A 59,610-nucleotide genomic window follows, 5' to 3' on the forward strand; every position below is an offset into this window, starting at 1 on the left:
CTGTACAATCTTTGGGATGTTTACTCAGTTAATCCTCTTTTAATGACCGACCTGTAAGCATGCGTAGGCCTATGGTATCCTGCAGTGTAATAAACGAAGAGCAGTACTTTCACTTTTTGTCCGGCTGAGTCATATCAACTTTACTGAGAAACCTGTGAGGATCTAGCCGGATCCTTACAATGTGAAGAAAAGAATTTCACTGTGCTGTAATGTATAGGTCATCAATAAAGACTCATTACCTGGGAAGTACATCATCGTGGCTTATGCACTGTCTTGAGCACCAGTGCTTTCAGAGATCAGCAACATAGCAAAAGAAGTTGATGGGACATGGTGGGTGAGTATGGTGGTTTCATCTTTACCAGTCTCGGATGAGATATTAAGACTCATTGCATGGAAGAAACTGCTAAAGATGCTGAACTGCAGAGGGTGATTGCTCATCTTCAGAAAGGATGGATAAAAGGCAAGTGTCCACAGTATTTTCCATTGAGAGCAGAATTGAGTGTGATTGATGGCACGCTATTGCAAAAAAACAGAGTTGTCATTTCGGCGTCAATCTGTCAAGACCTGCTTCGTAGAATTCAAGAGAAGAGCAATGCAAAAGAAGGGCAAGATAAGCTGTTTATTGGCCTGGATTTAATGGGAACATCAGGGAACTAATAAGTTAGTGTGACGTCAATCTGAGCCATAAAAACCCCATGTTGATAGCTGGTGTGCTTACTCAACCATGGCAAGAAGTAGGAACTGATCTTTATCAGTTGAATGGTAAGGTTTTTTTTTTTTTATTGGTAATTATAGATTATTATTCCAATTATCATGGAACTGAACAGCTCTGTCATACAACAAGTAACGACGTGATTAATTACATGAAATGCATTTTAGCAAGGCATGGAATTCCCTATATTGTGCAAAGTGATAACGGCCCTCAGTATAGTAGTCATGAATTCAGGCTGTTTGCAGAACAGTATGGCTTTAAGCATACTACTTCTAGCCCCCTCAATTCTTTTTGGTTGGACTTAAGAAGAAAAAAGAAAAGAATTGTATTAAAATGGACTGTTAATTTATTGCTATTTTAGCAGTTGGGCTAAATTTTGAAATGTGTTAGTTATGTGATGTTAATGATGTAAAGTTGTTTTTAATACATCTAAGGAAAACGGATGTAATGAGTAGTCTACTAGTAATGAGTAATGATTTAGTTCAGCAGCTGGCAGTAATGGATTGTACAAAGTTAAGTGCACTTGGTGTGGTGTGAGTGATGTGGTAACTTGTATACGATGTGTGTTATACTGGCTGATTGTAAAGCGGCATGCTATTAAGAGTCTATAAAAAGAAAGATAGACATGGAATTTTGAATGGGAGAGTTATTACAACATTAACCGAATTGAGGATTAAGCGTAAGTATTTACAGTGTAAAGGGTTTGTTATTCATTCTCTATATTAAGATGATGACACCATCTCAGAGTCAACTCAAGAGTCAAAGTGAAGGTCTTAGAACTGAGCCAGAGACAGGACATATTTGTCCTGTAGACTTTCCTATGGTGGAAAACCATTACGAAGTACTGACAATGGAGACTCCTTCCATAAACCATAAATAAAATATGTCCCTGCAGAAAACTTCGATATATAAAGGAGTTAAATTTTTTCTTAGTTAAATAACGCTTCTTAATCTGTTTATTATTGGATATGTGTAGTGCCCACCATACATGTTAGAATGAAGGCATTAACAAAAATGTATCAATCATTTGAATTACAGCCTGAACTACCAACAGAGCTGCTCTTACAGAAAACTCAGAAAATCAACAACGTTTGACCACATCAGTTTCATGCATTCAACAGAGCTATAGTATAAAATAGGAGTAAGATATTTCAGGGTGGGACAATAGGACAATAGTCAACTTAGGACAACCAATCAACCACAATGAAAGGAAAGCAATAACATGCTTCACTGCCTTACACACACAAAAAGCAGTGACACTATACATTAAGAGTCCCTTAACTATGTTACAGTCCCGCCGGCAGATGGCGCTGCGGCGTCGAAGCGCAAAGACTGCTGCAGAGCGCGCGTGCACGAGACTCGTATATATGGACACGCGCGGTTCCCTTGTTTTGATTCTCCGTGTGCAAGCGTTGGTTGATTTACTCCAGGTGTCTGTGATTGAGTTTAATTACGTTTGTTATTTAAACGCCTCGTGTTGGCGGGCGCTTCGCGCAGTATGATTCGTTTACGTTAGTAACGTTTAACGAGTATTCGTAAATGGTCATGTCAGTAGCCGAATGAGTGTTTTCCTGGTGAATACGGTACGTTCGCGAAGCGGTCTTATTTCCATGCCCTGTGCTCGTGTAATGCCTAGACTTTAGTTTAATGTTTCATCTAGTTAACCTTGATCAGTATAGACCGCGCTCCCTGTGTTTTGTCTTCTTGTGTGTGAATAAAGACTTTGCTCCTGCACTTACTTCCTGCATATCGTCCTGTGTCGTAACAAACTAACATTATTTGGTAAAAGAATTTGATGATATTAACAACCATGAACTAAATGCTACAAGTTTGTAAAACAAAAACACATTGACAACCAAAGTGAATGACTTAATTAAAATGCTTGCTGTTTATAATTGAGGCTGGGTTCAAATATTTACACCCAGAGGCCCAAGTTTAGATGGCCAGTTAATTAATGCTAATTCATGAGGACATTTTGTCACGGATGGAATAAATGCGAGTAAGCATATTTAGTTATGCAAATGGGTGTACTTTGTCACGTAAGGATGGATGCAAGTGCAGAATCATTTCAACGACGTTCAAAGTGTTTTAAAGAGATACAAACAAAACATAAAACAAGACTTACAAGAACCCAGGACTAGACGAACGTGATACAGAAAGATAAACCAAACAACGCAAGATAATTTGTGCAGTGCAGAACGTGACTATTTATACATAACTGCTAATAAGCCAAACGTGAATCAGGTGAACCAGACATGTGACTAGATGCAGTGCCTGGAATCATAGTTTTAGTCCTTTTCCACTATTTACACGACAGATCCCCCCCTTTAACAAGCGGCTCCCAATGCGTGTAATCCGTTCAGGAGGGGGTCTCGGATCACCAGATGGTCCATAAGTACTTCAAAGTTACAGTTTGTCTCTCATCCCTCGTTTGACGTGTTCTCTGAGGTTCAGGTGTGTGGCGGTCTATCCCACACGCAAAGAGGTGACATGATATCCCCAGGCTGACTTGAGTGTGGAGCGACGGCTCCTGCGCAGCCAGAGGGTAGAACGAAGCTCAAGGCGGAGCCCGAGGGGGAAACAATGTTCAACATGAAGCAAGAGAGGGGAGCAATTCTCTCCGCGAGGTCCGAGGGGGGAGCGAAATTTTTGTCCTTTTCCGCTATTTACATGACATACTTAGCTAACATTGAAACCAAAATCAATTAAACGTGTTACCTTTGTGACATTACTAAATTGTACAGGTAACTTTAAATATTTTAATGCTTATGTTTATGATTTTGTAAATGTTAACTAATTCAATAGATAATTTTAATTAAAGGAATCGTAAGGAAGTTTTCGTAATGAAGACAATTCTAGCTTCTAGCTTAAGTAGTTCCCTAAACATGAACCTCCCCATGCCTGCGTAGGCCATTGTGTCTGTGAACATTATGCAAAAATCCCGCCTATTTCTCAAATCCCGATATAAGTACCGCCCACTTAGAGGTAAGTACCTCCCACTTGGAGGTCTCCAGGCTGCAGCGATACATACTTGTATGTGTGAAGGTAGCATAACCTGGTTCCAAGGGCTTTAATCATGAAACAGACTGTATACCGTATCTGTGGTAAGTTGGAGCTACTCTGAACTTTATTATATTACTTCTCATAAAGTGCAATGGACAAATAAAATTTCAAGCCTTTTTTTGTTTTGTTTTAATCTTGATAATTATGGCTTACAGCTCATGGAAATCAAAAATCCAGTATCTAAAAATATTACAATAAAGAATTTATAATACAGAAATGTCAACCTTCTGTAAAGTATGTTAATTTATGCACTCAGCTCCTTTTGCATGAATTACTGCATCAATGCGGCGTGGCATGGAGGCAATCAGCCTGTGGCACTTCTGAGGTGTTATGGAAGCCCAGGTTGCTTTGATAGCAGCCTTCATCTCGTCTGTATTGTTGAGTCTGGTGTCTCTCATAGATTCTCTACTGGTTTCAGGTCAGGCGAGTTGACTGGCCAATCAAGCACAGTAATAACATGGTCAGCAAACCAGTTACTATTAGTTTTGTCCTGCTGGAAAAGGACATCAGCATCTCCATAAAGCTCGTCAGCAGATGGAAGCATGAAGTGCTCTAAAATCTCCCGGTAGATGCTGCACTGACTCTCGACTTCAGAAAACACAGAGGACCAACACCAGCAGATGACATGGCATCTCAAATCATCACTGACTGTGGAAACTTCACACTGGACTTCAAACAACTTGGATTCTGTGCCTCTCCACTCTTCCTCCAGACTCTGGGACCTTGATTTCCAAATGAAATGCAAAATTTACTTTCATCTTCCCCATGATTGTGTTTGTGTGTACTGAACCAGACTGAGAGATTAAAGGCTCAGAAAAAATTTGCAGGTGTTTTGAGTTAATTTGCTGATTAGAGCTCTTCTCAGGTCAACATTTCTGTATTATAAATACTTTATTCTAATATTTTGAGATACTGGTTTTTATTTATTTATTTTATTTCCATGAGCTGTAAGGCATAATAATTGATTAAAACAAATAAAAAAATCACTTTATGTGTAATGAATCTAGAATATATGAAAGTTCCACTTTTTGAATTAAATTATGGGAAGAAATTTGAAATGTACTTTTCCATGATATTCTAATTTTTTTAGATGCACTTGTGTGTGTGTGTGTGTGTGTACGTATCAGAGATACAAAATGCACGACATTTATGTATATCTGTGTATGTAGACCAGATGAATCATAATTCATAGTGCAATTCAAATTATGTTCATGAATCTTTATAGTACATCATATTGACAGAATATTCCTAATGTTTTAAACAGTATTTCTAAATGATCATACCAGGCCATTGATGCCATGTGATTTTTTTTTTTATTCAAACGTTTATTATATATACACTGAAAAAGTGAAAAAGCTGTAGTAATTAATTTATATCAAGAATACATATTGAATTAAATTGTCTTTACATACTAATAGAAATCACTAAAATACATGCTCTATGTGTTTTTCATTTGCATCAATACATACACACACCAATGAGATTACAGAGTGTACTTGCAGAAAGAATGGTAGAAGGACTGAGATTGACTTCGTTACAAGATTTTTTATGCTGGTGTATAGATTTCGTCTGTGGCTTAGTTTGGTTGATGTTAAAGCTCAGAACAGTTTTAAGTCGTTACATGAGTTTCCGCTCCAGAAAATGAAAATTGACTGTTCTGTCTGCAACAAGCACAGTACGACTGAGAGATTTGACCTCTCCGACACTGGGATCCAGCTTGACTTCAAACAGTTTTATTATCTAGATAATCAAAACAAAGTCCAACATTTAAGTATTTCAGATAGCAGATAAGATATCAAAACTTAAAAATTTGTACACACATACAGTGCATGTGAAAAGTATACACACCCCTGTTAATAAAGCATGCTTTTGTGATGTAAAAAATATATCCAAGATAAATCATGTCAGATATTTTTTGATCTGTAATGTGATATAGCAACCAATAATTCAGTGAAAAACAGATAGATTTTAGGAAAAAAAGAAAAAGAAATAACTTTTGAGTGCACACTCCTTAACTAAAATTTTGTTAAAGCACCTTCTGCTTGTAATACAGCACCCAGTCTTTTAGTGTCTACTGACTTTGGAACTCTTCCTTGCAAATATGCTCCAGATTTATCAAATGGCAAGGGGATCTCCTGTACATGGCCTCTTCAAATAATTCCACAGGTTTTTCCAGGTTTTGTGCCAAAATAGATTGGTATTTGTAACTATCTATGATTCCCTCTATGACTAGAGCCCATTTTTCACAGGGGTGTGTAGACTTTTTATATCCACTGTAACTGCTGAATAACTGCTAATAAATGATCAGATAACATTTGTTATATGATCCAGTAAAGTTTTCTGGTTTCTTACCCTTGCCAGAGTCAAGTGCATTTCCAGTTCAGCAATCCGTTTACCAACACACCCCCTCACTCCATACCCAAATGGAATGGATCCGAAAGGAATAGGTCGCTCTCTCCCATCTCGCAACCAGCGTTCAGGCTTGAAGACTCTTGGTTCAGGGAATACTGTCTCATCATGACTGATTGCATAATGATTCATCATAAATGTGGTCTGTTCATGAGAGTTGTTGATTAGTTAAACAGCGATTTATGGAGGATGATATATTTTAGAAATAAAATAGTTAGGGGGGGGGGGGGGGGACAGTACCTTCTTAGGGAAGAAGTGTCCTCCGATAATCACGTCGTTTTCTGATAAAAGGCGTGCGTTCACGGGAGCAACTGGGTACATTCTAAACATAATTATACAATAGTCTTAATATAATAGATAAAATAATCAATTTGCATGCAAAAGGTAACAGATAAATGTCACATTTACTTTAATGGTAAATATCAGTACTGCCCAGGATATAAGTACACCTCTTTTATTGGGTGAAATACAGTAAAAAAAAAAAAAAAAAAGGTGAAAAACTAACCTAAGTAACTGTATACTATGTGCTATATGGTACTTAAATGGCATGTACTTATAAACATTGTTTTTTTTTTCTATCCACCTTAGAGTCTCCTTGATGACAGACTTGAGGTAGGGCATGCTGTTTATGTCCTCAGCTGTTGGAACTCTGTCCCCTTTGATGATGCTGTTAACTTCCTGATACAGTGTTTCCTGTGCCTTTGGATCTTGTGACAGCAGGTACAAGGCCCACATCATAGTGTTGGATGTCTTAAGAGACCGGACATTTCATTTTGGTTAATTCTTCATTATATTTATCAAAATAAGTTTTATACTAATTAACAAAGTTATATGATAGTGTACTGTTATCCTTACTGTGTCTACTCCTCCCATGAGCAGCTCACTAATGCTCCCATACACATCTTTTTTGCTCATGTTGGCGTTGAAAAGCAAGTAGCTGAGATACCCTCCTGCAATTTCCTGACCTGCATCCAGGCACATCTGAATGTGCTCCATCTTCCTGTCAATTAGCTTGCGGGCTAAGCAATGGAGATATTTCTTTCAATTTAAATAAACTTACAGAAGACGTAATAGACTACTAGATTAAAAAAACAAAACATAATTCATATGTACTGGAGAAGAGGGACAGGAAGAGAGATCATTAATGTCTTCAGCATCTCACCGAATTTGAAGATTCCATCCCAACCACTTATGTAACACTGCCAGAATGGCAAATAATTGCGGGTCCACTTGGGTAACAGAGACAAAACCATGATCTCAGTCTTCATCTGGTTGACGGAGTCAATGAAGTTTTGAGTCTCTGCTGGAATCTCATTCTCAAGACAGCCAATTCGAGTCTCAAACAGTATGCGGGCCATTCCTGAATAAGCAGGCATATGTCTCATCTTGCATTTGTATCATCACGTACGATATAAAAACTGTAAGCATATGAGCAATCTATATTACACACACACACACACACACACACACACACACACACACACATATATATACACAGTATCTCACAAATGTGAGTACACCCCTCACATTTTTGTAAATATTTGATTATATCTTTTCATGTGACAACACTGAAGAAATGACACATTGCGTGTGAAGTACAATGTAAAGTAGTGAGTGTACAGCTTGTATAACAGTGTAAATTTGCTGTCCCCTCAAAATAACTCAACACACAGCCATTAATGTCTAAACCGCTGGCAACAAAAGTGAGTACACCCCTAAGTGAAAATGTCCAAATTGGGCCCACAGTGTCAATATTTTGTGTGGTCACCATTATTTTCCAGCACTGCCTTAACCCTCTTGGGCATGGAGTTCACCAGAGCTTTACAGGTTGCCACTGGAGTCCTCTTCCACTCCTCCATGATGACGTCACAGAACTGGTGGATGTTAGAGACCTTGTGCTGCTCCACCTTCCTTTTGAGGATGCCCCACAGATACTCAATAGGGTTTAGGTCCGGAGACATGCTTGGCCAGTCCATCATCTTCAGCTTCTTTAGCAAGGCAGTGGTCGTCTTGGAGGTGTGTTTGGGGTCGTTATCATGCTGGAATACATGCTGGGATCATGCTCTGCTTCAGTATGTCACAGTACATGTTGGCAAGACACACTTGTCTTTGTACTCCTCACCTGGTTGCCGCCACACACGCTTGACACCATCTGAACCAAATAAGTTTATCTTGGTCTCATCAGACCACAGGATATGGTTCCAGTAATCCATGTCCTTAGTCTGCTTGTCTTCAGCAAACTGTTTGCAGGCTTTCTAGTGCATCATCTTTAGAAGAGGCTTCCTTCTGGGACGACAGCCATGCAGACCAATTTGATGCAGTGTGCGGCGTATGGTCTGAGCACTGACAGGCTGACCCCCCACTCCTTCAACCTCTGCAGCAATGCTGGCAACACTCATACGTCTATTTCCCAAAGACAACCTCTGGATATGACGCTGAGCACATGCACTCAACTTCTTTGGTCGACCGTGGCGAGTCCTGTTCTGAGTGGAACCTGTCCTGTTAAACCGCTGTATGGTCTTGGCCACCGTGCTGCAGCTCAGTGTCAGGGAATTGGCAATTTCTTATAGTTTAGGCAATCTTTATGTAGAGCAACAATTCTTTTTTTCAGATCCTTAGAGAGTTCTTTGCCATGAGGTGCCATGTTGAACTTCCAGTGACCAGTATGAGGGAGTGTGATAGCGATGACACCAAATTTAACACACCTGCTCCCCATTCACACCTGAGCCCTTGTAACACTAACAAGTCATATGACACTGGGGAGGGAAAATGGCTAATTGGGCCCAATTTGATCATTTTCACTTAGGGGTGTACTCACTTTTGTTGCCAGCGATTTAGACATTAATGGCTGTGTGTTGAGTTATTTTGAGGGGACAGCAAATTTACACTGTTACACAAGCTGTACACTCACTACTTTACATTGTAGCAAAGTGTCATTTCTTCAGTGTTGTCACATGAAAAGGTATAATCAAATATTAACAAAAATGTGAGGGGTGTACTCACTTTTGTGACATACTGTATGTATATAAAATCCAGCTAAATATAATTGTCGAGCAGTTATAATTGAGACATGATGGGCCATACCTTCTAGAGTGAAACGGTACATCTCATTGGACATGTTGGGTACCAGGTCTCCAGTGGAGCTCATTTTTCGTAAATGGTATACACGTTTGATAAAATCTGTGACAACCTCATTAATCATATTCTCATACTGCACAGAGTCCTTTGGATGCAGCATATGCTTGTTCAACACCAATCGGAGTTTGTACCACTTTTCTCCTTCTCTAGTGAAGAAAAAACACAACATATTTCTATGTTTTGCTTTAAAGAAACAATTAGAATTTCCCACAACTGAAAATTGTGGGTAAAAACTAGGAGAAGTGTATATGAATGATCGAGGGAGCCCAGAGTTAGACAGGGGGCCGTGGAACACACCTAGGATGTGGTTGATTAAGAAATGATAAGGACTATACCTTACTCCTTACAGTGTAAACTCTGAAAGGTTTCTCTTTTTAGAAGGTGAATTTGGCATTCATTCACTTTAAGAATTTTTTTCAAGTAGATCACTTTTTATTTTACATATATATGTATTTTCATTTTACATATGAAAATATACAATTGCAATAAAAATTATTCAACCTCCATTGCAAATCAGGTTTATTGCCAAATTTTATAGACTTTCAGCTGTTTGAAATGAACAAATCTGACAAAAGAAATTGAAATAATTCAACACAACGAATGGTTCAAGTGGTTTCCCCAAATTCAACTGAAAATGCAACTTATACTTATTTCTCCAATCTCAAAATTATTCAACCCCCTGAATAAAATCCCTCACAATAGCACGAATATGCAAAACAGTTGTTGTCTCAAGCACACCTGATGCAACTAATCAAGGGCTTCATTAGTTGCCCCAGGTGTGCTTGAGCTGGAACACATGAAATACCTGAATTTTCTAGGGGTAGAAAATATATTAAATACCTGGATGGGGCAGAAAAAGGAGGCTATCAATGGCTGCAACCAGATTTCTGAGAAGACAGGTTGAGAAAAGCCCTTCGAGTGACTGCAAAAGACCTGCTGCAAGACTTGTGGCAACAGGCACTGAGGTTTCAGTGAGCACAGTAAGGCACGTACTAAACACAGAAGGTTCCATGCCAGACCTCAAAGACGTATAACACTACTGACCCAAAAGCACAAGAAAAGTCGGCTCAAAATCATATAAATAAGCCACAGACGTTTTGGGATTCTGTTCTGTGGATCGATGAAACAAAACTGTAACTTTTCTGCACGATGCCTCAGCGGTATGTCTGGAGGAAGAAGAATGAAGAAAGAACACTCTGTCCACAGTCAAGCATGGTGGGGGATCAGTGACACTCTGGGGCTGCTTTGCATCCTCTGGCACTGGAAACCTCCAGCGTGTGGAAGGCAAGATGGATTCATTGAAGTATCAGGAAATCCTAGGAGAAAACCTCATGCCGTCTGTGAGGATGCTGAAGCTTGGGCGTCATTGGACCTTCCAACAGGGCAATGATCACAAGCATACCACAAATTCCACAAAGACTTGGTTGCAGAAGAAATCCTGGAAGATTCTACAGGGCCATCACAGTCACCTGACTTGAACCCCATAGAAAATCTCTGGTGAGATTTGAAGAAGGCGGTTACATTTTGCATTTTCAGTTGAATTTGGGGAAACCCCTTGAAGCATCCGTTGTGTTGACAGCTGAAAGTCTGTAAATTTTGACAATAAACCTGATTTGCAATGGGGGTTGAATAATTTTGATTGCCACTGAGTGCTAGTGTAGAACTGTATTATATAAATGCATGTATATTTTTGCATTTTAATTATTTTGCTTTAAGCTGTAACTTATTAAAACAGCACAGAATATGGCCAAAAAAACCTGATTGTAATTATATTGCCCACTTAAAAAAAACTAAAATATTTGGTTAGTATTTCAAGTGCATCTCTAAATCAACACTCCTCAAAACAAGTTGTCTCATTTGGCCAAGTACTGGGATTTGCACATAACATTTTCCATAAAAGTGCAGAAAAAGTTTCTATTACAAATATATAAAACGAATTGGAAATATGCTATTATATTATAATCCAGATCTATAATTTCGTCGTTCGAGATGTCAGTGAATGCGCCAGAAGCTCTACGAGTCACCGAGAGCCCATTTAAAGAGCCGACTCATTCGCAAACGACACATCACTAGTAAACAATGTCATTTCCTGAGGCCTCAGCTGGGAACGGTTGGACGGTCACTGCTGGGGTAATCCGATGCTAGGCTAGGCCTGTTGCAGCCTGTCCACGAACAGAGAAAGCGACTCAGCTCACTATTGAATTAGGTTTATTAGAGTAAGTGCTAAAATGAATTAAAACAAAACGTATAATTAAAGCAAAAATGTACAACAAAGCACGCGCTCGCACACACACACACACACACACACACACACAAAGAAACACAGTGGCTTACTCAGTGATAGGACCATAACCCAAACCGTTCATATCTCGGTATTCAGTCCAGAGAGACATGTCTCCTCTGCTAGGGAATTTATCATCTTTCCTCATCAGCTCCTCCAACAGCTCCACACTATTCAGCGAAATTGCATGCGTGTTGCCACCTCTTACTTTAAACATGGGTCCATACAACTGCTTTTCATATAACTACAGAAATTACAAAAAGAAACAAAAAGCATTAGACTTTTGTAAATGTCATTAGATCTTCAGTATGGAAGACATGTTGAACAATCACGAGATGCACAGAACATCTTTCACTTTTCTACAGTTTTATTTTCACTCTGCAAATCTTAATCACTCACAAACAGTACCAAGTATCAAGGTGACTACCAGCACAGCAAATAAATCACACAGTAGTGAAATGTCCCTAGATGTGTAGAGCCTAAATCACTTCACATACTGTACCTGCAGCTCATGCGTGCGATTGTAGTACCCTTTAAAGATCATCCTGTACAGTATTGTCGGAAGAGTGATCTCAGTGAGGTCAGCCTCAGTCTTGATACTCCCAAGAGGTGTAGCATTTCCACCTGCATTTCTCTTTAAGTTCAGACTGGCTGTGGTGGACCCAAGGAACACCCGAAAAGCCGTTGGCTTGGCTGAACGCAGAGCTAGACGTCCCGCCATGAATAGATTAGGTCCTGAATATCTAAACATCAGCTTGTGTTTCACTTTGCAGCAAGAAGGAGGAAGCACAGCACTCTGGGATGTTAACTCTTTACTTATCAGAACACAGGCTGCTATAACAACACTGTGGTTTAAGAGCACTCTTGAACTTTGATACCTGATGATTCCTGTTTATTGACATAAACTGCTGTTTCCCACATGAACATATACCTATAAAATAAATTATTCCAAATTTGCACTTTAGAAAGCTAAACAAGTTAACAAACCTACATTTCAGGTGCCTTTGTAAAACCATTAAAGGTCAGAAATTTAAAGTTATTCTCAAATAGCTCAATTTAACTTGTATATGGATAATGAAACAGGATGCTACAGTAGTGTACTTTAGCCATAATAGTTCACTCAGCCTTATTTTAAAGAACATGTACCATATTCTCTGCAAATCAAACAGTTTTAAAAACCTGCTTATTTCAAATTCTTTTATACTCAGTAAAAAATAAGCATACTTTTTGGTTTAAATATACAATGTTTAAGGTTTACAGTGTTGATTTTATGATTTCTCTAAAAGTACCCATTTGGGGAATTCAGAATTAATTGTGTTAAAATGAACCATATTATATGATCAGTGATCCTTTTTCAGGCAGAAGGATAAGACCTTTGTATCCAAGAGTAATATGTGCAGGTTCAACCCTCTACTCTAGTTTTATCATGGTTGGCAGGTGAGTGACTATGTGAGAGATAAAGTAAACATAAATGCGGACTTCACGAGCAAAAATTGCTCAGAAATAACTGTACTCTAACGCAACTATAAAATATAACTATGTTTATAAAAAGATAATTTTTTGGCTAATAAAAATTGCATTCATGTTGTAATACTAACACAGGCAATTCATAATCCAGATTAATTAGTAATAGTCCATGTGTACAATAATCATACAATATGACAACATAATGGAAAAAGTAGCCGACTTTGCAATTATGCTTTCTTGTGTTAATCTTAATAAAATTATGATCAAAAATTTATTATTAAAACATTTTTGTGCAAAATTATTATATAATTTCTGTGTTTGATTCAGTTTCACTATTAGTATTACTACTTGAAGCCACTAGGGAATATTGGTGCTTAGCATGTATAATATTGTGTGCATTTTTTACCTTTCTGTCTCACTTAATTGTTTCCTTAAAACTGTACAAATGCTAAAATATCCAGTGAATTATTTTCACTTTCAAACCATAATCATAATAGCATTTTTTAACAGAAGTTGCAACACACTCAAAGTAATGTGCCAAGTAATAATAATAATAATAATAATATAAAATTGCATTACTTTTTATTTATTTTTTACTGACGCACAGCTTACACTGTAAAAGTCAACAAGGATTTAGATTTCTGATAGATTATTGCGAACATATGCTTGTCTAGTGGGCTGGTTTTCCAGCATGTTGGACTCATATGATTAAAATCCTAGGTCTGGTTTTAAACAGGGTGGAAAAACTCCTGCTGTATGTACACTGTACACTGCATTGCAGTACATTACTTCCTTGTTTCTGTGTGACAGTTTAACATACTATCAAATACAACTTAAATACAAGAGTTAAGAATTTCACAGCTTTTGTTTTTTTTATTTCAAATATTGTGCATGTTGTCAAAATGGTCAGAAACCATCAGAATTCACTTCCTGTTTGACATCAAATGAAGTCTGCTTTGTCCATTTTACACACTATTTAATTTGAAGTTCATGTCGTTGCTCCCGTTACCCTTCAAGGATCTTCATTTTGAAATCTTTGCAACATTGTCTATAGCACCAACAGGGTTCATTTTATAAAGCATGAAATGCTTTATAAAGAACCTCTGGAACATGTGAGTGAGCTGATAATGTGTACAATATCCAGCATACTGCTTCAGATCCACACGACCAGGTCTTATTAGAGCTGGATCAAATCATTAGTGCACAAGGGAAAGAAAACAAAACATACGTAGTAGGTTAAGACGAAACATACAGCGAATGGTTCATTCACACTGTTAGACTCTAAAAGTGTTAGTGGCATGAATGGCACTATGAATGAATGTGGCATGAATGAAGCTTACATTATGATAACTGTAGTTATACCACAGCAGTGTTGATTCACTCGATGCCGAAACTTCTGCGTCATAAAATTTACTTCCGGTGTAAAATTTTAGCGGTGCAGAGATTACAGACATAACAAACTGCAGTTTTGTCATCATTCCACACAACAGACATCTTCTTCACACACAGCACAAAATCGATGTCTTTTCCTGCCCTCTTTTGATTGACAGGATATAATCGGCCATGATCATCAGATGTTTTTATACCTTTGGCCGATAGCTGATAGGGGGGAAATAGCCTTTCTCGGCCGATAATCGGTATTGGTGCATCTCTAATAAAGTTAATTGCACTTGCTAAGGAGTGGTGCCAGCAATAGCAATCTCTTTCTATTTATTTGTTGTCTATTGAATAATACACCATTTACTAAGCATCAGGAGCCAAATCAGACACGTACAGGTGAGAAGGTTATACTGGCTGACTGTAAAGCGACACTGAACCTGTCCTTATTTATTTATTGTTTTAAATCACACATGCCCAACTAAGATCTCAACAGACACCTCTCAGGATGGATTGGGGGCTGTACTTTTACAGGTCATTGGGGATTAATGGAGACCTGTGGCCTATATGTCACGTAATGGAGGCACAGACAGAAGCAAATGCAGGTATGGCAGTTTAATACAACAACAACAACAACAACAACAACAAGTCCAAAGGATAAGGCAGAAGACAATGATCATGAACAGGCACAGGTCAGGCGATCAGGCAAACAGCACAAACAGGGAAGGGCAAAGAGACGAGGTCATAAACTTAAGCAAAGTCAGAAAAACCCCAGAACAAACAGACACAATATAAAGTTTAGTTAACGGCAGAGAAAAGGCAACTGAGCGTATACTTTGCAAAGACTTAGTGTTTGAACAGTCTCTTTTCTGTGTGGAGTGATTGTGAGTGTAAATGGGAACAGGTGTCTCTGCTTAGATCACCAGAGAAGGTGAACATATATGTGTGTGTGTGTGTGTCGGAAGGGTTGCTGGTGCATTCTGGGAAATGGAGTCGCTGGTTTGCTGTGATATGATACTATGTGTCTCATTTTATGACAAAGACTGAAAAACGCTACTCTCAAATAGAAAAAGAGACCTTGGGTTTAGTATTTGGCTGTGATAAATTCCATGGATATATTTATGGATTTGAAATGATGCCACCTAGGATTCAACACATGATGATGAAATTACAAAGATATGACCTGAATCTAGTGTATATCTAATGTATACACATGGGGCAGTGGTGGCTTTGGAGGTTAAGGCTCTGGGTTACTGATCGGAAGGTTGGGGTTCAAGCTCTAGCACTGCCAGGCTGCCACTGTTGGGCCCTTGAGCAAGACCCTTAACCCTCTCTGCTCAAGAGGCACTGTATCATGGCTGACCCTGCGCTCTGACCCCAGCTTCCTGACGTGCTGGGGTATGCTGTAATGATCGGCTATGATGATGTCATGTGGGGTCAAGGGGCGTGGTCGCCGCCCTGTTCTCCCTCTCTGTGATCTCCACATCGTGTGCTGACACGCGGTCTCATGGTACTGTACAATCTTTGGGATGTTTACTCAGTTAATCCTCTTTTAATGACCGACCTGTAAGCATGCGTAGGCCTATGGTATCCTGCAGTGTAATAAACGAAGAGCAGTACTTTCACTTTTTGTCCGGCTGAGTCATATCAACTTTACTGAGAAACCTGTGAGGATCTAGCCGGATCCTTACAATGTGAAGAAAAGAATTTCACTGTGCTGTAATGTATAGGTCATCAATAAAGACTCATTACCTGGGAAGTACATCATCGTGGCTTATGCACTGTCTTGAGCACCAGTGCTTTCAGAGATCAGCAACATAGCAAAAGAAGTTGATGGGACATGGTGGGTGAGTATGGTGGTTTCATCTTTACCAGTCTCGGATGAGATATTAAGACTCATTGCATGGAAGAAACTGCTAAAGATGCTGAACTGCAGAGGGTGATTGCTCATCTTCAGAAAGGATGGATAAAAGGCAAGTGTCCACAGTATTTTCCATTGAGAGCAGAATTGAGTGTGATTGATGGCACGCTATTGCAAAAAAACAGAGTTGTCATTCCGGCGTCAATCTGTCAAGACCTGCTTCGTAGAATTCAAGAGAAGAGCAATGCAAAAGAAGGGCAAGATAAGCTGTTTATTGGCCTGGATTTAATGGGAACATCAGGGAACTAATAAGTTAGTGTGACGTCAATCTGAGCCATAAAAACCCCATGTTGATAGCTGGTGTGCTTACTCAACCATGGCAAGAAGTAGGAACTGATCTTTATCAGTTGAATGGTAAGGTTTTTTTTTTTTATTGGTAATTATAGATTATTATTCCAATTATCATGGAACTGAACAGCTCTGTCATACAACAAGTAACGACGTGATTAATTACATGAAATGCATTTTAGCAAGGCATGGAATTCCCTATATTGTGCAAAGTGATAACGGCCCTCAGTATAGTAGTCATGAATTCAGGCTGTTTGCAGAACAGTATGGCTTTAAGCATACTACTTCTAGCCCCCTCAATTCTTTTTGGTTGGACTTAAGAAGAAAAAAGAAAAGAATTGTATTAAAATGGACTGTTAATTTATTGCTGTTTTAGCAGTTGGGCTAAATTTTGAAATGTGTTAGTTATGTGATGTTAATGATGTAAAGTTGTTTTTAATATATCTAAGGAAAACGGATGTAATGAGTAGTCTACTAGTAATGAGTAATGATTTAGTTCAGCAGGTGGCAGTAATGGATTGTACAAAGTTAAGTGCACTTGGTGTGGTGTGAGTGATGTGGTAACTTGTATACGATGTGTGTTATACTGGCTGATTGTAAAGCGGCATGCTATTAAGAGTCTATAAAAAGAAAGATAGACATGGAATTTTGAATGGGAGAGTTATTACAACATTAACCGAATTGAGGATTAAGCGTAAGTATTTACAGTGTAAAGGGTTTGTTATTCATTCTCTATATTAAGATGATGACACCATCTCAGAGTCAACTCAAGAGTCAAAGTGAAGGTCTTAGAACTGAGCCAGAGACAGGACATATTTGTCCTGTAGACTTTCCTATGGTGGAAAACCATTACGAAGTACTGACAATGGAGACTCCTTCCATAAACCATAAATAAAATATGTCCCTGCAGAAAACTTCGATATATAAAGGAGTTTAATTTTTTCTTAGTTAAATAACGTTTCTTAATCTGTTTATTATTGGATATGTGCAGTGCCCACCATACATGTTAGAATGAAGGCATTAACAAAAATGTATCAATCATTTGAATTACAGTCTGAACTACCAACAGAGCTGCTCTTACAGAAAACTCAGAAAATCAACAACGTTTGACCACATCAGTTTCATGCATTCAACAGAGCTATGGTATAAAATAGGAGTAAGATATTTCAGGGTGGGACAATAGGACAATAGTCAACTTAGGACAACCAATCAACCACAATGAAAGAAAAGCAATAACATGCTTCACTGCCTTACACACAGAAAAAGCAGTGACACTGTACATTAAGAGTCCCTTAACTATGTTACAGTCCCGCCGGCAGATGGCGCTGCGGCGTCGAAGCTCAAAGACTGCTGCAGAGCGCGCGTGCACGAGACTCGTATATATGGACACGCGGTTCCCTTGTTTTCATTCTCCCTGTGTGCAAGCGTTGGTTGATTTACTCCAGGTGTCTGTGATTTAGTTTAATTACGTTTGTTATTTAAACGCCTCGTGTTGGTGGGCGCTTCGCGCAGTATGATTCGTTTACGTTAGTAACGTTTAACGAGTATTCGTAAATGGTCATGGCAGTAGCCGAATGAGTGTTTTCCTGGTGAATACGGTACGTTCGCGAAGCGGTCTTATTTCCATGCCCTGTGCTCGTGTAATGCCTAGACTTTAGTTTAATGTTTCATCTAGTTAACCTTGATCAGTATAGACCGCGCTCCCTGTGTTTTGTCTTCTTGTGTGTGAATAAAGACTTTGCTCCTGCACTTACTTCCTGCATATCGTCCTGTGTCGTAACAAACTAACATTATTTGGTAAAAGAATTTGATAATAAACCATGAACTAAATGCCATAAGTTTGTAAAACAAACACATTGACAACCAACGTGAATGACTTAATTAAAATGCTTGCTGTTTATAATTGAGGCTGGGTTCAAATATTTACACCCAGAGGCCCAAGTTAGATGGCCAATTAATGCTAATTCATGAGGACATTTTGTCACGGATGGAATAAATGCGAGTAAGCATATTCAGTTATGCAAATGGGTGTACTTTGTCACGTAAGGATGGATGCAAGTGCAGAATCATTTCAACGACGTTCAAAGTGTTTTAAAGAGATACAAACAAAACATAAAACAAGACTTACAAGAACCCAGGACTAGACGAACGTGATACAGAAAGATAAACCAAACAACGCAAGATAATTTGTGCAGTGCAGAACGTGACTATTTATACATAACTGCTAATAAGCCAAACGTGAATCAGGTGAACCAGACATGTGACTAGATGCAGTGCCTGGAATCATAGTTTTAGTCCTTTTCCACTATTTACATGACAGATCCCCCCCTTTAACAAGCGGCCCCCAATGCGTGTAATCCGTTCAGGAGGGGGTCTCGGACCACCAGATGGTCCATAAGTACTTCAAAGTTACAGTTTGTCTCTCATCCCTCGTTTGACGTGTTCTCTGAGGTTCAGGTGTGTGGCGGTCTCTCCCACACGCAAAGAGGTGACATGATATCCCCAGGCTGACTTGAGTGTGGAGCGACGGCTCCTGCGCAGCCAGAGGGTAGAACGAAGCTCAAGGCGGAGCCCGAGGGGGAAACAATGTTCAACATGAAGCAAGAGAGGGAAGCAATTCTCTCCGCGAGGTCCGAGGGGGGAGCGAAATTTTTGTCCTTTTCCGCTATTTACATGACATACTTGGCTAACATTGAAACCAAAATCAATTAAACGTGTTACCTTTGTGACATTACTAAATTGTACAGGTAACTTTAAATATTTTAATGCTTATGTTTATGATTTTGTAAATGTTAACTAATTCAATAGATAATTTTAATTAAAGGAATCGTAAGGAAGTTTTCGTAATGAAGACAATTCTAGCTTCTAGCTTAAGTAGTTCCCTAAACATGAACCTCCCCATGCCTGCGTAGGCCATTGTGTCTGTGAACATTATGCAAAAATCCCGCCTATTTCTCAAATCCCGATATAAGTACCGCCCACTTAGAGGTAAGTACCTCCCACTTGGAGGTCTCCAGGCTGCAGCGATACATACTTGTATGTGTGAAGGTAGCATAACCTGGTTCCCAGGGCTTTAATCATGAAACAGACTGTATACCGTATCTGTGGTAAGTTGGAGCTACTCTGAACTTTATTATATTACTTCTCATAAAGTGCAATGGACAAATAAAATTTCAAGCCTTTTTTTGTTTTGTTTTAATCTTGATAATTATGGCTTACAGCTCATGGAAATCAAAAATCCAGTATCTAAAAATATTACAATAAAGAATTTATAATACAGAAATGTCAACCTTCTGAAAAGTATGTTAATTTATGCACTCAGCTCCTTTTGCATGAATTACTGCATCAATACGGCATGGAGGCAATCAGCCTGTGGCACTTCTGAGGTGTTATGGAAGCCCAGGTTGCTTTGATAGCAGCCTTCATCTCGTCTGTATTGTTGGGTCTGGTGTCTCTCATAGATTCTCTACTGGTTTCAGGTCAGGCGAGTTGACTGGCCAATCAAGCACAGTAATACCATGGTCAGCAAACCAGTTGCTATTAGTTTTGTCCTGCTTGAAAAGGAAATCAGCATCTCCATAAAGCTCGTCAGCAGATGGAAGCATGAAGTGCTCTAAAATCTCCCGGTAGATGCTGCACTGACACTCGACTTCAGAAAACACAGAGGACCAACACCAGCAGATGACATGGCATCTCAAATCATCACTGACTGTGGAAACTTCACACTGGACTTCAAACAACTTGGATTCTGTGCCTCTCCACTCTTCCTCCAGACTCTGGGACCTTGATTTCCAAATGAAATGCAAAATTTACTTTCATCTTCCCCATGATTGTGTTTGTGTGTACTGAACCAGACTGGGAGATTAAAGGCTCAGAAAACATTTGCAGGTGTTTTGAGTTAACTTGCTGATTAGAGCTCTTCTCAGGTCGTTTCTGTATTATAAATTCTTTATTCTAATATTTTGAAATACTGTTTTTTTAAAAATATTATTTCCATGAGTTGTAAGGCATAATTACAACAAAGAAAAAAAATCACTTTATGTGTAATGAATCTAGAATATATGAAAGTTCCACTTTTTGAATTAAATTATGGGAAGAAATTTACTTTTCCATGATATTCTAATTTTTTGAGATGCACATGTGTGTATGTGTGTATGTGTGTGTGTGTGTGTGTGTGTGTGTGTGTGTGTGAGATTACACACACACAACGAATGAGATTACAGAGTGTACTTGCAGAAAGAATGGTAGAAGGACTGACATTGACTTCCTTACAGGTGACAGAACAGTCTCTGTGCATTTGGCTACTTTTGGCCAAGCATGATACCACGGCACTGTTCTCTTTGGAGAAAGGGGCTTTGGAAAGATTTTTTATGCTGGGTGTATAGATTTCTTCTGTGGCTTAGTTTGGTTGATGTTAAAGCTCAGAACAGTTTTAAGTCGTTACATGAGTTTCCGCTCCAGAAAATGAAAATTGACTGTTCTGTCTGCAACAAGCACAGTACGACTGAGAGATTTGACCTCTCCCACGCTGGGATCCAGCTTGACTTCAAACAGTTTTATTATCTAGATAATCAAAACAAAGTCCAACATTTAAGTATTTCAGATAGCAGATAAGATATCAAAACATAAAAATATGTACACACATACAGTGCATGTGAAAAGTATACACACCCCTGTTAATAAAGCATGTTTTTGTGACGTAAAAAATATATCCAAGATAAATCATGTCAGATATTTTTTCACCTGTAATGTGATATAGCAACCAATAATTCAAGTGAAAAACAGACAGATTTGAGAAAAAAAGAGAAAAAGAAATAACTTTTGAGTGCACACTCCTTAACTAAAATTTTGTTAAAGCACCTTCTGCTTGTAATACAGCACCCAGTCTTTTAGTGTCTACCAACTTTGGAACTCTTCCTTGCAAATATGCTCCAGATTTATCAAATGGCAAGGGGATCTCCTGTACATGGCCTCTTCAAATAATTCCACAGGTTTTTCCAGGTTTTGTGCCAAAATAGACTGGTATTTGGAACTATCTATGATTCCCTCTATGACTGGGGCCCATTTTTCACAGGGGTGTGCAGACTTTTTATATCCATTGTAACTTCTAATAAATGATCAGATAACATTTGTTATATGATCCAGTAAAGTTTTCTGGTTTCTTACCCTTGCCAGAGTCAAGTGCATTTCCAATTCAGCAATCCGTTTACCAACACACCCCCTCACTCCAAACCCAAATGGAATGGATCCGAAAGGAATAGGTCGCTCTCTCCCATCTCGCAACCAGCGTTCAGGCTTGAAGACTCTTGGTTCAGGGAATACTGTCTCATCATGACTGATTGCATAATGATTCATTATAAATGTGGTCTGTTCATGAGAGTTGTTGATTAGTTAAACGATGATTTATGGAGGATGATATATTTTAGAAATAAAATAGTTGGGGGGGGGACAGTACCTTCTTAGGGAAGAAGTGTCCTCCGATAATCACGTCGTTTTCTGATAAAAGGCGTGTGTTCATGGAAACAATTGGGTACATTCTAAACATAATTATACAATAGTCTTAATATAATAGATAAAATTATCAATTTGCATGCAAAAGGTAACAGATAAATGGCACATTTACGTTAATGGTAAATATCAGTACTGCCCAGGATATAAGTACACCTCTTTTATTGGGTGAAATACAGTGTTAAAAAAAAAAGGTGAAAAACTAACCTAAGTAACTGTATACTATGTGCTATATGGTACTTAAATGGCATGTACTTATAAACATTTTTTTTTCAATCCACCTTAGAGTCTCCTTGATGACAGACTTGAGGTAGGGCATGCTGTTTATGTCCTCAGCTGTTGGAATTTTTTCCCCTTTGATGATGCTGTTAACTTCCTGATACAGTGTTTCCTGTGCCTTTGGATCTTGTGACAGCAGGTACAAGGCCCACATCATAGTGTTGGATGTCTTAAGAGACCGGACATTTCATTTTGGTTAATTCTTCATTATATTTATCAAAATAGGTTTTATACTAATTAACAAAGTTATATGATAGTGTACTGTTATCCTTACTGTGTCTACTCCTGCCAGGAGCAGCTCACTAACGCTCCCATACACATCTTTTTTGCTCATGTTGATCTTGGAAAGCAGGTAGCTGAGATACCCTCCTGCAATTTCCTGACCTGCATCCAGGCACATCTGAATGTGCTCCATCTTCCTGTCAATTAGCTTGCAGGCTAAGCCATGCAGATATTTCTTTCAATTTAAATAAACTTACAAAAGATGTAATAGACTACTAGATTAAAAAAAATACATCATTCATATGTACTGGAGAAGAGGGACAGGAAAAGAGATCATTAATGTCTTCAGCATCTCACCGAATCGAAAGATTCCATCCCAACCACTTATGTAACGCTGCCAGAATGGCAAATAATTGTGGGTCCACTTGGGTAACAGAGACAAAACCATGAAATGAGTAAACATCTGGCCGATGGAGTCAATGAAGTTTTGAGTCTCTGCTGGAATCTCATTCTCAAGACAGCCAATACGAGTCTCAAACAGTATGCGGGCGATTCCTGAATAAGCAGGCATATGTCTCATCTTGCATTTGTATCATCACGTACCATATAAAAACTGTGTATATATAAAATCCAGCTAAATATAATTGTCGAGCAGTTATAATTAAGACATGATGGGCCATACCTTCTAGAGTGAAACGGTACAGCTCATTGGATATGTTGGGTACCAGGTCTCCAGTGGAGCTCATTTTTCGTAAATGGCATATACGTTTGATAAAATCTGTGACAACCTCATTAATCATATTCTCATACTGCACAGAGTTCTTTGGATGCAGCATACGCTTGTTCAACACCGATCGGAGTTTGTACCACTTTTCTCCTTCTCTAGTGAAGAAAAAACACAACATATTTCTATGTTTTGCTTTAAAGAAACAATTAGAATTTCCCACAACTGAAAATTGTGGGTAAAAACTAGGAGAAGTGTATATGAATGATTGAGGGAGCCCAGAGTTAGACAGGGGCCGTGGAACACACCTAGGATGTGGTTGATTAAGAAATGATAAGGACTATACCTTACTCCTTACAGTGTAAACCCCCATTGAAAATCAGGTTTATTGCCAAATTTTATAGACTTTCAGCTGTTTGAAATGAACAAATCTGACAAAAGAAATTGAAATAATTCAACACAAAGAATGGTTCAAGTGGTTTCCCCAAATTCAACTGAAAATGCAACTTATACTTATTTCTCCAATCTCAAAATTATTCAACCCCCTGAATAAAATCCCTCACAATAGCACAAATATGCAAAACAGTTGTTGTCTCAAGCACACCAGATGCAACTAATCAAGGGCTTCATTAGTTGCACCAGGTGTGCTTGAGCTGGAACACATGAAATACCTGAACTGGCTAGAGGTAGAAAATATATTAAATACCTGGATGGGGCAGAAAAAGGAGGCTATCAATGGCTGCAACCAGATTTCTGAGAAGACAGAAAACCCTCGAGTGACTGCAAAAGACCTGCTGCAAGACTTGGTGGCAACAGGCACTGGGGTTTCAGTGAGCACAGTAAGGCACGTACTAAACACAGAAGTTTCCATGCCAGACCTCAAAGACGTATAACACTACTGACCCAAAAGCACAAGAAAAGTCGGCTCAAAATCATATAAATAAGCCACAGACGTTTTGGGATTCTGTTCTGTGGATCGATGAAACAAAACTAGAAATTTTCTGCAGGATGCCTCAGCGGTATGTCTGGAGGAAGAAGAATGAAGAAAGAACACACTGTCTACAGTCAAGCATGGTGGGGGATCAGTGACACTCTGGGGCTGCTTTGCATCCTCTGGCACTGGAAATCTGCAGCGTGTGGAAGGCAAGATGGATTCATTGAAGTATCAGGAAATCCTAGGAGAAAACCTCATGCCGTTTGTGAGGATGCTGAAGCCTGGGCATCATTGGACCTTCCAAAAGGACAATGATCACAAACATACCACAAATTCCACAAAGACTTGATTGTAGAAGAAGTCCTGGAAGATTCTACAGGGCCATCACAGTCACCTGACTTGAACCCCATAGAAAATCTCTTTTGAGATTTGAAGGAGGTGGTTGCAGCACACAAACCCAAGAACATTACTGAACTGGAGCTCATTGCTCATGAGGAATTCCTCAGGAATGCTGCCAGAAGCTATGCATCTCGTTTGTAGCAGGTCATAACATTTTGCATTTTCAGTTGAATTTGGGGAAACCACTTGATGCATCCATTGTGTTGACAGCTGAAAGTCTGTAAATTTTGACAATAAACCTGATTTGCAATGGGGGTTGAATAATTTTGATTGCCAATGAGTGCTAGTGTAGAACTGTATTATATAAATGCATGTATATTTTTGCATTTTAATTATTTTGCTTTAAGCTGTAACTTATTAAAACAGCACAGAATATGGCCCAAAAATCTGATTGTAATTATATTGCACACTTAAAAAACCCAAAAATATTTGGTTAGTATTGCAAGTGCATCTCTAAATCAACACTCCTCAAAACAAGTTGTCTCATTTGGCCAAGTACTATAGTATAATTTCGTCGTTCGAGATGTCAGTGCATGCGCCATAAGCTCTACGAGTCACCTAGAGCCAATTCAAACAGCCGACTCATTCGCAAACGACACATCACTAGTAAACAATGTCATTTCCTGTGGCCTCAGCTCGGAACGGGCGGATGGTCACTGCTGGGGTAATCCGATGCTAGGCTAGGCCTGTTGTAGCCCGTCCGCGAACAGAGGAATCGACTCAACTCACTGTTGAATTGGGTTTATTAGAGTAAGTGCTAAAATGAATTAAAACAAAACGTATAATTAAAGCAAAAATGTACAACAAAGCATGCGCTCTCTCACACACACACACATACACAAAGAAACACAGTGGCTTACTCAGTGATAGGACCATAACCCAAACCGTTCATATCTCGGTATTCAGTCCAGAGAGTCATGTCTCCTCTGCTAGGGAATTTATCATCTTTCCTCATCAGCTCCTCCAGCAGCTCCACACTATTCAGCGAAATTACATGTGTGTTGCCACCTCTTACTTTAAACATGGGTCCATACAACTGCCTTTCATATAACTACAGAAATGACAAAAAGAAACAAAAAGCATTAGACTTTTGTAAATGTCATTAGATCTTCAGTATGGAAGACATGTTGAACAATCACGAGATGCACAGAACATCTTTCACTTTTCTACAGTTTTATTTTCACTCTGCAAATCTTAATCACTCACAAACAGTACCAAGTATCAAGGTGACTACCAGCACAGAAAATAAATCACACAGCAGTGAAATGTCCCTAGATGTGTAGAGCCTAAATCACTTCACATACTGTACCTGCAGCTCATGCATGCGATTGTGGTACCCTTTAAAGATCATCCTGTACAGTATTGTCGGAAGAGTGATCTCAGTGAGGTCAGCCTCAGTCTTGATACTCCCAAGAGGTGTAGCATTTCCACCTGCATTTCTCTTTAAGTTCAGACTGGCTGTGGTGGACCCAAGGAACACCCGAAAAGCCGTTGGCTCGGCTGAACGCAGAGCTAGACGTCCCGCCATGAATAGCTTAGGTCCTGAATATCTAAACATCAGCTTATGTTTCACTTTGCAGCAAGAAGGATGAAGCACAACACTCTGGGATGTTAACTCTTTACTTATCAGAACACAGGCTGCTATAACAACACTGTGGTTTAAGAGCACTCTTGAACTTTGATACCTGATGATTCCTGTTTATTGACATAAACTGCTGTTTCCCTCATGAACATATACCTATAAAATAAATTATTCCAAATTTGCACTTTAGAAAGCTAAACAAGTTAACAAACCTACATTTCAGGTGCCTTTGTAAAACCATTGAAGGTCAGAAATTTAAAGTTATTCTCACATAGCTCAATTTCACTTGTATATGGATAATGAAACAGGATGCTACAGTAGTGTACTTTAGCCATAATAGTTCACTCAGCCTTATTTTAAAGAACATTTACCATATTGTCTGCAAATGAAACAGTTTTAAAAACCTGCTTATTTCAAATTCTCAGTAAAAAATAAGCATACTTTTTGGTTTAAATATACAATGTTTAAGGTTTACAGTGTTGATTTTATGATTTCTCTAAAAGTACCCATTTGGGGAATTCAGAATTAATTGTGTTAAAATGAACCATATTATATGATCAGTGATCCTTTTTCAGGCAGAAAGATAAGACCTTGGTATCCAAGAGTAATATTTGCAGGTTCAGCCCTCTACTCTAATTTTATCATGGTTGGCAGGCAAGTGACTACGTGAGAGATCAAGTAAACATAAATGCGGACTTCAGGAGCAAAAATTGCTCAGAAATAACTGAGTCTAACGCAACTTCATTTACGGATCTAGATGTTTATAAGGCTATACTGGAGTAATGAAATACTTTGAAGTAATTAATATTTTAAACACATTTGCTTTACTACATTCAGACAGGGCTTTATGTACAACAAGATCAACAAGAATATTGCTTCACGCATGTTTATTACTAAAGTTAAGTGCATTCAGACATCAGACCACAACAGATATTTCATTGTCGCCAAAGTCTTTAACCACATGAAGCTGATGTCAGTGCTGCCAAAATTCCACCACCATGTTGATTTTGCAACCCGTGGTACAAACACTTTAGACCTTGTTTACACCAACATTCATGGTGCTTACAAGGCTGCGCCCCACCCCACCTCGGGCCACATTTCTATTATGCTAATCCCAGTATACTCCTGAAATGTGCCAAACCAGTTCAGAAACAGGTGAGAACCTGGTCTGAGGGAGCCATCTCAGTACTTTAGGACTGTTTTGAGCACACAGACGGAAGTCAAGAAGGTCATTGTAAAAACAGTATTGAAATGGGCATTTGATTTTTTAGATCCACCATCCAGAGAGATGTCTAGAAACATTGTGCAGCACCATAAACATGTCGACGACCTCTTACAGCAATTCACCCTCATGGTTCCATACTATAACTATGTTTATAAAAATATTATTTTTGGCTAATAAAAATTGCATTCATGTGGTGATACTAACGCAGACCATTAATAATCCAGAAGAATTCATAGTAATAGTTCAACATGTCTACAATAATCATACAATATGACAACATAATGGAAAAAAGGAGCCGACTTTGCCATTATGCTTTCTTGCATTAATCTTAATAAAATCATTATGAAGAAGTTATTATTATTATTTGCGCAAAATTATTATATAATTTCTGTGTTTGATTCAGTTTGCACTATTAGTATTACTACTTGAAGCCACTAGGGAATATTGGTGCTTAGCATGTATAACATTGTGTGCATTTTTTACCTTTCTGTCTCACTTAATTGTTTCCTTAAAACTGTACAAATGCTAAAATATCCAGTGATTTATTTTCACTTTCAAACCATAATCATAACATTTTGAACGGAAGTTGCAACTCACTCAAAGTAATGTGCCAAGTAATAATAATAATAATAATAATAATAATAATAATAATAATAATAATAAAATGTATCAGCACCTTTCACTGACGCTCAGCGTACACAGTAAAACACAATAAGGATTTAGCTTTCTGATCGGGAACATATGCTTGTCTAGTGGGCATGTTGGACTCATATTTGATTAAAATCCTAGGTCTGGTTTTAAACAAGATGAAAAGCTCCTGCTGTATGTATGCTGTACACTGCAGCATCACTTCCTTGTTTCTGTGTAACAGTTTAAAATACTGTCAAATACAATTTAAATATAAGAGTTAAGAATTTCACAGCTTTCGTTTTTTTATTTCAAATATTGTGCATGTTGTCAAAATGGTCACAAACCATCAGAATTCACTTCCCGTTTGACATCAAATGAAGTCTACTTTGTCCATTTTACACACTATTTAATTTGTAGTTCATGTTGTTGCCCTTCAATGATCCTCATTTTGAAATCTTTGCAACATTATCTATAGCACCAGCAGGGTCCATTTTATAAAGCATGAAATGTCCCTGAACTTGAGCCGCGCTGAGTTCTGTGTGTGCTGCCAAGGAATGTGCTGCGAATCTTTCCCCTTCAGCTGCAGACTCCAGTGGGAAGAACCTCTGGAACATGTGAGTGAGCTGATAATGTGTACAATATCCAACATACTGCTTCAGATCCACACGACCAGGTCTTATTAGAGCTGGATCAAGTCTTTAGTGCACAAGGGAAAGAAAACAAACCATACATAGTAGGTTAAGCCTAAACATACAGCGAATGGTTCATTCACACTGTTAGATTCGTGTTGATGGTGTTAATGGCATGAATGGCACTATGAATGAATATGGCATGAATGAAGCTTACAGTATGATAACTGTAGTTATACCACAGCACTGTTGAATTCTCAGTTCTCATTCTCTGATTGGTCAGAAGCTCTTACAATACTGTGGAATGTAATTTAAATCACAGGTGTATATTTATGCACTTGTTCTAGTATGTTATTGTTTCTATATTAACAATAATTATAGTAAATGAATCTAAAACAAAAAAATGTGTCGTTATTTTAAAAAGATCTTTTTTTATTATTATTTTTGTTTTTTATGTTTTCCTGCTTTCTACTAAAAGGCGTACATTTGTCCTGTAGACGTTCCTATATATTCAATTTCAACATATTAAATAGTTTAGGTTTTTTTTTAAATTAAATAACATCTTTCTTAATTTGTCTATTATTAAACTTAGTTTATTTGAAGTGTCCACCATATAAGTCCCTGTGAAAATCATAACATATTAGAATGACGCCATTAATTTTATATATTTTTAAATCTATAATTGTATTACAGCCTGAACTATTGTCAGAGCTGCTGTTCTGATCACATACAGTTTCATGCATTCAACGGTGCTAAGGTATAAAAAAGGAATAAAATACTTGTCGTGCTGTTATAAGACGATAATCAACTTCAACCAATCAACCAAAATGAAAGGAAATCAATGACACGTTTCATTGTCTTACAGGGAAAAAGGAGAGATACTGTACATTAACACTCCCTTAACTAACATCATTTGGTAACATTAACAACCATGAACTTAATGCCATGATTTAGAAAAGTAATTATTGCTTGTATCAATCCATATTTTAACCAAATAAGCCAAACACATAAGTAAAACACATTGACAATCACAGTCCATGAGTAAAACATATTGACAACCACCAAACTGAATGACTTAAATCAATTGCTTGTGTCAGGCAAACTCCTACAGCCACAACAGAACTCTTTAGTTGTGTCCCAAATGACATACTATACACTATGCACTTTGCCATCTAGTGTATGAATTTTAGAAGGGTAATATCTTCTCAAACGGCACACTTTCGGTATTGTACTAACCAGAAGTATATGCTGTTTCCTGGTCGAGAGTAAATTAACAAACACACGTAATGTAATGGCGCTACATTTGACTGTTTCCTTTTATGCTCAATAAGACCGTCAGACGGAGGCATAATTGTCTCCGCAGGCAAATTTTGCTTGAACAATTTAAAATCAACATAGTAAGCTGTGGTTGATTTTCTCAAGTTTACCACACATCTAAATCCATGTCAGATTTAGATGTTAGATGATTTAGATCCAATGTTCTTTGCCAGACTCCATTTTACCCTGTCCTACAGACCTGGATCCAAGAACACTAAAGCAGACTCTCTCATACCTTCACACTGCTAACCCCATGAAAGACATTGATGAACACATCTTTCCACCCTAATGTTTTTTAAGAACAATCACCTTGGACATCGATCAAGAAATCTCACGCTCCTCACCACAGCAGATTCCGTGGTCATGTCCACTCAACAAGAGGTTCGTGCCAACTACCTTACAAGGCAGACTCATCACATGGACACACACCACCATGGCCACAGGCCACATAGGCATCCAAGAAACATATCATTATGGGACAAATACTGGTGGCCAAGTATGTTAGCGGACACGCAACACTTTGTCTCCTCGTATACTGTACCAAAGCCAAGGTCCCAGGAGACAAGTCATTTTCACATGTTTAGCTGACTATTAACATTTGGTAATTCACAAGGACGTTTTGTCATGGATGGAATAAATATAAGTAGGCGTACTTAGTTAAAATTGTAACAAACATCAATTAAAACATGTGCTACCTTTATTAACATTACTTAATTGTACTATTAACATTAAGTGTTTTTAATGCTTATTAATGTTTACGATTGAATTATGATTATGACAAAGTAAATAATTTGAGTTAAAGGAATCCTAATGTAAATCTTTATTTTTACTAGTGCACTGTATAAAGTTAAGTAATCGACCCTTACCTCTCAATAAAATTAGTAGTCATGAAGACTATTCTAGCTTCTGAAGAAGCAACTCCATCCAGTGCGTTAAGAAGTCCGCTAAAGGTGAGCCTCCCCATGCCCTGGTAGGCCATTGGGTCTGTGAACAGTATGCAAAACACAAACATATTACAAGCAAGACAGTACAGAGTCTAGAAGTATGCAAATAAACTAACGATACCTGTACTTAACATATGATTTTAGCTTGTTTCAGCTACAAGTTGTAATGTTAAAATGATTTTAATTTCTATTTGAAGTCAATTTATTCTTTTCAAAATGGACCCGACTGGCTTCAATGAAAATGTTGTCAGATGAGACATACAAAGGAAGGTGTTATTTATATATAAAAAAAAAAATCTGCAGACGTACTCTCAGTTGGCAGCAGGTCTCGGCTGACAAAGGCAGCATCCACATCCTCCAGCAGAATGATGCTCTGCTGTGGTGCCACACTCAGCAGGTGATTCAGTCGGTCATCAGAAAGACTACGGTCACTCAGACTCATCAAACAGATACTGTAACCCAACTCGCCAGCGAGGGCCGTGCTGAAAAATTCAACAAAAACACACACACATACTATAATAACCATGCTAATAATCACACACATGCTGTATAATACCCATGCACACACGCCTACCTGTTAATGAATCTGTAATTAATGTTAAATAAAACATTTAAGAACAATACTGTACTTTGTCTTTATTTTAACATATTGTTGAGTAATTCTTTGGCTTTTCCATAGTATCTTAATCTACAGCTGGATGGAATGGTAAAGTATATTTTAATATATGGACATTAAATTACATATTTACATTCAAATGTTTTATTTCCCTCCTGTTTTATGTTTCTGTAGATGTCAGATAAATGTCATTGAACATTTGGAAAAATAAATGTAAAAGTGTATTTTTTCAGAGCATACACTCCTGATTTATTGTTAGGCAAACAGAAAGATATTGTATATATATTGTGTCTAAGTATCAGTGTAAGGTCTTTACTCACCACTATCTTAATATACTGTATTATACTGAGGTAACTTAGTTATTACAGAATGATGTTGTTTTTTTACCAAGATAAAGTAAGTCAATAGTCTTACATGAAGCTGCTCTTTCCACAACCCGGAGGGCCATACAATAAATATCCCCTTCTGTATGGGATCCCTACAAAAAAAATAATAAAATTTCTTAAGGACTCAAAGACTGAAACATACTAATATTCAGAGAGTGATTCAAACTAATAGATTAAGCAACTGTAATGGAATACCTCTGTCAGTATACCACTTTGGATTACTAATAAATTCCTTCACATCTTCCACAATCCTCTCAGCTACTCCATTCTCCAGGACGACAGAGGACAAAGGGCGTCGACGACGGGGGAAGCCGAAAGGCCTCCACTCCGCACCCATAGCAGTGTACATCACAGTGCGGCCTTCTTCCTGCTTCAGAGCCAGCTCTCGTGCTACAAACAACATATCAATCAATGTTCTGGTTATTAAAAATAAAGAACTGATTCATGAAAGGTCAACATTAACAGGTAAAGCAGAAATCACTGTATCTCTGGGTTAAACAACTTTAATTCTTTGGATAGTTTATGATTTCAAGTCTGTATAAAACATGGTATGATATGAAGTCTGTATAAAATTGTGGCCCAGTTACTGAATAATAGAAAACGGTTATTGTAGCCTACATGTGATTTGCCCAATGCATTTACCAGAGGAGAACGCTCTTCTAAGGAAGTAGAGACATGCTTTGTGTCTGTAAACCCACAAATCTTACAATAATCAGGATTTTGTTAAATCAGGATAGTCATGGAAATTGAGTATAGTGCTGATGCCCTCAATACTAATATTGAGCTAATGACATAAACAACACAAAATTGTTGTAACAAGTCATTGATTCCTAGCACACGAAACAATTAAACTACATCTTAGATCTTCTGACTGACTCTCCCTACCTTCCTGCAGTATGTTGAAGAAAATTTGCCGGTTTCTGCCAAAGGCTGTAAAGGTGACAGACTCCCATGGTGTTCCTGTGTGCAGATCCACCATCTGCTTCTCTCTGGTCCTCTCCACTCTTATCCATGTTCTGCCATACCTAATACAAAAAGGTGTCATTTATTACTTTATTCATGCATTCATTTCATTTTCCAAATAGCCAGGGCAGTTAATTCAGCAATGTGAATCTGGCAATTTATATTGGTTACCACAGAGATTCCCAATCCAGTCCTGGAGACCCCCCTACCATACATGTTTTAACGTTTTCCCTTCTCTAACATACATTCTCCTAACAAGTCAGCTAATTATCATTCCTTCCTGAGCTGTGTGTTAGAGCAGGGAAAGCAATAAAATGTACAGGACAGCAGATACAATAAGACCAGAGTTGGGAACCTGTGTGGTAACAGATACAGTTCCCTCCACTAATATTGGCACCTTTGGTGTATATATGATCAAAGGAAGCTGTGAAAAATTGTCTTTATTGTTTAAATTTGTGATCTTTTGTTCAAAAGATTCACAAAAATACTCTGCTCTCATGTATATGAAACAATTGCAAACACAACACAGGTTTATTAAAAAAAAATCTTTGTTAAATATGTGTGCACCCCTATAAATTCATATGAGGAAAATATATTTTAAGTATATTTCCCATTGATATTTCATGTTTTATTAGTACAGCTAGGTGACTAGGAACAGGAAATTGTTCAACCATGACTTCCTGTTTCACAGGGGTATAAATATGAGGTAATACAGGCCAAATTCCATTAGTCATTCATAACAATGGGTAAGGCCAAGGAATATAGCTGTGATGTGCAGCAAAACGTTGTTGAGCTTCACAAAATGAGAAGTGGCTATAAGAAAATAGCACGAGCATTGAAAATGCCCATTTCCACCATCAGGGCAATAATTAAGAAGTTCCAGTCAACTGGAAATGTTATGAATCAAACTGGAATTGGACACGTGTCTTTACTGTCTCAACACAGTTTCAAGAAAAAAGCCTCTACTCTCATCCAAAAACAAACTCAAGTGTCTTCAGTTTGCCAGACACTACTGGAACTTCAAATGGGATGGGTTCTATGGTCAAATGAAAGCAAAATAGAGCTTTGTGGCAATAAACACCAGAGGTGGTTTTGGTGCACACAGAGAGGTAGCCATATGTAAAAGTACCTCATGCCCACGGTTAAATATGGTGGCGGCTCTTTAATGTTTTGGGGCTGTTTTTCTGCCAGAGGACCTGGACATTTTGTTAGGATACTTGGCATCATGGACTCTATCAAATATTAACAGATATTAAATGAAAACCTGACTGCCTCTGCCAGAAAGCTTAAAATGGGCCATGGTTGGATCTTCCAGCAGGACAATGATCCAAAACATACATCAAAATCAACAAAAAAATAGTTTACTGACCATAAAATCAAGGTCCTACCATGATCAACAAGTCCCATGACTTGAAACCCATAGAAAACCTATGGGGCGAACCGAAGAGGAGAGTAAACCAGCATGGACCTCGAAATTTGAAGGCTCTAGAGACATTCTGTAAGGAGGAACGGTCTCAGATCCCTTGCCATGTATTCTCCAACCTCAACAGTCATTAAAGGAGAAAACTCAAAGCTGTTATCTTGGCAAAGGGAGGTAGCACAAAGTATTGACTAAAAGGGTTCCAATAATTGTTGCACACCTATATTTAACAAAGATATTTTATTTTGGATAAACCTGGGTTTTGTTTGTAATTGTTTGATATCCATGAGAGCAGAGTATTTTTGTGAACAAAAGATCAAAAGTTTAGATATGAAGACATGAAGACAATTTTTCAGCCTTCTTAACTCATTTAATAAGGGTGCCAATATTAGTGGAGGGCACTGTATCTGTATAAGTTGAAAGTCAGATACAGTTATTTTGTGTTTTTACTGCAGGAATGCCATACTTAATTTGTCTGCTTCAATTAACATATTCTATTTGCAAATGCCTTAAAATTCTGTTGATACGACGAGGTAAAAATAAGCCTGATGACACCTCTGACAAATGTGATGCCTCACCAAATTATGTGATTTCCAGGACTTGGGTGGAAATCAAACTGTGTGCGGACCCGTCCGCTCTCATGCTGCATGTATGAGGTCTCCACACTGAGATGCTGCGTATGCTTGGCATGTTTGGTAATCCAGCTCAACAACCAGTGGTAACTCTTATCTCTGCTGGGAACCTCCAGGGTGATCATATAATGTCGCCTGAAGAAGACCATGCCAATCTGTGCCCCCTTTCTTGCAAGTGCAAGTGCTGTGCCCACACCAACTAGCCCAAAACCAGCCCCAAAATAGGGGTTGTCCTTCAAAGCTCCCAGAAAATCTGATAAGGTCATTATTTGGCTGTGTAGAATTTCTCACTCAGAAATCAGGAGCAGCATTGCTTCTCTTCTGTACATTCTGCAAAACATTATGACACAAACACACATTCATAATTGCTAACAAAATACTTAAATAGTCTTGAGAGGGCTTCTCCTGCAATGCATCTCGGTTCAAACAAATTACAAATGAAATACTTATTAATGAAATCACTTACATTAATAAGATGGCCATTTCATCGGATCGTTTGCATCTCATTATGTACGACTGATAACTTCAAATTATTGTACAGTGTGGTTACAGCCATTAAATTACAGATACACAGCAAGTCCCTGTTACACCACACAAGTGCGTTCTCATTGGACAAATGCGCAGGACGTTCACATGGCGACCGCCATGACAGTTCCGTTGTTCAGGAAAATATTTCCGGCTGGAACGTCTGCCACCAAAATAGTTCCATGTTACATGTTATGTAGAGGAGCCTTTAAAAAGAGAGAGACAATACAATCAGATGTATTATAACAAAATATAAACCGCTTCATCGTGTACATTAAGGCGTTGTGTAAAAAAATATACATACTCTTCGATGTTTATAATACAGCGGAAGGTTAGTATGGCGCCGCTCACGCGAAATTTTCAGCATCAGGTAAGTGTTTGTAGGTTAGCTACTACGAATATATTCACAACATAACCGACATGTAATATGTATTCGTTTAATTACCTTTATCAAAGTATTTTCGATTAAAGTACCCCGTTAACGCCCATGCCTGAACGATGTTAGTAATTAGGGGCTACCTGCCTTAGCTAACAACATAAACTGTGCTACCGTTAGCCTTTAGAAAAATGCATTGTTTTCCGGAGTGAAAACGGCTGAAACCTTCAAGCAGTAGGTCTCAATTCTGTTTCGATAGAAATGAACCATACAATTTACAGGCCATTGACTTCCTCGTGTCTGATACATTTAAATGGGTTAATATACAGTCATTTGTCATATTTGTTAGTGAACAAAAATATTTCAGCACAAAAAAATGTATATCCCATAAGGAAACCGTTTATTTTGCAAAATATCTACAACAAATTCCATGTAGATGTGTTCCTAAAAACAAAGACAACAGCCAAAAACATAAGGCATAAAATAACAAGGATATTTTGGGAATATAACTAGTGTGAGATCTCAAGTTGCTCAGAGTATGTGTGAAGAAATACAGTGTTCATCTGTATCCACGTGATCATGGGACAATGTGAGAGGTGGGAATGCATCCTGAATTCACACCATACACACTTGCAACTTCCGGAATTTAATGTAAGCCCGCATTTACTCCTGGTCTGGTAGACTATGCTACAAAAATTGCATTTAAACTATGCCTAGGTAATCCCTGTTGAAGGAAACCATTCCTCAATGTGTTGTTGCTATAAATGACACTTCTTTGTCTTTTTTGTCATTTTTTCCTAAGTGTATGCAGACGTTTACACTCGTTTGTATATATAGTTAAACACACCACATGAGCCGAAAATATTTTATTGCTACTTTTAGTCCACTGAATTTAGATCTCGATGAAAGTAATCCCAACTTCTTGTTTTCTCAATTTAAATTTGTATTATCAATCTAGTGTAATTATTATTATTATTATTATTATTATTATTATTATTATTATTATTATTATTTTATTGCAGGTGTGCCACATAGAACACTATGATATAGACCTTTTTGTCTCCCAGTGACTGGCTGATAGTTTAACACACTAATGGAGCGAGGAAGATCTTGAAGATTTACCAGCTGGGATTTCATATCTATAGCAAGATGGAAGAGCAAAAACTAGACACGTGCAATGAGGAGCAGCTTTATAACAGTGTACAGAACGAGATTGGGACAGAGACTTTGAACAAGGGTAAGAAACACACATGGGCAATGTCCACAAGCCATCAAAAAGACCTAAATCAGTTTATTAGGTACAGCTCATGACCACATAGGTTCCTGCATAGATGTACAGTTATTGACTGAAGCCCATCTGAAGCTAAAGACAGCTTCCCATTAATAAAAAGGGACTACCATTGGCCAGAGGTGAAATTGTGTATAGCAACAGAGAGTGTATAGCAACTTGTGTACTTGCAATATGACCTACAGTACTGTGCAAAAGTCCTAGGTACCTAGTATCAAATACAGCTTTTTTCTTAGATGTTTTTTTTTAATGACTTTATGGCATTATTGAGGCATTTTATTATTATTATTATTATTATTATTATTTTTATATATTTACAAACATAAATTTTTCAACCACAAATGACATGTCACAGAAAAAATGTTTACAACATTGTTAGTAACGGAAGTATCATAATAGACCACTTTTCAGACAAAAAAATGTAATGAAGGCTGTCAGGTTTTACCTGCGAAAACAAGCAAGTGCGACAGTCAGAGTTTCCTGAAGAGCTTTGGCATATTCTCCTAGATGCTCAGTAAAATCTTACAGGCCCATCTCCTCATAAAACTGCACAAAATATACCCGAGCGTACTGATGCATTTTTATAAAGAAAGGGGTTTGTCACACCAAATATCCACTTTGCTTATTTTATTATTTTTTATTGGAGTATAGTATATTTTTAATATTTAATATATTGTTTATATAGAAACTTTCAATTAAATTGTTTTGAAGGCATCTGTGCTTTACAGCATTTCTTTGCACGTGCCTAATCATTTAACACAGTACTGTATAGAGTAGATGTACCATGTACAGATGTACTTTATATGGTAGATAATAAAATAGAGAGCAACTGCAGAAACAAGGTTTGTGTAGCTAAAAACATATGCATTTAAGAGATGTTTGATTATTGAACTATGGAATTTAATTTGAATTATTATTTATTTTTTATTGAATTACCCATATGCACCCATATGTTGTTTTTTTTTAATTAGCTGGTAATGAGGAGAAAGACATAAATGACACAATGTGTACAAAAAGGTCTCGTGAAAAGAGAACAATCCAAAAAAAAAATTCTCCAGCTTCGTCTCAAGATCAGGAGGTTGATCCTGTGAGTCCTCGGCCTCGAGCAAAAAAGCGGTGCAAAGGAGAAAAAGTATCAGGAGCATCAGTCCATAAAGGGAAAACATCTGTGGTGTCAGTCCAAGGTGAGCAATCCTTTGTACTCTTATTTACTTTTTTTTTTGTGTATGATTAAATGTTTGTTGTAGACAAAAAATGTTGTAGACAAAAAATATAATCATGCCAACATATTAATTTCTTTCATTAGAAAACTAACATTTTATTAACAAAAAATATATTTTTTAACTGGATGACTCGGAGTGAAATATTCCGAAAAGCAGCCGATAAGTGTCCAGCATAGGTGGGAACTCCTTTAATACTGTTTAACAAGAATCTCGGTTGGATTCCTCATAGAATTGGTTGAAAAAATGCCAAGGATACTTTTCTGGAAATTCTAGGCAAAAAGGGTGTCTACTTTGAAGATGCTAAAATACTAAATTATTTAGATTTATTTTGGATTTTGTTTTTTTTTATCACTAAATAATTCCCATAGTTCCATTTGTGTATATTTGCCATATTCCTGACTTTTGACTACTTTATTATTATTCTAAAATATGGGGAGGAAAAAATAAAAATAAAGAATGAGTGTGTCTAAACTTTTGACCAGTAGTGTAGGTCTTGGTAACATCAGAGAGAAAGCTGTTTCTTTAACTTTTCTGACTTAGGAAAGTCTTCAGGATGGAGGGCTTTCTGGTTTCTGGAATAATTATTTATAGCTGCTATAATGCAAACGATTACAAGAACTGCGGTTCACATACATTCCACAACGTAAATGTAACTAGAAATAGATCAAATGTACAACATGTCATTCTTTAATGAACACAAAATTGTCATTTTTGGCAAATTGCTGTGGTATAAGACGAATAGAACACTTTGGGTTGAGCTGAAAATAATAAAGTTTAGGGTGGTAACATTCCTTTGCTTTACATTGTTGATTATTTTCCTAACAGATATGTGAATTTAGTTAATACTGCTTGTTAGCACCTGTAAATGATGTAATATACTCCTTATTAAAGCAGGTGTAATGTATCCTGAATATCTATGTCTGTGTGTTGCTGTGTTGTAGATCACGTGGTAGAGGGCACAGAGCACATGTTTCGCACTCACATATGTACAGAATGCCGGCGCTGCTTTAAGACGCGTTCTCACCTGATTGAGCATATGCGTCTCCATTTTCCCGACCCCAGCCTGCAGTGTCCCACCTGCAAACACTACTTTACCAGCAAAAGCAAGCTGCGTATTCACATGCTGAGAGAGTCTGGTGAGAAGCTGCACCGCTGTCAGCTGTGTGAGTATGCTGCCGTGGAACGTAACACCCTGCAGCGCCACATCACCAGCGTGCATGGCAACCAAGGAGAAAAGGATGCTCACAAAGATCTCTACACATGCCCCACTTGCCAAAAGAGCTTCGACCAGAGTCAGGCATTAAAGAGACATATGAAGTCCCATCATATCACACAGAATGGGCAGCATCTGCCATGCTTCCACCAAGGTTGCTCCTTTCAATCCACAGATAAGAAGCTGCTTCAGAAGCATGCGTTAGACGCGCATGGTATCAAGGCCGTAGAGTGTAATCACCACGCCTGCTGTGCACTGTTCGGAAGCAAAGAAGATATGGAGGCTCATTTTCGCACACATCAAGCCTTTCACTGCACACAGTGTGACTTCTCGTGTTCCAACAAGAGCCGTTTCCAGCAGCACAGAAGACAGGGCCATTCTGGAGAGACACAGCTCAGATGTAGCTTCTGTCCTTTCACCACTTTCAATCCGGTGGAGTTTGACCAGCATGTCGGACATCTTCATGCCAATGAGAAAACACACACGTGCCCAGAGTGCAGCTTTATGACTGCTCACAAAAGAGTCCTTAAAAGGCACATGCTGGTGCATACTGGTAAGTTGACCTCTTATATTCAGTGTTTTTTAATTGCTACAGTATATCATGTAGAACCGTGTTTGTTTTTTTCCACATCCTGGAGTACCACTATCCTAGACAGTTTAGTGTTTTTCCTCTTCGAACTCAAGTGGTTCAATTAATTTAGGCTTGTTAGTTAGCTGAATATGAGCATGTGCATTAGGATTAGGGAAAATATTGAAATGTAAAAGGCAGGGGTACACAAGGACCAGGATTTGGAAACGCAGATGTAGTGTGTATATATAAGTGTAATGATCATGCATTTCTTTATGGATTTTTTTCAGGTGAAAAGCCACACAAATGTTCACTTTGTGAATTTAGATGCCGGGATGAGACGTATCTTTCAAAACACATGCTGACACACTCTGAAGACAAGCAGCACATGTGTTCAGAATGTGGTTATGTTACCAAATGGAAACACTACCTAAATGTCCACATGCGCAAACACACTGGTGATCTCAGGTGCGTATCGGTCTTGTTTGTTTGTCCGTCTGTTTTTTCCCCCCAACATGATGCATTTAGGAATATCCAGACACTCTCTATTAAGCCTAGATTAACAAATCATTATAACTGTGTTGTTTATCCTTTGTCAGTTGGTATAATCTCTAATAATGCCCCATAATGCTCTAATGACGTTTTTAAAAATAAATCATAACTTATCATGCTGTAATGCAAGTATCACTATTATAATGTCACATAGTGTGCTACACAATCTTTACAATGACCTGTGATAATTATAAAGCAACTGTGATATTTACTAACAGCTATGAAAACATTACAAACATTTAAAATATCATGATTGGGTGCTTTAATTAAAGTGCACATTTATGAATTTTTGTAATGTAATATGGAAACACTTAATTCCAGATTAATTACAAAACCTCACAGACACATTGTTGAAGTTTAAAAACTTTAATGTCAAAATACTAAAGCCAAACAACAAAAATTACCCCCCCCAAAAAAAAAAAAAAATCCAAAAATGACAAGGACACGCTTGACTGTGGTAGGAAAGAAAGCTAGATCCTACATGTGTGTGTCCTTGTCATTTTTGGAAGCAATTGATAATGTTTATAAAGTTTTTGTAACTGTTAAGGAAAATGCTTTAAAATAAGGGATTAGAATCATTAGAAAACAAACAGGGTTGTAACTGAAGATGATTTAAAATGTGAACAAAATCACTCACAATTGTTCCAGAGTGAAGCATTATTTTGAGAAATACTTAACTGGTTAATAACGTTATCCATTCCATTGTGATTTCAAGAAATTATATCGTAAAACCTAAAGATCTTCTCAATAGGCCTAAATTCCTGTCCAGCAATTGATATGTCCTATAAAGGAAATAAAGGAAAATACAAGTTTGTATAGCTGCTATAGCTGAGTTTTTGAAGATGGGACAGGAAAATCTGTGTCGAAAGGATTCTTCCTACAATAACTTGTTTCTAATCCCTGTTTATAATTTTTCACAGGTCATTTGTTATAACCACATCACATAAGTACATGATAAATAATCAAGGAATTATTTACAGCACATTATTAGAGCATTATGAGACATTATTAGAGTTTGTAAAAAGCTTACAATGAATCATTACCAGCTTAGAAAGAATTATAAGCATAGTTTGTTTATATTTATGACTATGGGCTTTATTGAAAATGTCACCCTCTCTCTCTCAGGTACAAGTGTAACCAGTGCATGTATCGTTGTCACCGTGTTGACCAGCTGAACAGCCACAAGCTCCGTCATCAAGCAAAAACCCTTATCTGTGAGGTATGTGCTTACTCCTGCAAGCGAAAGACAGAACTGCTCAAGCACATGCAGGTCAAACACGCAACTGGTGAAGACCACCAGGTTTCTCTTTTCCAGTGCAAGTTCTGTACTTACACAACAAAGTACCGTCAAGCTCTACACAACCATGAAAACAGCAAACACACTCGAACAAGGGAGTTTCGCTGTGCCCTTTGCTCCTACACCACATTTAGCAATACTGCGCTCTTTCTGCACAAGCGGAAGGCTCATGGTTACATTCCTGGGGATGTGAAGTGGTTGGAAACATATGCTGAGAAAGAGAGACAAAACAATTCTGTGGATGTGATTCAGAATTTTTACTCTGCAGTTGAAGAGTACTCTGGAGGTCAAGTGGATTCTTGTAGTGATTCAAAAAACACTAAGCAGGCAGAGTCGCAGAATATGACTAATGATATCATTTCCCAAATTCCCAATAGCTGTGAAACAACAAATGGTTCCGAAAATATAAGTACTGTAGAACACCAGGTCAGTTCTGATGCTAATGCATTGGGAGAGGAGATAAACAGTGTCACTGAAGATCAGCCAGTTATCCAGTTAACTTTATTAACAAACCCAGAAAATGACCACAGACGACCTCTGGAAAACCAGGAAACCACACCCACAAATATCCCAGTTGGTGACACCCCAAGGTCTCACACCACATACGAAGCCCATCAGATCCTTAACGAACCTGTAGGTGCAGAGGAAGATAGTGTTGTGTCAGACTGCGAGGAAAGCAGTGTTATTGAAGAGCAAGCACTAAACCAAGGAAATGAGATGTTGACCAAAGGATCCCAAACCTCAGCAGCCCAACAAACAATTTCGTCAGAGGCTCCCTTAGCTGAGGCAGCATGTTCAGAGACTCTGCTCCAGGTTATGAGGAGGCAGGACAAAGACCAAGCCAAAGCTCTGATTCTGGAGGGTCGAGTGCAGATGTTGGTAGTCCAGACCCAGAACAATGTCTACCGCTGTGATCACTGCTCATATGTGACCCGTAAGCATGCAGCCTTAGCACGCCACTGCAGATCATCCTGCCAGGTGATGAAAGCAGCACTTCAGTGCAAGGACTGTGGTTTACACTTTAAACAATTACGCTCCTTTAACACCCACCGTCTCAGAAAGTGCCATGCGCTGCAAAAGAAGAAAAGAAAGCTTTCAACTTCAAGAGACAGTGAAATTGCACAGGAAAAGTATAAATCGCCTAATCAAAATGCTACTAGATGTCTTATACCCGCTGTCACAATGACCGATCCATGTGAGGAGAATGTGCAAACATCCACAGTAAAACGAAGAGCAAAGTCTGTCCAAGAAGAAAAAAATGCAGACAATGATTCTTCTGTAACTGATTCCAAGAGCTTGGCAATTCGTGAATCCCGTTCATACGAGGAAGAGGACGGAAGGTTCACCTGCATAAAATGTTCATTTTCTTGCAGCAGGAAAGCTGCAATTGCTCGCCATTGCACAGCCTGCGCCAGAAACACACCTAAAAGAAACCTGACTTTAAATGAAGCAGCCTCTGAGGCAGATGAAGAGCAAATTGAGAGAGATAGGGAGCTGGAACAACGACATGGAGAAAACCAAGAAGACTCAGGAGAGAAAATAAAGACTACAAAACGATACTCCTGTTCAAACTGTCCATTCGTTTGCCAACAGGCAAGAGCATTAACAAGTCATGAGAAACGGGGTTGTTTACAGCCTGGCGAGATCCAGTGCCAGCAATGCTCCTTTGTGGCCAAATCAGAGAAATCACTGAGTCAGCACATCCTGGTTCATGGTAAGGATAAGAGCCATAAACGTGGCAAACAAACTCAACTTTGTTGTAAGCTTTGCTGTTTCACCTGCAAGCAGGAGCGCCGCATGAGTCAGCATGTTGCACTAAAGCATGAGGGCGTTCGTCCATTCTGCTGTCGCTTCTGTGATTTCAGCACAGCACGCCGTCACCGCCTGGACGCTCATGAGTCCATGCACACGGGTATAGGCAGGCATCGATGTGAGCTGTGCAATCAGACTTTTGGAACCTCTTCCAAGCTACGCCTGCATCACCAACGCATTCACGACAAGCAAGCCACCCACTTCTGCTCTCTGTGTGACTACAAAGGCTACAACCCAACTGACATCAGCCGCCACACCCTCAGCTGCCACACGGGTGTGCTGAGCCACAAATGCAGCCAGTGTGATTACAGCTTCAGCTCGGATATTGCCTTCAAACAGCATTGTAAGCGAACACACCAGACTGTCAACTGTGCTCAGCGTAGTTTCAGCTGTGACAGTGACACTGTCCTTAAGACCCATTTGCAAAGTAAACCTCCTCAAAATGAGAGAGCCACTTTACTAGAAACTGATTCTCACACTCAGCCTGACCCTGAAAAGTGCAGCAAGGCCTCTGTCACCCAGCAATGCCCAGATTGCCTTTTTACAACAGCAAAGAAGCTGTCGCTCATCCAGCACATCTTAGATGAACATGAGAGCGGACATGATGGACAAATTCTCAAGTGTGATATCTGTGGCTTTTCTTGCTTCCATCAGTTGGTGTTTGACCAACATGTCCGGTCACATGGAGGAACCTGTCTTTATAAGTGCACTGAATGTGCCTTCTCCACTCGGAACAGACAGAAAATCACCTGGCACATTCGCATTCATACAGGAGAGAAACCATACCGCTGTGAAAAGTGCAGCTACACCTGTGCAGATCCTTCTCGTCTAAAGGTATGAAACGCTTTTAGTGAGCTTACTGTTATAACACAGGAGAAATCAGCAGAATAGTTATCAAATTTCAATTCTGCTTTCGAGCAATATTTCACAGAACAAGCTTGAGACACGAACACATCTGAATACACTCTTCTGGAGGTAATTATAAAAATATGATTCGTTTACTCTTTTTGTTTAAGTATCACATGAGGATTCACCAGGATGAGCGCAAATATCTCTGTCCAGAATGTGGGTACAAATGCAAATGGGTCAACCAGTTGAAGTATCATATGACAAAACATTCAGGTATGTGTAATATCTTTCTATGGATTTACATTAATGTTTACTATGTGAAGTATTTGTAGTATGTATTGAACATGTGATATGAATTAAAAACTACTAATTATGTTTTTATATGCTGTATCATGCTGCCAAAGGAGCCAAATCGTATGCGTGTGAAGAATGTGAGTACCGCACAAACCGTGCCGATGTGCTACGTGTCCATCGTGAGACACGGCATCGAGACACACGCTCCTTCATCTGTGAAAAGTGTGGCAAAGCTTTTAAAACACGCTTCCTACTCAAGACACACCAGAAAAGGCACAGCGATGAGCGGCCTTATGTCTGCTCCGAGTGCCAGCGAGGTTTCCGCTGGCCAGCCGGACTCCGGCACCACTTCCTCAGCCACACCAACCAGATGCCCTTCTGCTGCCTCTACTGCTCCTATCGCGCCAAGCAAAAGTTCCAGGTGGTGAAGCATTTACGGAGACACCATCCGGACAAGTCCACGCAGAGCGGTGTGGCTAAAGACCCTAATAGCTCCAGTGTCCCGCTGCAGAAGGCTCGGCTTGGGCTAAAGAACGAGGAACACACGGAGAGTAAAGGTGGCAGTGAGGGAGAGAAAGGAACAGAAGAACTTTAATCTTTGAGAGATGAAACAGGGAAATAACAGTGCTTTTTAATTTCTACAGTGACCATGTAGCAGTCTTAGCATGAACATTACTTTCAGTAATGAACTCTTTTTTTCTAATACAGTCTGGGGGATCATTGTGAACATCATGTACAAAGCATGATATTGGTTTGTGTCATAAATAAACGTGATTCATTTATCCGAAGTGAATGACTAAATGGAACGGGCTGAGGACTACATGCAAAATATATCCCAGATGCATTCATTCTTAAGCAATTAAAAGGAGAACAGAACAAAATATCATGTGTGAGAAAAACAAAAGGCATTCTGAAATAGTGTTGATATCTTGAACTGTGAAAACTATTAAATTAAATGTGTTATAAAACAACAATTTTTATATATTATACCATTGTTCATTATTTATTTTTAAGAAAAAAAGGAATTTTATGTATATTATAACTAAAATTGCATTTCATAGTAATTAGATGACTTTTCTTTATGCATTTGTTATAAATTATTGCCTCGTAGATATGTACTACTCTGCTGTCTAGATGGATTATTTATTTCAGAATTGTCTTTTTCTTAACTTCACTTTGACATAAAACTAATTCCATAGGAACAGAGGTGTACAAAATGACTGGTACCGGTTTAGAATAGATATACAAACCTACTACTAAACAGGTTTTAAAAGGAAACATCATTCATATGGTATATTAATAAAGTAACAATTAATAATTGTTTACGAAACAGTATATGTCTAAAATAATCATTCTATAACTGCAGTATAGCTCATTCAAGAATGCACTTTTACAAAGGTTGGCTGAATTCTTGAATAATCTTAAAAATGGGTCCAGCAAGAACAATTTGGATGTTAAAAAAAGATGTCTGAGGGGAAATGGTTAAGAAAGGGTAAGACATGTAACAGTAACAAACATAGAATGAATAACTTGAGAAGGGCTAACAGTAACCCATCCCTTTTTGTGGCCTACTTAGTTGCTCTCAATTTATGCCCACAGGATTGTAATCAGATCTGTAGAGCACGTTGCTCCTCTGCCTTTATCCCATTACAAAAGTAAGAGTCTGTGCCACCACTCACCTCTCTGACATCTGTTTCTCTCTCTGGCTTCTTTTTTCTCCTCTCCACCCCTCCAAAACATGACCACAAAGACCATGAATCTATCTGGTGCGTTTGATTTCCTTTGATGTCTTCCTTTTCATGCTAGACAAGATGGTATGTTTAGGCTTTGATCATTATGACCATTTTATCTCTCAGATGCTGCAGTACTTGAGAGTAAAACGATAAGCAGTTATACTTTTAATACTTGAGAGAATACCTTTTATTAATTGAACATGAAGGCACGATAGATAGACGGACAGGTGCCAACATAATGTCTATTAGTAAGGTGTTGGGCCATTATAAGCCTTCAGAACAGCGTCAGTGCATTGATTCTACAAGTCTCTGGAACTATACTGGAGGGAAAATGAAAAACGTTCTTCCCTCAGTTGATTTTTCCTCGGTGGATGTTTTGATAATGATGGTGGTTGAGAGCGCTGTCTAACATGTCAGTCCAAAAACCCATAGTTGTTTAATTGGGTTGACAGCGAAGGCCATAGCACATAATTTACATCATTTTCGAACTCTTTACAGCATTCAGTAAGCCCTTGTGTCCTGTGGATAAGGGCGGAGTCATCCTGGAAAAGACCACTCCCAACAGGATAGAAATGTTCCACCTAGGTGATCAGTCAAAATTGACTTGCACTGACTATTCCGTCGAAGTGGACAAAAAAGAGCATGCCAGCAATTGCTTCCCACAGTATAACAGAGACACTGGTGTATATAAATACAATGCATATTTTAATCTTTACCTTCTAGTCTTCACTAATCTTAAGTTCAATAAAACCTGATTGCTAAATACAACAGTTTCTTTGGTGTTTGTACATTTTCCTTTATGTGTAGGGCAGCTACAAACGGCAAAAATTGTCATGTTGTATACTTTATAAAATGTGATGTGTGTACATGCAACAGCACACATTTCTTTAGTAAATACAGCCTTCCGATAGGTGGAGGTAGTTCCCAGTGCAACACCAGGATGCTTCTTGTCATACTTTATGTTACTGGAAGACAGTCTAAGATGCTGTTTTAATTTTAATATGCACAAACAAAGATGATGGGCAAATGCTTGTGCCATCTTTTGATAAAAGCTGGATATGACGATACCCTGAAAAAGAAACAAGGAAAATCACTTACTTTCCTTAATTCACTTAAATTCCTATTTAATAATTTGTAGCACATTTAGCACCTTATTATTTTGAGTGCAATTATTCTAACATGAATGTCTCACCTGGTTGAATGCAGGAGAACGGGAGTGTGTATTGCCCTATAAAATCATTTTTGGATGTCTTGTCGTAGTCTTCCACAACAAAGCGAACTATTGCCAGTTCGGGCGTACGGACGACAAACTGTAATGTTTCATTCCAGTATGGGTTGAATCCTGTGCAAATGAGAAACACAGGAGGAAATCAATGCTAACACAATCTCTGAGAGTCAAATCGAATCCAAAGTTAGCAGAATGGCAAGAAAGTATTTCCAAACACAGCTAATGTCCCTTATGCAGTGAATTTAATGTTCTTTAGATGGGATGACATCACATGTTTACCCTTACCATTGTTCTCGATGTATTTGGTCTCCTGGTGGGTCTGGTCGAGAGGTGCACCATAGATCTCCACCCTTACCAAAGGGTCTACGATGGACCACTCTTTTTTGCTTACTTTAGGGAGCTGTTGGCCACTTATTATCTAAAATCAATGCACAGATTTTTCACATACTTCCAGTCAATAACATTTTAACAAATTAAGCTCAAATTAAGCTCAGATTTGAACATATTATCATTATTAAATTAATAAGTGTATCAATGCCTGGATAGTGAGGCTGAGAGGACAGTAATCCTTCCGGTCATTGGGCCTCTCTGGGTCGAAACATTGTTCACTGTTGCGCAAGATCTCAGGTTTCAAAACGTATCCACAGCGGTTATTCTGACTGAAGAGGCCGTCATTAAGATCCATCTCCAGTCCTGCTGTCTGGACATTCAAGGCCACTGTGGATTAGACACATTACAGTTTAATGCAGAGTGTGGTGCTCTTAAGATAGATTCATTGAAGTATCGGGAAACCCTAGGAGAAAACGTCATGCCGTCTGTGAGGAAGCTGAAGCTTGGACATTTGGCCCTTCCAACAGGACAATGATTCCAAGCATACCACAAATTCCACAAAGACTTGGTTACAGAAGAAGTCCTGGAAGATTCTACAGGGCCATCACCGTCACCTGACTTGAACCCCATAGAAAATCTCTGGTGAGATTTGAAGAAGGCGGTTGCAGCACGCAAACCCAAGAATATTATGGAACTGGAGGCCATTGCTCATGAGGAATGGGCTAAGATTCCATAGGAACACTGCCAGAAGCTATGCATCTTGTTTACAGCAGGTCGTAACAGCAAAAGGGTGCTCTGCTAAATATTAAAGATGCTTACCATGCAGGGATTGCATCATTTTGAAACTGGAAAAATCGTTAAAAGTTGCATTTTCAGTTGAATTTGGAGAAACCACTTCAAGCATTCATTGTGTTGAACTATTTCAATTGTTTTTGTTTGATTTGTTCATTGCAAACAGCTGAAAGTCTGTAAATTTCTAACATTAAACCTGATATATATATATATATATATATATATATATATATATATATATATATATATATATATATATATTGTATTTATAATGTATTAGAACTTATATATAAGTGCTAATACATTATTGTTTCAATAGTCACAATTTACACAGGTACTTGTATGCTCGGACGCTCAAAATAAACTTAAAAAACATAGGCAAATGTTAATATGGGTAAGTTTTCAGTAAGGAGTCATTTAGTTTTTGGACGCAGTCTCTAGTGTCAAGACTTTATAACAGTCAAAGCTGTTCCATAAAGTTTTCCAACATGGGGAAGTCTTTAGGATGGAAGTAACAAGACAAGCTGAATTTAATGTCATTAACTTCAAGAGAGAAAGAAGAGAAGTTGGCATAGCATTAACTATTTACACAGTTGATGTTATAATGTAAGTGAACGTATTTCAAAAACATTTCATAATATTAAAAGTAACTATAAACATAAAAAAATGGTCATTCTTTAAGGAATGAACAATTGTTGGAAGTGGTATAAAGAGGAATAGCATTTCAGGATGAGCTGTTATTGGAAAATAATCACACCATCATGTCACTGATTATTTTTCTATAAAAGCACACCCGACAAGTTTTACTTGGCTGTATTATTGTTCAAGTTAGTTCAGTGTCTGCTGAATTTAAAAAACGGTCATACCAATTTGGCATCCCACATTCCACATGTCATGGGGGCAATAATTTGAAGAGTCTGTCCTCAGGCCACTAGGATACACTCTGCTTAGATGTCTTCTGTTATGCTGAATAAAGTCAGCTCCTGGTTCAATAGACAGAAATGATCACATGGTTTGTGGACTATTTATTATCTTAGAATAATTAATTCATTAATATGTTATACAGATGAATGGAATTCATAAATCATCACAATTGTGTCACAAAAAGGCAAATAAACACAAATTCAGAGCTTTAGAATAATGTATTTTAATGAAACTATACTAAAAAAGAAGTTTCCTTGAAATTCACTTATAATGAAAATTGCTGCAATCAACCAACAAACAATTAAAATACGTGAGTATATAACATGAGCTCAAAGTTGTGATTACATTCTAGAGCAAAAAAAAAAATCTCTTTTGGTCTAAAACCAGATTTAACACTTATTCAGTACATCAGAGTTTTGCAACTCCAGTTTCATTTTGTTTCTGCAAAAACAAAACTTTGTTATTTGTTATTGTCTATAATTTTATTATATCGTAAGCACACTTGATATTTTATTCTTAATAAAATTAATAATAATTGAATTGAGCAATTTCCTAATTAACAATTATTTTCTATATAAAATGTTAAAGTAGCACTGACAAATTTTATGCATTAAAAAAAATGGTTATTTATTTATTTATTTTTACATTTTATGAGCTTACCAGCTTCTTTGATAAGTTTGCGGGCCTTGGACTCAGAGAAGGAAGACATCTCATAAGGCTTGCTGTAGGCACGCGAGTGTTCAAAGCTGTTGAAATGAACATTCTTGCAGTATATAACAAGGTCTGAAAGCTCCTTGGACAGATTTTCCTTTGATTTCTGATCAACAACACACAACATTTCCACATTAAACATCATTGCAGTGGTGGCTCGGTAGTTAAAGCTTTGTGCTAGTGAGCAGAAAGTTGTGAGTTCGGATCCCCGACTGTCAGAAAGATCGACTAATGCTCAGCTCTGTAGTTGCATTGTATATGGTCTGAGTTTTGGATAGAAATGTCCTAATAAATAATCATAAATGTTATCTGGGGTCTGATATCCTTTCAGGCACAGATCAGTCATTTAAATCAAGAATTTCTTCCTGAAATGTATATATAGAGAATAGTTAGATCATAATGGTTCAAGGTCAAAAATCATTTCTTGAACTGAAGGGTAAATCGACTATTTAATAGTTTGATACTCTGAACAGTGATCTTGTGGTTGGTATATTCAGTCATCTTCAGTAACCGGTTTATCCTGGTCAGGGTCATGGTAGATCTGCAGCCTATTCTAGGAACACCAGTCCATAACTGGTGAATGATAACAATCATTCACAGCTAGGAGAAAAGCCAATCATTAGAAAAGCACATTAGAAAAGCCAATCCATCTACTGTCATGTTTTTTGTTTTTTTGGTTGGGGTGTGGGGGGGAAACTGTCTGTCTCCACACAGACAGCAACTGGCATCCAGGAGTTACGAGGAGGACTGTGTGACAGGTCAAAGTACAACTACTGTTCAGGTGCATCCTCAATTTGAACCACGGTGCACTAAGCATTCATCTCTCCCTCTACACCATATATTTCTTAACTATTTAATATTTAAAACCGTTTGAACATGCAACCAGTGAGGATGTGTGCCTGGCTACAGAGAGATATGGAAAATACAGAACCTTTTTACCCTCCCTGTATATATAAGATTCACTGTAATATATAATTATAATGTGTGAACAAACCAATCAACCTCACAGTGACCAATGTCCAAATTAACCTACCCTGCTCTCTGTGGCCTGATTGTCCTTGTCCACAGCCTTATCTTCATCACTCACATCACTGCTTTCTAAATTGTCGACATCTGAGCACTCCTCCAGTTCTCCAATCTTCTTTCCTTTCAACAGGATTTTCCCCTTAAGTTCCTGAAAACATTTGTATGATAACAGATATTTTTGTAAACTCAAAGAATCTATTGTTATTAAATAATGTAGGGACATTATCAAAATGTATATTTTTTTATTTATGAGCTCTGAGTGAAAGGATTTCTATACCAGGCCTCTCATAGATGTAACTGCCTTCTAAGTCAAAGACTTTAAATTGTTAATGCCAGAGAAATCCATTATGATACATTAGAACATTAAAACATGCCTTTTTTCCAGTTTTAATGCAATGCTCTGGTGATCGACTGAGACCTGATACTGTTGTGATGTTCTCTGCAAAATTCTGTTGTCACGTTATGCAGAACCTCATAGGTGTGATAGCAATGTGCTTTAGGACAATTTGTCCCTTGTGTTCATAAAATCTGTTTCATGTAAGTTAACATAACACATATTCATAGCAGAATATCCTCGGTAACAAAAGATGCTGAGCCCTAGCTTACCTCTGGTGATGGCAGCACACCGGGCACCTTTCCATCTATTGTAGTCTTCAGTAGCATGTCACCAAGGATATTCTTTAAGAGCTCAGCCATGACTGTCTGCTGTTCAATGGTGCAGTGATTTTCAATTGTCAAAATTAGTGGGTATTCCGATGCCTAAAATGCAGTGGTGGATTGAAAAAAAAATACTCATTATTCTAGCTTGTACAATTGCCAGACCATATTCTTGGTTTAACTGAATTCCCAAATCACCTCAAAGGCATATTTCGCCACTGTGGAGATAACGTCTTTAAACAGAATCTTGGATGTGAAAGTGTGTCCATGGTAAACAATGGGTTCTCCATTTGGGCCATCCCAGCAGTCCACCTCCACACAGCGACAGCCTCGTTTCAAAGCCCTATATAGAAGAAACAGCTCTTTCAAAACAGGACTGGTACCTTTGACTGGGTTTAACTGAAAACTTTTATACTGAATTTTGCTATACACTCATTGGCTACTATAACAGGAACACCTGTACACCTGCTCATTCATGCAATTAGACAATCATGTGGCAACAGCCCAATGCATACAATCATGATACAGAGCAAAAGCTTCAGTTAATGTTCACATCAAACATCTCCTGGGATTTTCATGCACAACAGTATATAGAGCTGACACAGAATGGTGAGAAAATCAAAAAAGCATCCAGTGAATGGTTGTTCTGTGGGCAGAAACACCTTGTTGAAGAGAGAGGTCAGAGGAGAATGGTCAGGCTGGTACGAGTTGACAGGAAGGCTACAGTAACGCAAATTACCAGACTTTATAATGCTGGTGAGCAGAAAAGCATTAAAATACCAGGTGAAGTTTTTCCAATCTTCAACTGTCCAGTTTCGGCAAACTTGTGCCCACTGTAGTCAGGGTCAAAGTCACTGAGATACCATTTTTCCCTGTCCGATGTTTGACCTGTATCTGCATAATTTCAAGCATTGTGCTATTGCGACATGATTGACTGATTGTATAATTGCACGAATGGGTAGGAGTACAGGTGCTCCTATTAAAGTGGCCAGTGAGTGTGTATAAAAGTATAGTGTGTTATTAATAAATATTCTAACTAATACTTTTACACTAAATATTGATATATTTCTTCCCAGAGCTATTTAAACATAATCAGCATGCAATAGTACAGGTGCGTTTTTACTTAATGTACGCTTCCACACTGCTCCTCCCTTTCAGCTGGTCATCTAAGAGGTATGTGTTGTGTGAGGAGGAGATGAAGTAATCATTGAGAGGCTGTGTCATATCCTGATAGAGATGCTGGTGTTCTGAGTTGAAGATGGTGCCTTCAGCAGACGTCAGGTACATCAGAAATCCATCAACTGACATGACGTGGTGGGTTTTAGCTGGTCAGAAAAAAAAACAGTGAATAGACTTTCATTATAAGTTCACACAAATCAATAAAGCACTTCAGCTGAATACATTATGAAGTTTTCTGGCTTAATGGAAGAGAAAACAATACTCTAAGCTCTCACATCAGGTAGTACATAGTATTATGCCTTAAGTATACAGACTTCAAATGTTATGCAAATGACTTCATGCTAACAGGTTTCTAGCTATATTTTTTTCAATATTTTTCTTAACTACTGCTTTCATTTACATTCATTTACATCGCTATAGCAAGTCACACAAAGATTAAAGCTAAGATGCCCTTGGTTGTCAGTACCAGTATCTGAGGGTTCATATTGGCGGATCAGCTCAAGCGCATGTTCATGACTCCTCTCGCCCTCCAGCTGCTCCTCTCTCAGGAACTCCTCCAGGTCACAGTGGGAAAGTGCCTGTCCATTACTGGAGTATTCCTGGAATAACTCCAGAATTTCCTTCCTCTGTGTAAGCATCTTATAGAAGTGGACAAATTCCTCTGCATCCAGCATGCCTGTCTGGCTCATATCAGCCATCTATATTAAGAAGAGCAAAGGAAAAAACACAAAAATCATCTCTACATGGTATAATAACCTTGCAGTGTTCTGTAAGCATTTGTTAGGTAAATAGTAGATGAGTAAATTCCTCAAGTGATGTACCAAGTGTATTAAGGAATGGGGAGTGTTGTTAAAGGACAATAATATACGACAGGGTGATGTGATGGAGCCCAACACAAAGGTCCATGCATTTTATCCAGTTATATTTAATGTTGTGTAACAGCCACGAAACAAGTTATAAACAGTCATTCCCACACCAGCTTCTTTTTTTTTTTACTCTCTTGTGAAGTTTGTAAGAAAAAAAAATGCAGCTTGTCAGGTTATGGAGAAACTTCCCTCACAGTGAAGGCTGAAATATTTACAATTTTATTTCTGACTTTTAAAAATGTCTGACACCAATTGCACAAATTAAAAATCTTTTAAAAAACATTTAAAATCTGTTTATCTGTAGCATATACCATATACCGTAAGTGCCTGTGAATGAGAACAAGTGCATTAATATAAACCTGTGATATGAACTACAGCTGGCACTATTGTCTGAGCTGCTGTAATAGAAAATTAATCAACACCATTCCACCAATCAGAATCAAGAATTCAACAGCACTATGGTAAAAATTATGGATTTCAATCTATATTCTAATTTAATTATGTATTCTATCTATATCTCAGTAGTCAGTAGCCTATTAATATTATACGGGATAATATTCTTTCTTGTGTTTAATAAAATTGAAATAATTTTTAATTATGCCATCTCTCCTCACCGTGAAAAGAGCGTTTGCATGGAGCTCATTCATGGCTATGTTCATAAACTTCAGCAGCTTTTGAACCTCCTTAAAGCTTATCCTTCCATCTTTGTTTTTGTCTGCTGTCATAAACAAATCAGAGACCCATCTGAGTAGAGGGACTATTCAAGGAAAAGAATTTCATCTGTCTGACAATATTCATATTCATATGAGTATTCGAATTTTGGAACAGTGTTCATTCAAAATGACCGTGCCTTTGCTGAACATACCAAAAAGAGATGAGATCTGGATGTAAATAAAAAGGATACTGGTCAAGTTTTTCACACTCATCCATGTTCTGCAGGTTCTCTATGAGCATCCGCATGCCCTGAATCCAAGCCTGAGCCTCCTCAGCTGATGAGGCCACAAGGTCCAGGTTCCCACGGCGGCCACGAAACACCAGTGTGAAGCAGCATTCTGGAGGGAATTCATCTGGCATACTGAGGAACACTTCAGACTGATGGCCCTCTCGCACTGCCTCCACATCACCTACAGAGACTGGGTGGAATAGCACATTTACATTTTCTCATTTGGCTGAGTAAATTGAACCGAGCAGATGAACACAATTTCTCAAGGGTCCAACAGTGGCAGCTTGGCCGGACTCACAACCTATTGATCAGTAACCCGGAGTCTTAACCACGTACCCACCTTCTGGAGCCAACTTCTACTGCTTACAGCTGCATGCATAGATGCAGAAATAAAACATACATTGTTGTACCATGGTAGATGTGAGAAAGTTCGCAGTAAAATCAGACCATGTTAAATTACACTCTCCAATTTACATTACAAATTGTTGTAACCAGAGATTAAATTAAGATTTGGGGAGTTTTGAGGTGGTTTCTATTAATCTGGCAACAATATAGGAACAGCGCTGTCCAATTTCAGTGTTATTAAATGCAGTTCTCAACAATGGTAAATGGTCTGCACTTATAGCGCTTTTTTTTCCGACAAAGCACTTTACACTGGTTCTCATTCACCCATTCACACACACACTCACACACACTCACACACCAATAGTAGCAAAGCTGCCTTGCAAGGTGCTAGCTTGCCAACCGGAGCAACTTAGGGTTCAGTGTCTTGCCCAAGGACACTTTGGCACGTGGAGTCATGTGGGCCGGGAATCGAACCACCAACCCTACGATTAGTGGACAACCCGCTCTACCTGCTCCACCACCTGAGCCACAGCCGCCCCTTAATTAAACACTTAATTAAACTATAATTAAGTGGCCAGAACCTTTTGTTTTCCTTGTTTGACAGATCTACCAATGATAAGTAATGCAGTAAGACTTAGACTAGTAAAATGAAAATATTTTTGCTTTACTAATAAATCTACAGCACCTACTCAGCAGTTACTAATGGCCTTGACAAAAATCACATTTTACAATTGTGAAATAAAAGCATTTTACTGTATTGCTTTACATTATGGTTCGCTTAAACAAGATTACTTGCTACATTTTATTAACATTAACAAACAGTGAACTTCAGCATTAATAAACTGTGAGTAATGATAAAGTAACAAAGTTAACATTTGCTAACTGATATTTGTCTAAGTGTGAACTATACATCTGCATTAATCAATGCATTAGTATTTATTCCATTCATGAGTTAAAAATAAGTCCACAACATTAACATAAATTAAATGATAGCATGTTACTAAATGTTGGCAATCGATTTAATTTAGGGCTTTACTGCCACCTACCCATTATTCATTATTATCACCATTTATTATGCCATGGTATGATTTACACTTTATCATATAAACATACCAGAGCTAAAGTTCACATACAACAAAGGTTGGGGAAGCCTACCACACCACATTTGATGGTTATGTAATGTGCCATGTTGTAATATGTTTATTTTTATTTTTATTATATGTAATACGGACCAACAATAATATACATTAGTCCCTATGAATCCATAGGGATTCTCTGCTAGATATATCGCTTTGCTTGTATTTTTCTCATTTGTTAGTCGCTTTGGATAAAAGTGTCTGCTAAGTGAATAAATGTAAATGTAAATGTAATAAGCCATGATGGTTTTCAGCACGCATACTAATAATAACCTTCATTGCTGAGGAAAAGTTAGCATGCTCTGTGAGTACCTACAGGTTGAATAAGAGATTATATCCCAGCTGGATTTGTACATGACAGTCTTGCAGTCATCTTGCAGTTTGTAGTGGCGATGTCCTTTCCACATGCGAGATGTTGCTTTCCTCAGGACACTTCCAGCCTTCATGATGTCAAGATTGGCATTACTCTGAACACCTGAAAGGGTACAAAATAAAATATGTCCGTAAAGCGTATTTGACACTTCACATTACTTATATTATTGGATCAATAATGCCAAAAATAAGAGATAATGAATGAGGTGGCCTTTGGTGGAAGAAACTTACAGACTTTCTGTGGACATTCCATTTCCTAAATATGAAGTACCTGTTGGCATTAACATACATCATCAACTTGCATATTTATACTGGAAATTCTGGGTCACATGGGCAATGTAAACTTAAATTAGTATGACTACATGGTTGGCAGGAGGACACATAATCACAGCTTTAAGCTATGTATGACTTGTCAAAGCACTTTCAAGGATAAAGGAATTATTCCTGGTTATGTATTAATGAATCTATATTCAGTTTATCTAAACCTTTAGAATGACTACCTAGCACAGAAGAATTGATGGACATGAAGAATTCATGGATGATGAGCATACACCATACTCATTACAAAGAGTATGGTGTATGCTTACACACTGGAGTCCTATTATTTTTCTTGTCATCTGTTTCTTATTTAAACGAGTAGAGTGTTTAATTATGTTACAGAAAAAAATAATTAAACTTATATTTACAAAAAAAAAAAATAAGCCAGTAACACTCAAAATACATCAGACGTGTTTGGATTGGACTTAGATCTATAATTTTGTTTTCTTGTTTCATACACTACAACTCATCCTGTTCATTGCAAGAGAATCACATTATTTGCACTAATCTTCTGTCTTGGGCAAAATATTATGAGTTTTATATCTGAATTTGTCTAGAATTAAAAAAAGAAAGCAATTCAATTGTACATGTAGCTAGCATATCAAGCAGAAGAGTGCAGAGTCACAGACTCAGACTAAAAATAACTCTGAAACAGAGAGACAAGTAAACCATAGAGCAGACCAGAAACCTAACTTTCCAGTGTGACCCAAATATTCCAAACCAAGGCTGAATGCTAGTGTGCTGTGCCTACAGTAATCTATGTCACCACATAGTGTACCTGTACCCCTGTACTTCTAATGACCTCCACCTGCATCCCATCTGATTTTTAGGGGGCTGAGAATGATTTTGTTTGAACACAACGCGTTTTCAAAACCTTAAAAGACAGGCAGAAATCTCTGGCTGATTTTTGTATCCTTACAGATGGAAGTGAAAGACAAACAGCTAAAAGGAAAAACAGCAAAAATACTCACCCAATGGGAAAGCACCCTCTTGATGCAGTTATGTGTTGGAAAGGAAAAGAAAGCCAAATTTGTGTTAGAGACAAAAAACAACAACAAAACAAAACAAGGAGAGTCTGTCTGAGACCACGCACACACCCATACACGGAAAGCTGAGAGTGCTAAGTGTGCTCAGTGACGCTTTCTTCTCTTTGCAGTCTCTCTTCATCCCTTCAACCCTCCTCCTCTTCCTTCACACTCCATCCTCACCACTCCCACTTTCCTTTTTTCACTCATCACTGAGTCAGCAGCTTTTCCTCCTGTAATTGTGCATGGATTACTACTGTGTTACTAACCATACCTTTTTAAATAGAATATGCCCAGCTGTTGTATTAAAGATGTGCCTTTAAATACATATAATTGAATTCTGGTTGCTTACATTTATTTAGGTGTGGAACTCCACTGGCATCTAGTGGGTAAAGAGTTATAGTCATGCCCTGGAGGAGCAATATAATCCATCAGCATACATCAAAAATGAAAGCTAAACTGAAAGCAGGTGCAGAACAAAGGCTTTTCATACTTATCTGTCCTCTTTTTTGACCAACCAACCAAGTGTTCCAACCTGATATCCGACTTTAACTATGCAGGGTGCAAATAAATGCAGGACAAAGAGGCAAAACCAAGGGCTGTGAACACGCATATACAGCATACACATATCTTATACATATTTCCTTAAAACATCCTTCTTATCTAGAATCTCTTTATATTAACTGTAAACTGTTTTATGCCAGATTATTGGAAACAGCTGGCAGACCAGATAGAAGGAAAAGGGAATACATGGACTCCCTACATGACTCTTGGAAACTTATTCATTCATTCATTTTCATTTAGCGGATGCTTTTATCCAAAGCAAACTACAAATGAAACTTATCAGTGGAAACCCAGTGAAGGAAAGTTTCCAAGTACAGATAACATGTCACTTGTGCCAAGGCAAGGATTACTGCTGGAGCATTGCAACACCAAATGGTTCTTTGAAATTCTATTCACAC

General features: G+C 38.1%; 5 protein-coding genes across 7 annotated transcripts; 1 reads left to right on the top strand and 4 right to left on the bottom strand.

The window, feature by feature from the left end:
* Positions 1 to 5,069: 5,069 nt before the first annotated feature.
* LOC124627672 (sterol 26-hydroxylase, mitochondrial) lies at positions 5,070 to 12,399 on the bottom strand. Its single transcript, XM_053681084.1, has 9 exons — positions 12,106 to 12,399; positions 11,657 to 11,847; positions 9,269 to 9,468; positions 7,347 to 7,544; positions 7,040 to 7,203; positions 6,768 to 6,934; positions 6,425 to 6,506; positions 6,128 to 6,328; positions 5,070 to 5,515 (listed from the first exon to the last, which is right to left on the bottom strand). Exons 1-9 carry the CDS (start codon positions 12,352 to 12,354, stop codon positions 5,393 to 5,395), a joined length of 1,575 nt encoding a protein of 524 aa, XP_053537059.1. The 5' UTR covers positions 12,355 to 12,399; the 3' UTR covers positions 5,070 to 5,392.
* Positions 12,400 to 14,002: 1,603 nt separating this feature from the next.
* Positions 14,003 to 26,410, bottom strand: LOC108266490 (sterol 26-hydroxylase, mitochondrial). 2 transcript variants are annotated; one of them, XM_053681085.1, is made up of 9 exons: positions 26,032 to 26,410; positions 25,583 to 25,773; positions 23,348 to 23,547; positions 23,023 to 23,220; positions 22,718 to 22,881; positions 22,446 to 22,612; positions 22,112 to 22,193; positions 21,823 to 22,023; positions 14,003 to 14,253 (listed from the first exon to the last, which is right to left on the bottom strand). In XM_053681085.1, the coding sequence occupies exons 1-9, from the start codon at positions 26,278 to 26,280 to the stop codon at positions 14,248 to 14,250; spliced, it is 1,458 nt and encodes a 485-aa protein (XP_053537060.1). In that variant the 5' UTR covers positions 26,281 to 26,410; the 3' UTR covers positions 14,003 to 14,247. The 2 variants fall into 2 exon arrangements, with proteins under 2 accessions (XP_053537060.1, XP_017325368.1); XM_017469879.3 differs by lacking the exon at positions 14,003 to 14,253 and adding an exon at positions 19,765 to 21,219.
* Positions 26,411 to 28,430: 2,020 nt separating this feature from the next.
* LOC108266488 (mitochondrial chaperone BCS1) lies at positions 28,431 to 35,672 on the bottom strand. The gene is made up of 8 exons (XM_017469877.3): positions 35,533 to 35,672; positions 35,013 to 35,396; positions 32,937 to 33,076; positions 32,247 to 32,441; positions 32,080 to 32,143; positions 31,359 to 31,531; positions 30,972 to 31,089; positions 28,431 to 28,855 (listed from the first exon to the last, which is right to left on the bottom strand). Exons 2-8 carry the CDS (start codon positions 35,330 to 35,332, stop codon positions 28,603 to 28,605), a joined length of 1,263 nt encoding a protein of 420 aa, XP_017325366.1. The 5' UTR covers positions 35,333 to 35,396; positions 35,533 to 35,672; the 3' UTR covers positions 28,431 to 28,602.
* An 82-nt stretch (positions 35,673 to 35,754) lies between these two features.
* Positions 35,755 to 45,873, top strand: znf142 (zinc finger protein 142). 2 transcript variants are annotated; one of them, XM_017469871.3, is made up of 8 exons: positions 35,755 to 35,961; positions 36,990 to 37,204; positions 38,227 to 38,439; positions 39,420 to 40,244; positions 40,550 to 40,727; positions 41,937 to 44,754; positions 44,937 to 45,042; positions 45,174 to 45,873. In XM_017469871.3, the coding sequence occupies exons 2-8, from the start codon at positions 37,117 to 37,119 to the stop codon at positions 45,656 to 45,658; spliced, it is 4,713 nt and encodes a 1,570-aa protein (XP_017325360.1). In that variant the 5' UTR covers positions 35,755 to 35,961; positions 36,990 to 37,116; the 3' UTR covers positions 45,659 to 45,873. The 2 variants fall into 2 exon arrangements, with proteins under 2 accessions (XP_017325360.1, XP_017325363.1); XM_017469874.3 differs by having other exon boundaries at positions 37,035 to 37,204.
* A 1,609-nt stretch (positions 45,874 to 47,482) lies between these two features.
* Positions 47,483 to 58,848, bottom strand: plcd4b (phospholipase C, delta 4b). The gene is made up of 16 exons (XM_047155901.2): positions 58,595 to 58,848; positions 57,537 to 57,576; positions 57,250 to 57,408; positions 55,414 to 55,642; positions 55,124 to 55,253; positions 54,110 to 54,341; positions 53,588 to 53,789; positions 52,663 to 52,807; positions 52,414 to 52,566; positions 51,815 to 51,955; positions 50,731 to 50,887; positions 50,013 to 50,129; positions 48,563 to 48,741; positions 48,310 to 48,442; positions 47,989 to 48,138; positions 47,483 to 47,865 (listed from the first exon to the last, which is right to left on the bottom strand). Exons 2-16 carry the CDS (start codon positions 57,556 to 57,558, stop codon positions 47,774 to 47,776), a joined length of 2,241 nt encoding a protein of 746 aa, XP_047011857.1. The 5' UTR covers positions 57,559 to 57,576; positions 58,595 to 58,848; the 3' UTR covers positions 47,483 to 47,773.
* Between the last annotated feature and the right edge of the window lie 762 nt (positions 58,849 to 59,610).

The sequence above is a fragment of the Ictalurus punctatus genome, chromosome 6 (genome assembly GCF_001660625.3).
Source record: "Ictalurus punctatus breed USDA103 chromosome 6, Coco_2.0, whole genome shotgun sequence".
Lineage (NCBI taxonomy): Eukaryota > Metazoa > Chordata > Actinopteri > Siluriformes > Ictaluridae > Ictalurus > Ictalurus punctatus.

Coding starts and splice junctions, on each gene's coding strand:
- LOC124627672 (XM_053681084.1), bottom strand. CDS start 12,354: ATGTTTAGATATTCAGGACCTAATCTATTCATGGCGGGACGTCTAGCT. Junction 7,204..7,346: donor GGATGGAATCTTCAAATTCG/GTGAGATGCTGA, acceptor TCCATTGCTTAG/CCCGCAAGCTAATTGACAGG. Junction 5,516..6,127: donor TGCACTTGACTCTGGCAAGG/GTAAGAAACCAG, acceptor TTGATTATCTAG/ATAATAAAACTGTTTGAAGT.
- znf142 (XM_017469871.3), top strand. CDS start 37,117: ATGGAAGAGCAAAAACTAGACACGTGCAATGAGGAGCAGCTTTATAAC. Junction 37,205..38,226: donor GACAGAGACTTTGAACAAGG/GTAAGAAACACA, acceptor TTTTTTAATTAG/CTGGTAATGAGGAGAAAGAC. Junction 38,440..39,419: donor ATCTGTGGTGTCAGTCCAAG/GTGAGCAATCCT, acceptor GCTGTGTTGTAG/ATCACGTGGTAGAGGGCACA.
- LOC108266490 (XM_017469879.3), bottom strand. CDS start 26,280: ATGTTTAGATATTCAGGACCTAAGCTATTCATGGCGGGACGTCTAGCT. Junction 22,024..22,111: donor GACACTTCTTCCCTAAGAAG/GTACTGTCCCCC, acceptor TCTCATGAACAG/ACCACATTTATAATGAATCA. Junction 21,220..21,822: donor TGCACTTGACTCTGGCAAGG/GTAAGAAACCAG, acceptor TTGATTATCTAG/ATAATAAAACTGTTTGAAGT.
- plcd4b (XM_047155901.2), bottom strand. CDS start 57,558: ATGGAATGTCCACAGAAAGTCT. Junction 50,888..51,814: donor ATCAGGCCACAGAGAGCAGG/GTAGGTTAATTT, acceptor GTTGTTGATCAG/AAATCAAAGGAAAATCTGTC. Junction 48,443..48,562: donor CTCTCAGCCTCACTATCCAG/GCATTGATACAC, acceptor CATTGATTTTAG/ATAATAAGTGGCCAACAGCT.
- LOC108266488 (XM_017469877.3), bottom strand. CDS start 35,332: ATGACCTTATCAGATTTTCTGGGAGCTTTGAAGGACAACCCCTATTTT. Junction 32,442..32,936: donor CTTCAACATACTGCAGGAAG/GTAGGGAGAGTC, acceptor TGTTGTTTGTAG/CACGAGAGCTGGCTCTGAAG. Junction 32,144..32,246: donor AAAGTGGTATACTGACAGAG/GTATTCCATTAC, acceptor TTTTTTTTGTAG/GGATCCCATACAGAAGGGGA.